The 54,105-nt window shown below is 50.5% G+C and overlaps 4 protein-coding genes across 5 annotated transcripts; 3 read left to right on the top strand and 1 right to left on the bottom strand.

The window, feature by feature from the left end:
• Positions 1-4,824: 4,824 nt before the first annotated feature.
• SYPL2 (synaptophysin like 2) lies at positions 4,825-16,826 on the top strand. Its single transcript, XM_068966505.1, has 6 exons — positions 4,825-4,878; positions 5,042-5,116; positions 12,337-12,461; positions 13,811-14,012; positions 14,944-15,135; positions 16,680-16,826. The coding sequence occupies exons 1-6, from the start codon at positions 4,825-4,827 to the stop codon at positions 16,824-16,826; spliced, it is 795 nt and encodes a 264-aa protein (XP_068822606.1).
• Positions 16,827-21,146: 4,320 nt separating this feature from the next.
• ATXN7L2 (ataxin 7 like 2) lies at positions 21,147-30,086 on the top strand. The gene is made up of 11 exons (XM_068965759.1): positions 21,147-21,273; positions 23,168-23,233; positions 23,889-23,993; positions 24,411-24,621; positions 24,916-25,202; positions 25,836-25,918; positions 26,202-26,455; positions 27,275-27,473; positions 27,609-27,730; positions 28,215-29,010; positions 30,019-30,086. Exons 1-11 carry the CDS (start codon positions 21,147-21,149, stop codon positions 30,031-30,033), a joined length of 2,265 nt encoding a protein of 754 aa, XP_068821860.1. The 3' UTR covers positions 30,034-30,086.
• Positions 30,087-31,581: 1,495 nt separating this feature from the next.
• On the top strand, positions 31,582-33,531 carry CYB561D1 (cytochrome b561 family member D1). Of its 2 annotated transcripts, XM_068966084.1 has the most exons (3): positions 31,582-31,729; positions 32,260-32,297; positions 32,868-33,531. In XM_068966084.1, exons 1-3 carry the CDS (start codon positions 31,582-31,584, stop codon positions 33,369-33,371), a joined length of 690 nt encoding a protein of 229 aa, XP_068822185.1. In that variant the 3' UTR covers positions 33,372-33,531. The 2 variants fall into 2 exon arrangements, with proteins under 2 accessions (XP_068822185.1, XP_068822186.1); XM_068966085.1 differs by lacking the exon at positions 32,260-32,297 and having other exon boundaries at positions 31,582-31,596.
• Positions 33,532-44,062: 10,531 nt separating this feature from the next.
• On the bottom strand, positions 44,063-45,544 carry AMIGO1 (adhesion molecule with Ig like domain 1). The gene has a single exon (XM_068966748.1). It carries the CDS (start codon positions 45,542-45,544, stop codon positions 44,063-44,065), a length of 1,482 nt encoding a protein of 493 aa, XP_068822849.1.
• Positions 45,545-54,105: the final 8,561 nt, after the last annotated feature.

Here is a 54,105-nt window from a genome sequence, read left to right as displayed (position 1 = left end):
CATGCTGCAACTACTGAACCCATGCTTTAGAGCCCATGAGCTGCAGCTACCAAGCCCGCATGCCCCTACTGAAGCCTGCACACCCTAGAGCCTGTGCTCTGCCGCAAGGGAAGCCACCACAATGAGAAGCCCGTGCACTGAGACTAGAGACGAGCTCTGGCTTGTCATAACTAGAGAAAGCCTGTGTGCAGCCACAAAGACCCAGTGTAGCCAAAAAAGAATTCTAAAAATTTATCAGTGTAATCTACCATACTTGTCATAATTGTCCAAAGAAGAAAAAATATATGATCATTATCAATTGATACAGAAAAAGCACATGACAAAATTCAACATCCATCCATAATTTAAAACTCTCAGCAAACTCGAAATAGAAAAGAAACTGACAGAAGCTGATAAGGGCATTAATAAAAAACATAGAGTTAACATCACATGAAATGGTGAAAAGCTGGATACTTTGTCTGATGGTCAGGAACAAGGCAACGATGTCCATTGTCACCAGTCCTATTTGACATCATACTGAAAGTCCTAGCCAGTGCAATAGGACAAGGAAAATAAATAAAAGGCATACAGTTTATAAAGGAAGAAATAAAACTTTCTCTATTTGCAGACGATATAATTGTTTACATAGAAAATCCCAAGGAACCTACAAAAAACTCGTGGAACTAAAACGTGACTTTAGGAAAGTCATAGGATACAATGTCAACAGAAACAACATCAATCATGTTTCTATATGCTAACAATTGTCAAAAGGAAACTTAAGTTTAAAATTATATTTAAAAAATAATATAATATAATTTATAATGGCTCCTCTCACAAATTAAATAGTTGAGAATAAATCTGCCAAAACATGTACATGATCTGTATGCTGAAAACTGCAAATGCTGATGAAAGCAACTGAAGCCCTAAATAAATGGAGAAGCATGTCATGTTTATAGATTGAAAAATGCAACATAAAATTCATGTCAATTTTGCCTAAATTGATCTAGGCAGGTAGATTTAATGTAATTTTAACAAAAATTCTAGCAGAATTTTTTGAAGATATGGACAAGCTGATCTTAACATTTATTTTGAAAGGCAAAGGAACTAGAATAGCTAAATAATTTTGAAGAAGACCACTAAAGTTGGAGGAATTGTATCACTCTATTTTAAGATTTACTTTAAAGCTACAGTATCCAACACAGTGTGGTACTGGCAAGGGCATAGAGACGCAGATTAGACAGACAGTCCAGAAATAGACTCACACAAATATGACCAACTGATTTTTTTTTACAAAAGCACAGGAGCAATTAAATGGAGAAAGTATAGTCTTTTCAAAAAATGATGTTAGAACGACTGAATATCTACATGCTTAGAAAGGGTGGACGGAGAGAAGGAGGAAGGAAAGAAGGAATAAAGAAAGAACCTTGATCTAAATTACATAACTTATAAAAAAAAAAAGAAAGCTCAAAAATATCCAAGTGGAAAGCATATAACTATAAACATTTAGGATAAAACATAGGAGAAAATATATGTGACCTGCTGCTGCTGCTGCTAAGTCGCTTCAGTCGTGTCAGACTCTGTGCAACCCCATGGACGGCAGCTCACCAGGCTCCCCCATCCCTGGGATTCTCCAGGCAAGAACACTGGAGTGGGTTGCCATTTCCTTCTCCAGTGCATGAAAATGAAAAGTAAAAGTGAAGTCGCTCAGTCAGGTCCGACTAGTAGCGACCCCATGGACTGCAGCCCACCAGGCTCCTCTGTCCATGGGATTTTCCAGGCAAGAGTACTGTAGTGGGGTGCCATTGCCTTCTCCATATGTGACCTAGGGTTAGGCAAATGCAAAGCAAATTTATAATGACAAAGCAGATCAGCAGTTGACTGGGGATTGACAGCAAAATGGCAGGAAGAACCACATGGGAATGATGGAAGCTTTTGTTATCTGGATCATGGTTGTAGTTACATGGGTATAAACATTTATCAAAACTCAGAGTTGCAGTGTTCACATCTCATGACCCAGCTAGCTCACTTTTAGGTATAGAGAAATGTTTCTCAAACTGCTGGTAGAGATCCATCATTATAAATGAATCATTAAATTAATTTAGTGTGTCTACTCAGAGGGACCCTAAAACTAATGAAGCTTAAGCTTCAGGACCTCTGACTTGCAAAGCTTCTTCCAATACCTGGCTAATATATTTTTATTCATAATTTTCTATTCTTTTTCTAAAGAGAGTGCCCAAATTGTATAAACTTTAGCCCCCACAAAACCTGGATTTGCTTCTGGATCATCAGACTTTTTAAAAAAATGAAATGGAATAGAAAATATGATAGCTTTTTGTGAAACTTTTGTTTCCATTTATATCATGGATCATGACATGAAAATGTATTTCTTACCAGCATTTGTATTAAAAAAGAAAAGTTTGGAAATGTCTTGCTGTGAAGTAACCTAGGCACAGATGCAGAAGGACATATGTACACAAATGCGATGCAGGACTGTTTGTGAGAATAGATGTTTGGAAATAACCTCAATGTCCATCAATATGAGAATAAGTGAATACATATGGTACATGTATGTAGTGGAATTCCTTATAGCTAAAAAGAATGAACTAAAGGTACGTGCATCAGGCTAGATGACTCTTACAAATGCAACATTATGTTTAAAAAAAAAAGCAGAGGAAGGATACCTAACGTATGATATTGTTTACATAACATTTAAAACAATCCGAAAAATAATACTATGGTGAATGTGTATTATTTCTTGATACAGTCATACAGTCATGTATATAGTTATATATATATAGAAAAAGCTCTAAAATGTACATGAGGCTAACTAAAAACAAATGCAGGATGGGATAGTTGTTACAGCAAGGAAAAAGGGAGAGAATGATATGAGGGTACACCCAGGGGTTCAATTTTACATGCAATTTTAATTTTGTTTTTAAAGAATAGATTTGAGACAAATGAAGAAGAGTGTTAAAATTTCACAAGGCTGATTGGTGGGTATGTGGATTTTTGCTGTGTTATTCTGATTCTTCTCTGATTGCATTGTATTCCACATGCATATTGTTGTTGACATTGCTAATGAGTGTATTATTTCATGTGTGTAGTGTGGGTATTTACATACCTTATACCACTTAAGCTGCTGATCACTTTATGAAATAAGGACAGAAATTATTATCCCTATTCCATAGAAAAGGAATCTCTGAGACTGCAGGACACTTTATTAACAACTGGATTGGGGCGGGGGGGCTCCCCAGGTGGCACTATGGTGAAGAATCTACCTGCTAGTGCAGGAGATGCAAGAGATACAGGTTCAGTCCCTGGGTCTGCAAGACCCCCTGGAGAAGGAAATGGCAACCCACTCCAGTATTCTTGCCTGAGATACCCCATGGACAGAAGAGCCTGGCGGGCTACAGTCCATAGGGCCACAGAGTCGGTCACAACTGAGCATGTAGGCACTCATGGATTGGGGACTCAGCAGTTCCTTGCTTAGTCTAGATTTGCATGGAAGTCTCTTCAAGCCCAGGTGACTTGACCCCCCTCATTGACCACCTCCAAGCTTGCAAGGCACTTACGTAGGGGACAAATCGCATTAACAATAGCTAAATGTTCCCTCAAAAGTCTTTCTGAAGTACCAGAAGGGACTTCCAGGAATGAAACTCAGGCAATGGATACACATTTACAGCCAATTTTTAGAAGGTAAAGGCAGTTTCTTTGACTATGCCCCACCCCATCCCCACTGGCTCGCTCAGGGACTTTGGACAAATCACTTAACCTCTCAGTACTTAACATTTACACTCCTGTAAACCGAACGTGTAATATGCATCATTACTCATTCCGGCTCGTGCAGAACCCAGTTGGAAAATTAGGGACCGATTTATGGTAGATCCTAAGTAACAACGTCAAATTTTCAACACAAAGTACATCTTCTGAGCCCCTTGCATTCCTCAAAGACTATTTTTCACTCTCATTTAAATGTCAGTGGCTATTTTAAACTTTTCAATGATCCATAACTTTTAAATCACTAAGGTAAGAATGGTTTTTGCTGTTAAAATGTTAAAGCAACCCCTACTGCTGCTGCTAAGTCGCTTCAGTCTTTTCCGACTCTGTGCGACCCCATAGACGGCAACGACTAACTAGACAGCACAAACTGGGTATCTTCTATTGCCCTTTTCGTCTGTTCTGGCTTTGAAGATCTTGGGAGAAAGCAGTTTGCTAATCAGAAGTTTTAGAACTTTATTTCAGTACTGATAAAATGCTTTGATGAGAATGCTTTAGGTTCTACATGTTGAGGAAGAGGAAAGGCACTGAGCAGCTCCAAATCCAGGAAAGTTGGGAAAGATAAACTTGGGAGCCGGTGACCGCCAGCGCGCCGGGCCAGTTCCCCACTTGGGTTGTGGGTCGGGGTGGCCGCGGTGTCTCGCTGACCCCTGGAGGCTCTGGCAAAGAACCGGAGCCCCCTCGCGGCCGAACTGCCCGCAGAGGCCACAGGTCCCTTTAAGGCGTCCCGCGGGCAGGGACCCGGGAGCTAAGGGGGCGGGAGGAGGGCTTGAGAGCGGGCGCCACGTGACTCGGCTGCCAAGTTGGTTCGTGAGTTTGACAGAAGTTTGAATTGGACTCGGGGGCTTTCTGCAGCCGGCCGGGCAGAGCGGCGGCCGCGGCCTCGGAGAGCGCGAGCAGCAGCGCCCCCCGCGACCCACCCAGCCAGCCTGGATCCCGGGCGGCCGACGGCCGCTCCAGCTCCGGTACCGCCCGCTTCCCGCGCCGCGGGTCAGCAGCCCTCAGCCCCACCACAGTCCCCGCAGCCCCCGCAGCCCCCGCGCCGCGCCCCGGCCCCGCTGCGCCAGCATGTCCTCGACGGAGAGCTCCAGCCACACCGCGGACAAGTCGCCTCGCCAGCAGGTACTCCCCTCACGCCCCTGAGGCTCCCTCTCGTCTCTCCTCCTCTACCGGGGTGTCGGGCCGACCCTTATTCCGCCCCTTCTCCCGCATGTGAGTGGGAGAAAGAGGGCAGCGCCCTCCCTGGTCCCACCGCCCTGACCCCGGGCGGGCTGTGTCTCTGCAGGTGGACCGCCTGCTCGTGGGGCTGCACTGGCGGCGGCTGGAGGAGCCGCTGGGCTTCATCAAAGTTCTCCAGTGGGTGAGTCGCAACCCCAGCCCAGGGCTATTTCGGGAGCCTGGGCTGTGACGCTGACCCTAAGCAATGTGGCCGGAGTTGGGGGGTGGGGTGGGGAGGTGCTGCGGCTGGCCGGGCGGAAGGGTGGGGGGCGGCGACAGGTGGGCGGGGGAGGGGTGGGCTGGGGTTGCTTCTCAGCACTTGGTGGCAGGAGGGTGAGGAACGAGGCATGCGGAGTCCCGGATTCAGTCCTTCTATGTGCAAGGAGCTTTTGCCCAGGGCGCTCACATTTCACCCGGGCGAGAGGACCCGGGTGTAACCTTTCCAGAACTCTGATCCTGCACATACCACTCCCGGGTGGCGGGAGGGGGGAGGAGGACAAGGGGGACGAGGAAAGCGGCGGAGGGCAGACGAGGGAAGGAGGCAGGCGTCGGGTACCATCCTGTCCCCAGACCTGCCAGGGCCTGACTGATCCTGGAGGTGGACTCAAGGGACAGGGTCCTGGCCGGCAGGCCTGCTCTGTTGAGATCACTAGAGTAATCTGCGTTGCTGTAACTGCGGGAGCAAGTGCGTGAATGAATGAATGGATTTCATGGCTCTGGGATGAAATAAAGAAAAGAAAAATAAGACAATAAAAGTCAGCCAAAACGTGCCTTGTAGACTAAGATATGGGGAAGGCAATGGCAACCCACTCCAGTACTCTTGCCTGGAGAATCCCAGGGACGGCAGAGCCTGGTGGGCTGCCGTCTATGGGGTCGCCCAGGGTCGGACACGACTGAAGTGACTTAGCAGCAGTAGCAGCAACAGACTAAGATAGAACATTGAGCTGGAAAGCTGGGGCCTTAGGGTGCAGACCTGGACCTGCCTTTTCTACCTACTTGACCTTGGCAGAAATCTCTTCTTTGGGCTTCAGTTTCCAATATTAATCAAGTGTTGATCAGACCGTCCCTAGGGTCCCTTTCTGCTCTAAATGGGTTGGCATGCTAGAACATTACCCTTGATTAGACTTATTCTGTGACCTTGAAGAAATCATTTGCCCAGGGCCTCAGTTTCCCTGTAGTGGTATAGGGGAAACACCATCTTCTCCTGCCTGACTGGTACTTTGAGACCTTAGCATGTTCTCTGTCCTTCCCAGTGTATAAATTAGGAACCTGGACAGGTGCAGTCACTCTTTCAAATTATAAAGACCTGTCAGGAGCATTTAGTGCACTATCACAGAAGAGATTTGTTAGACAATCCGCGCACCAAATGGTGTGTGAATAACTTAATTAATGTGCTTTCAGCACAAAATTCAGCTGGGGAATAAGTTACCATTAATACTGAGGAGGATTGAGTTCTAAAGGGCTTTTAACTCGCTGGAGACAGGAGTTAACACTGTGTCACTGATTCATAAGTCATCCTTTGGATGAGAATCATCAGATCTGGAATTCAGGAGCAATAGTGCATTTGGGGTTATCATCCGATATCCGAGACCCTGACTGGGGCTACCGGCCAGCCTGGGGAGCTCCCGAGTGCAAACTCTGGGACCTAGTGGGGACTTTCCACTCTCCCTACTGCCTCAAGAGCATTTGGAATGATTGCTGACTGAGCTCTTTCACCTCTCCTCACTTCCCTGCTCTGACGCACCCTTTGAGTATCTGAGGGGTCCATGGAAGAGTGATCTTAAGGCTCCATGTGTCTGCTTTCCGGAGCTGGAAAGCCATTATGAGCAATCCAGAGGAGCAGAACTGGAAATAAAACAGTATGGTTTTATCATTAAACTAGACAATTGGATCTAAGGGAAATTTGAGAAAGACTATCAAGGGATGAGGAAAACAATGAGGTTATTAGACCACGGAATCATCCTCCATGGGGGGGGGATTCTGAAAGGCTTCTTTCTTCAACCTTTCTGTCCTTTTCCCAACCCACCCCCAGCCAATACCCATAACATTTCTGTGAGGCTGCACAAAGCAATGCCTGGTCCCGTCCACAGTCAGCTCTGATCCCTAAGAGTTAAAACCTGTTTGACTTTTAAGATCCTCAGTTTCTTAGAGAGGAAGTTATGCTTTTCTCTCATAATACTCAATCCAGGAGTCCATGGCTAGGCTCTGAACTCAGCTTTCATTCACAGGGTAGCCTCATAAAGAGATATGCTTTGCTTTTATTGCCATCCTGGTAACCTGAATCCAAAGTGAGTTTCACTTGCCCTGAGTCTCTCCAGGTGAACACAGGCACTGGCCCCAGGAACCAGCACCAAAATGACAGTGAAAATATCATTTGGAACTTTTTGCATATTTCCTGCTTGGAGGGATCAAATACTCCTGTCTGGACAAGGGGAAAAAAACCACCACACACAAAGCTTGCAGTTATTGTAATGATAACTGAAAACTCTGTTGTCACTATTACCAAAAAAGCAAAGCTTTTACCAGAATCCTGGTGAGATAAAGTAATGTTATTCTTCTATTAGCGTATCCTTTTAAAATTTTAACATGAACTAATTTCACCTCTATTTCAGTTCTGGGGTCTCACTGAGTCTACACTAAGCTAGGCAAAGAACATGGGCATATACCAATTATTGGGGAACTAGTTTTTCTCAGCTTTCTAGCTATGGAAACTTGGATAAGTGATGAAATCTTCGTGGGTCTCAGTTTCTTATCTGTAAATGAGGGTAAGATACATCTCATGAGCTCTCTGGAAAGATTACAGAAAGTAATATCTGTAAAGCATTGGAGCATCTGAGAAGACCATGGTGAGCCTGGCAATCCAAGAGGTATTCAGTAAGTGTTGGTTCCCAAACCTCTCCTTCTCCCTAACTTTCCCCCTTATGCAGACTGTCAGCTAGACCTGTCCTTTGGTAAGATCATTTAGATGTTACTGCCAAATCCCTACTCTGTTCTTGTTCATTTGCTAAGTTGTGTCCAACTCTGCGATCCCATAGACTGTAGCAAGCCAGGCTTCCCTGTCCTTCACCATCTCCTGGAGTTTGCTCAAACTCATGTCCATTGAATCGGTGATGCCATCCAACCGTCTCATCCTCTGTTGCCCCCTTTTCCTCCTTACCCTTCTTCTTATCTTCCTCCTTATCCTCCCTCTCCCCTTTACCCCACTCTGAGGGTAAGGTATGAATCACTTGGATTATTCAGTCACTGTTCCAATGAAAGTGAAAGTGAAAGTCGCTCAGTTGTGTCCAACTCTTGGCAACCCCATGGGTATACTCCATGGAATTCTCTAGGTCAGAATACTGGAGTGGGTAACCTTTCCCTTCTCCAGGGGATCTTCCCAACCCAGGGATCGAACCAAGGTCTCCTGCATTGCAAGCTGATTCTGACAAGGGAAGCCCACTGTTCTGATAATGTCATATTATTTTTAACTGGGCATGCCCTTGATCAGTAACTCACTTTTGAGGTACTAAAGTCACTTATTTGGCTCTGGGGTCTTGGTAGTGAAAATAAGGTATTTCAATAAATATGGAAAATTCAAAAGCACACCATCAGAGTCTGTAACAACCAATGAGATGATTGTGTGAGAATAGGCTTTGGGGGAGAACTTGTCTTCCTTGTGCTCTGCGCTAGGTGGAAATGTTAGTGTTCTCAGGACTGACAAAGGTTATCACCAAAAAAGCAAGTCAGCGCCAAAGTGGAGCCTCATCCTTAAACTAGCAAGGTTATTCTTACATCTTTCCAACAGAGATGCAGAGGCAGGAGGAAGAGGAAAAGGAGGAGGAGGAGGAGGAGGAGGAGGAGGAGGAGGAGAGCATGGCCACTGCTGTTCCCAGCAGTGCAGGTCCACGTGGAGGAAGGCTAGTTGGCGTGAGAGCCCCGGAGGTGCCCCTTGTCTCAGGGTCTCCATCTTTCCTTGGCTTCTGTTCTTTATGACCAGCTTGGTGCCTAGTAACAGAGGTGATTACTGGCCTTCTGCACTCTTCCCTGTGGCTCAGTCCCCTGACACAGTTCAGGAAAAAGGCATATCTGGTGCAGAAAGGTGGAAGGAGCTGGGAAAGCATCTTTCTCTGATCCTGCATCCCAAGGTGCATAGCTACTTCCTCCCTCTTTGCAATCCTCCCTGCACAGAGTGGAGATCTCTTTTTTCCGCCTTAATAATTCTGTGATCCTGGGTTATGTTTTGGCTTTTATTTGAGCATGACTCCTTTCTGGATGCAGACTCTTGACAGCAGGTACTGGTCTCATTCATCTTGGATTCTGCAGCGTCTGGCACAAAGTAGATGCTTGATAACTGTTGATTAATGAATGGATGACATAGAAAGAGCAGTGAACCAGCAATCAGGAGTTGTGAATTCTAAGTCTGGCTCTCACATTGGCTAAATGTGACCTTGGGAAAGTCACTTAATCTTTTGGGACTTTAGTTTCCACCTCTATGAAATGAGACTGTTGCGCTTGATAATCTCTGAGATCCTTTTTGCTCTGCTGTTCTGTGAACCTGAGAGATTTCCCCGAGATTCTACTATCCGTTCACTTAATAGCAAACTGTCGTCTGTTATCTGACACCTTCTGACTGTGTTGTTCTGATTTAACCATATATTCTGGTTAATAAAATTATGTAAGTTGTTTAGAGACTCCTGACTTTCAAAGAATCAGAACAGAAGAGAATACAGTTAATACTAAAGTTACTATGGGTATATTTTGCCCATGGAGGAATCATAAAGCAGGGTTCAGGATTTTTAGAACCTCAGGCCTGTCTTCTGGACATAGCAGAACTTTCTGCAATGATGGAAAAGTTCTATAATCTGTGTGGTTCAGTATGGAAGCTGCTAGTCACATGTGGCTAGTGAGCACTTGAAATGTGGATAGTGTGACTGAGCCACCGAATCTTAAATGTTATTTCATTTTAATTAATTTAAATGTATATAACCACATTTGGCTAATTGCTACCATAGTGGATAGTGAAGCTCTAGGGTACAAGATTCATGAAGACAGAGATTTTGTTTTTCTCTTTTGTTCACTAATAAGTCATATCGCCTAGAACAATGCCTGGGACATAGTAGATGCTCAATAGATGACATCTTTCTGTAGCTGGTCAGGAGTGTCAGTCAAGAGAGTGCTGGTAAAACAGAAGCTCCATAACTAACTGTTCATTGCCCTAGGTGAGAAGTACCAACTTTTATGGGGCACCTGTACAGAGCCACTCACTAACTGCCAACAGTAAAAATATATCCAACTGTCTGCCCTTCTAGAATAGTACGTCCTAATGGTGTCCAGTTCTGGACGCCAGAAGCTAAGAGGCACAAAGACACTTCCATGAGGACTCAGAGAACCACAGAGCTGACAGAAGATTAGAGAATCCTTATGAGGATGAGCTAGAGGAGTGCCACAGTTATGCCAGGGAGGCAACCTGGCGTATGTAAGGGTGATGAGGGAGAGGTTCTGAGTGACTTCTCTCCAGTTCTGCCAAGAAGATGAGCAACAGTGTTCCACTGTGGCCTCTGTAGCTTAAGTCAGATCAGGAATATTCAGACACTGGAGAGAGATTACACTATCTCCTTTCCTGGAGGAGTGTTAAGATGGAGACAATTCTTGTTTGTTCGAATTAAACCTCCTAGAAACAGAGAGGTACCCATCATAACCTTTAGAGAGGGGTCAATGGCTCCAGCCTGGAGAAGATCTGCCAGGCCAGGCGATGCAAGGTGGGGCAGTGGCACCGGACACCACCCAGGACCAGAGCGCAGCTGCCGGCAAACCCAGCCAAGAGCACATGGAGAGAGCTACCCTCAGAGTGAGAGAACCACAGAGCTGGAAAAGGCCTTGGGATGGCCTGCTCCAAACCTCTCGTTTTACAGATGAGGACACTGAGATGCAGAGAACAGAATGGCTTGTTAGAAGTTGCTGGCTCATTAGTGACAGGACCAGGACTAGGACCCAGATTTCCAGACTCCTAACCCAGGTCTCTTTTCCTTCCACAACACTATCGAGCATTAGCAAGATACCGTGCACACAACTCTATTCTATCAACTCTGGATGCAGGGTTGGGATGTGAATTAGCTGTCTTCCAGGTAATTCATGTCTGAGATACTGAATCACAAAGAAACACACAAAACGTGAACAATTAACAGAATAAGCTCACTGCTTAACACAAAGGATTATATCATGCATTAGCCAATGGTAAGAACACAGGAAATGGGGCCTCAACAGATGATGTGGGAGAATAAGAAATTCCAATTTCTCACCTCCTTTTCTAACCAAAGTGTGTGTCCCCAGGAAGAAATTAGAAAATTGTAGGATGAGGAAATTCCATTTCACTCAAGATAGGAGGTTTAGTAACGTGATGAAAGGTGAAGAGGAAAACAATTCAAGTAATCTGAAATGCCTTTGGTTCTCAACACCGAGAAATGGCAGCATCAACAGATTATAGAGTGAAACACCACTGGGGAAATAGCAAAGGCTGATAAGGCAAGTGGAGGATACTTTTCTCTGGGTTTGAGCCAGGACTGACAGCATCAACCCAGCCAGCACTGTTGCTGAAGGAAAGGTGCCTTTAGGGGAAGAGAAGTTAGCTGGTGGTACCATGGGATAGCAGCCCGGCCCCTGCCCCCTTTGCCCCTCTGAAGGCTTGGCAGAAGTGGTCCCCTCCAGCTATATCTCCGCTGAGGCACGAAGTTACTGTAAGTTAGCAAGAAGGTAATGACAAGATTGAATGATGCCTTCAAAGGAGAAATGGAAAGAATTCCATGCATGCCTGATCTCGGTTGGCACAGGGGAATTTCTAGGATGCCTCTCCCTTGGGGAGGAAATTCAAGTGCACCATTGAGATAGAAGTTTCCAAAGCCTAAATTGCTTTGTGTTAGTCATCATCTTAAGGAGGCTATCTGTGGTCTCCAATGTCACATCCAGTGGGGAGACCTAGAAACTGCCCATTTCTCCCTCTTCATTTCCCTCCCAGGTACCAGTCAAAGTCAACCCTATGCATTTGGCTATTTGGTCCAGCATCCTGTGCAGTGAACAGAGCACCCTGAGGCTGGGAGACCAACAGAAGCCATGGGTCCCTGGCCAGAAGGGACTTAATTAAAGGGACTCCTGGGAATGGCTACCCACTCCAGTATTCTTGCCTGGAGATTCCACGGACAGAGGAGCCTAGTGGACTATAGTCTGTGGGGTCGCAAAGAGTCAGACATGACTGAGCGACTTTTATTTTCACTTTCACTTGGCCCCATCCCATATCTGCACCTGCTAGGAGTGAGAGGGTGGTTCAGAGGGATAGATCTTGGCCAGTTGAGACCTTCTGACTCTCAAACGGGCTTCACTCTCCCTCAGCTCTTTGCTATTTTCGCCTTCGGGTCCTGCGGCTCCTACAGCGGGGAGACAGGAGCAACGGTTCGCTGCAACAACGAAGCCAAGGATGTGAGCGCCATCATTGTTTCATTCGGCTATCCCTTCAGGTGAGCATGAGCTGATTCTGACCCAGCACATCCTCTCTCATTGGATCAGCAGGACCTGAGTGGTCTCCTCCTCCTCCAGAAACCTAAAGACCTTTTGTTGTGTGCCACTCCAGTTTCAAATAGAATTACAAGGCACAGAACCTTCCTGCCCTTTAGGAATTTCAGACAGGAGAAGGCAATGGCACCCCACTCCAGTACTCTTGCGTGGAAAATCCCATGGATGGAGGAACCTGGTAGGCTGCAGTCTGTGGGGCTGCTATGAGTTGGACACGACTGAGCGACTTCACTTTCACTTTTCACTTTCATGCATTGGAGAAGGAAATGGCAACCCACTCCAGTGTTCTTGCCTGGAGAATCCCAGGGACAGAGAAGCCTGGTGGGCTGCCGTCTATGGGGTCGCACAGAGTTGGACACGACTGAAGCGACTTAGCAGCAGCAGCAGCAGCCAGAGAAAAATATAAGGGAAACTCAGATAAACTCTTGTTTTAATAATGTTCCAGTCCATGAATAACCAATAGCAGGTAATGACAGCTCCTACAGAAAGAACCCCACTGTGTGGGGTGGAGACTTATAGGAGTCTGGGCTAGCTGGGCAAGTCTCTTCTACCCTCCACAGCCTCCTCCCTGCCTTGAAGGTAAGGAAGCTTGTCAGTACTCAGATCCTAAAGAGGTGAAGGGGAACACTCACCTGTACCACCAGAATACAAGGAGGCACACCTTGACCAGGAGGTAGAAGGGAATACTCTTTCCTGGGTATCTAGGAGCTTAGAGAAGGGGGAGCCCAAGTGTTCAGAGGGGAATAGGGACAGGGCTCACCTCTTCAGAAATTTCTAGGAGCAGCATCCAAGTTAGATCAGCTGTCTCTTGCACATAATAGTGTGTTTGTTCTCCTTTCTTGCTTTGGTCTAATGTGGTCTCACTAGGGGACTTAAAGTCTGAGAACAGGTAATTCCAATCTTAACTTGGGCACAGTGCTTTCCCAGGGGCAGAATGAAGCTGATTCCCCTGATGGTTTGGCTGACAGAAATAGATGAACTATATATATTGTGGTTATGACCTAACGGGTCCTGGAGATACTTGGGAATACAGGGTCACTGTGTCTGGATAGCGTGGACGAGTGTGGGGTGGTGGCTGAGCGGGAGGTAGACTTTGGCCAGAATTCCAGGGAAATTCCTGTCTTGACTCCAAGGTTCCCTCCATAAACTTTCCTCCCTACATGCCCCTCTCTTGGCTCTGCAAGAGTCCCTGGGCGAGAACTGGAGCTGGACTGCCCTTGGGGCAGAGAGGGCCTGCTGCTTGCCCGGGGAGAGGACCGCCCTGAGCTCAGGATTGGCTTCATGCCACCTGCAGGTTGAACCGGGTCCAGTATGAGATGCCCCTCTGTGATGATGAATCCACCTCCAAGACCATGCACCTCATGGGAGACTTCTCTGCCCCTGCTGAGTTCTTCGTGACCCTGGGCATCTTTTCCTTCTTCTACACCATAGCTGCGCTCGTCATCTACCTGCGTTTCCACAAACTCTATACGGAAAATAGGCGCTTCCCACTGGTGGTGAGTGGGAACAGCCAGGAGGGATGGGGTGGGGAGGAGATACTGAGGAGGTGTACGTCCTGGGCTGAGGACAAGCATGGCAGCTTTCCTGGGTCCCTGACCCTTGCAGGTGAACGTCCTCAATCTCCCTGCCAGCTCTTTGCTGTTGGTCCCTTTGGGTGCTGGGGCTGCCAGGTCCTTGGGCCTGTAGAAGGCCCACGTCTCAGGGCTCTGTGTCTGCCAACTTCCCATCACTTGCTCTGCTCACAGGAGGCACAACAGCTTCAAGAAGCAGGCTCTAGAGTCAGATTTGCTTGGGTTCAAACCCCAGCACTGTCCCTTACTAGCCATATGCTCTTGACAAGTTATTTAACCTCTTTAAATGTCAGTTTCCTCGACTAGAAAATGGAAAGATAACAATAACTATCTCACTGTTTTGGAAGGATAAAATATCTGGTATAAAAATATATAGTATATAGTTAGCCTCCATAAGTGCTAGCGATTATTAATGCTATTTCCCCTTTGCTTTCTCCTTATCCTAGGCATGCAAGGTGGAAAGGGTGCCTTAGGGGATCCCCACTTATCTCCTGCAGTCTGCCCTAACTCTGCCACCAGGTGTAACTGAGCAATGGTGATCAAAGCAAAGGCTGGGGCAGGGGAGCGTGGTGCGTTTAGGCTGCTTGGGTTTGGGGATGACACTGACCAATAGATGACTTGTTCCCTGACCTCAGTTCTGAGGGCATGGGCAAGGGTAGCCCTGGCTGGCAGGATTCTCTTGATGGCAGATTCCTCAGAATGATCTAGGCTCCCTGAGCCTCCAGGTGTCGGGTAGGATGGGAAGAGGCAGCTGTCCTGGGACCCCAGGATCACAGTGGATTAGGGCAAGAGGAAAAGAAGTACAGAATCATGGAGTCCTTTCTGACTGTATTTCCTGTCCCTCTGCTCCTCCCAGGACTTCTGTGTGACTGTCTCCTTCACCTTTTTTTGGCTGGTAGCTGCAGCTGCCTGGGGCAAGGGCCTGACTGATGTCAAGGGGGCCACACGGCCATCCAGCCTGACTGCCGCCATGTCTGTGTGCCATGGAGAGGAAGCGGTGTGCAGTGCCGGGGCCACACCCTCCATGGGACTGGCCAACATCTCCGTGGTGAGAGTTGTGGCCACTGATGGGGTCTGGGGGAGGCAGCACTGTCCCTGATGCCCAGGCCAGTCACAGCAGTAGGGGCTGAGAAGAACACGGAGGGTGTCCTCATAGCTGGTATCCTGAGCACCTGCAGCCAGCACGTCCCCTCTGCTTCACGCTGGCTGCTGGCCTCTGGCTGACCCCAGGGGACATTTGGGAAGGGCCACTCAACCTCCCGTTTCTTCCCCCTCCTGCCCTCTGCCTCCCATTTCCCTCTGTTCTCCCCACCTCCTGGCATGCTCGCTGTGACCACCTCCCACTCCTCCTGTCTCTTTATGTGTGTGTGCATGCATGCACACAAGTGCATGAAGAGGGCGCCTAGGGCCATGGTGGGGCGCAAAGCTGGGAGCTGACCCAGAGTGCATGAGAAGGAGCTCCAGGCTGGAAAAGAGTTTGGGGCAGTGGTGGGTCCAGCTGGTATGCATGTATTGGCCACCTTAGTTGTTAGAACATCAAAATATCTCTATATCAGTTGTTAAATAGCTGAGGCCTCGAGTTTTGCAAATGTACCCCTGTCATCCCAGCCACTTCAGCCCTGCCCTGGAAAGCTTGGCTTAAACATCCCCAGATAGAGACCTGGGTTCCATCCCTGGGTTGGAAAGATCCCCTGGAGAAGGGAAAGGCTACCTACTCCAGTATTCTGGCCTGAAAAATTCCATGGACTATATAGTCCATGGGGTTGCAGAGTTGGACACAACTGAGAGAATTTTACTTAGGGAAATCTCTCCCTGAAAATGGTCAAAACATCCCCAAGGCCCAGTAACTGAAAGGTTTAATGGCTGGTACACCAGGGAGCTTTCTAGACCTTGCTGGAATTTTGATGATAGGTTCCACCTCCCCACCACTCCCCCCCCTCCCAAGACTGTACTGTAAAAATGTTCACATACAGTGAATTTGAAAGAATTTTTACAATGAACACCCACACACTAATCAACTAGACTGTACCACTAACATTTTACTAGACTTGGTTTATCACATATCTATCTGCCTCTGTTCATCTATCAATCCATCTTATTGTTAATGCATTTCAAAGTTAATTGCAGACATCCGTACACCTCCCCTAAATACTTCCTGCTGATAGTTTTTTAAGTATTTTGAATAAATATTTGGATAGAGCCAGCTGGGTGGCTGCCCTAGGAAAGGAGCACCTTGGACAGCTCTGGCCCCGCCCATCCCAGGAGGCCCCAAGGATGCTGGGCGAGGCACCATGAGAGCCCTTGCTCTTTGCTCTGCTTTGCATGGTACTACACTCCAGGAATCACATTCTTCCAGCGACCAAGCCACAATTTGGGTGCATGCTGCAGACAGTTAGATACCTTCATCAGAGAGCTCCTTAATGGGTGATGGCCCTACACCATGCTTCTACAGCCAGTCCTCTGTCTTTCAGGCTTTCTAACCCTCTATGCCTCCCTCCCCCAACCTCACGCAGGAATCCCCCCTCCCTGTTCCCACAATGCCTTCCTTCCTATTCTCACGACCTCCCTCCTCCCCCCACCATGTCTTTGCAGCTCTTCGGCTTTATCAACTTCTTCCTGTGGGCCGGGAACTGTTGGTTTGTGTTCAAGGAGACCCCGTGGCATGGGCAGGGCCAGGACCAGGGTCAGGACGCCAGCCCGGAGAGCGCAGCTGAGCAGGGAGCGGTGGAGAAGCAGTAAGCAGCCCCCAGCTACTCCCGAACAGGACAGCACCTCTTCAACCACCTCCGGCTTCCAGGACCTCCCTCTTCCTTCTCCTCCAACTTCCCTCCCCCATCATTCTGGGCTTTGAGACGTCTTCACTGATGGGCAGGCACCAGCTGTCGGAAACCTGGGCAGCCCTCCCAGTGCCTTCCTATCCCTCCTCTTCCTGGAGTCCCAGATGGCAGGAGCTCAGTGCTTCTTGTCTACTGCCTGGACCCAGGCATCTTCCTTGGGGTCTTACACGTACCCTCACAGCCTCTGAAAACCAGCCTCTGCTGCAGGCAAGGGCTGGGGTCAGGAGACCTGAGACTGGTTCCTTGCTGCCACGTCTATCGATCTGTCCAGCTTCAATAAAAGTGGGGGGAGGGAATATTGGTTGGCAGCCTTCTCCCTGCTCTCTTGCATGGAGGGCCCACCAGTGGTTTAGTGTCCTCTCTTCAGTGGCTGTCATTAAGGCCCCATGTCTGCACTGACCTGACATTAGTCTGAGCTCAGTATGTTCCCCACTCTCTCCTCTGGCCCCTGTTTGCCCACAGAGTCCATCATGTTTGAACCCAGGAGGCTGACTTGCCTAGAAAGCACCCTTCCAGAGGGTCCCAATTGCAACTGAATTGCAACTTTAAGAAACAGTAGCCAGGAAACTTGCTGGGGAATCAGTTTTCTCTGTTCCCTTAGTTCTCCCACCCAACCCTGCTAGGGCACTTTCCACCAACACTCTGAACTCCTACTTGCCCTAGAAACTCTCTACCTTTCTCCCTGTCCTCCTTCTTGGGCTTGTCTTACACTTGGGACACAAGATGAGGGGGTGAGGGGGCTCTCTGTTTCAGCCCTCCCCACCTCCTGCCTCTCTGTCCAGCCCCCTTCCCCAGCCTCTTAGATCTGAAGAATTCAAGGTCCCTTTCTGAGTCTGTTCAGGCCTTCCTTTCATTCCTGTGGGGCCAGCTAGGGGTGTTGGAAGGAGGAAAAAGGACCATCATGAGTCTAAGCTGCCCCAGAGCCCCAGGACATGGATGGATGGGCCCACCTCCCCTTCACTCTCTTCTTTTTTTTTCTCCTCCCTGCTCCTTCTCTGGACGCTGGTTCACACTTCCCCTTCTCACCTTTATGAAAGAATATGCCCTCTCACTTTGTCCTCCATTCCTCCTCTGTCTCATTTTTTCCAGGCTCTATCCCCCCAGCCCTCACCCCCACCTCAGTCCAGGGCAGGCCGATGCTATTGGTGCTTCTTCACTTTGGGACCCAGTTCCATATTTGTCCTTGGTGTGTCTCCTCTTCCTGACACCTCCTTCAGTCCCTCTCTGGACCCCGGGGTCCAAGAGTCACTGCTGACTGGATAAGGGCCACCTGCCTCCCATGCCACTCAAAACATGTCAGTCTGCCCTGGTCATAGAGCTGTCCAGGGAAGAATGACAAAGGCAGAATCCAGCCATTTTCCAAACCAGTGCCAGTTAGCCCATTTGTCATCCCAAAGGTGGATGTGTCCTGTGCCAGTTCCTCCTCAGGACTGAGTCAACCCCTCCAACCTCCTCGCCTTCCTCAGCACCCTCCGCAGTAACATGTGCATTACTGGGGAATCCGGGTTGGCAGGACCTTTGACTTCGGGCCAATCTTTTGGGTCAGAGTTTCCCCGCTTGATAGGGGAGTGTGAGATTTATATCTTCAAATGCCCCAGAGTCCTTCAGTGAAAAACTAGGTATTTTGTATTTTTTAGCTTTCGGGGAAAGGATTGGAGGAGGGAAGCTGGGAGATGGGGATGAGGGTGTTTCTCAGTCTGAACCCCTCTCTGTCCTGAGCTGTCCCCGTGATTACTCAAGGACAAGGTGGGACAGCTGTGCCTGCAGCTCCAGAGCCACAGAGAACAAAGGGGTTCCTTCATGTTTTTTCAGGCTGGCCCCTGTGAGGGTCTGTGCGCAGCTTCTACTGGAACTATGTTTCACTCTGTGTACGTATTTATAATTCATCTGAAATGTGATGGATAAAGTGTTCTCATTTGGGGGGCCTAAGTTACTAATTGGCCCTTCAGCTAGGGAAAGGGGGTGGGTAGGTATACACTCCTGCCAAGGACTCCTAGCCCAGAACTCTCCCTTAGGCCAAGAAGGCTCTTTTATCCTCTTCAAGTGGCTGGCTTGTTCTCAGCCAGAAGAGCCTTGATCTAGGCTATGGCCTCTCTCTTCATGGCCATCCTAAAAGGAAAGGCTGCTTCACCTCATTACCTTCAGAGGGCTGGACTGTCCTCAGAGGACTCATGTTCCCTCCAACCAGGGCTGGCATCACCACTTTGCCTAGTGGAGCCTGAGGTAGGAGAAGGTGTCTGGTTTCTCCAGCTGCCGGGAGGAGGCCAGCTGGCAGGGCACTTGCCTTTGCCCTAGTAAATTCTGGCCCTGCCAGGATGCCCACCTTGGACCTTTTCTGAACACGAGTTCCCTCCACTATCACGGTCGTAGATGTCCTTCTTCTGGGATTGCAGATCAGGGGTGGGGGGAGAATGTTGCATGTTGTTTTCTGGTGCTTGTCATTATACATATGAATAAACAGTGCTTCAAGCATTTGGCATGAAGGAGCCAAGAATGTAGCCCTTATGGGGATTTTTTTCCTCCTCCCCTTGCTTTAAGTTCTTGGACAAATGTCAGCATTTTCAACCAAAACATCATTCTACTCCTCTCCACTCTGCACTCCCAGGGATAAGAGTCTGAAGGCTGAGTTGTTCCCGGCAGACCCCAGCCTGGTGACATCTCCTCAGTCCAAAGTAACTGAGACTCATTAATAAATTTAGAGCAAACTCAAAAGGCAGGAGATAGTGGCTTCCATAATGTTGTTTCCATATGCTCTCCTACCATTTGTGACCTAATCTAGCTTCCTGTCAGGAGTTGAGGGCCTTATGTGTTGCCCTCTCAACCTTACAAACTTGCACCTCTATGCCCCTTCTGACAGATAGTCACAGGCTTCATTGCTATTCCCTTGAAAAATACACTTGGGCACAATATTACACTCAATGTCACCAGGTTCACCAACCTCCTAGGAATCATCTAAGGTTTTCAGGTTAAGAAGCTCTGCCATCAGAGATCATCCTTGAAGTACTTTAACATTCCTTGGGTGAAAGTGAGAAGATGCTCAGAGGTCTTGAAGTCAGACCTTGACTTATTTGCCTCCCATCTGGTTTCCCCTGAGATGAAAGAATGAATACGGGGTGAGGTGTAAGGGAAAAGAGAATTAGTATCTCTTTCCGATGTGATGGGGTAGGGGATAGGCTTTTGTCTGTTGAGTGTATGAAGGTGAGAAAGAATGTTATCAGCTGAGGAGAAAGATGTGGGTGATTAAGGTATCAATATTTTCTAGGCCTTAGCAAGGAAAATAACAGATCTGATGAGAAATCACCCTATGACGAAGCTCTGGTAGCAGCCCTGCCAGCACAGAAAATATTCGTTAGAAAAAGAAGCCAAAGTGATGGATGAAGTCCGGGTCCAACCAGGGTTTGGGAAGAGGCGATACAGGGTATCGATCATCGATCGCAGCTATCTGAAGAGGAGAGACGGATCAGCAGAGACGCTGCAAACACCAGCGGCCTCGGGGCTACCCCTGTTCCGGGGCTGGCTCTGGCTCACAGATAGCCTTCTGTCATCCTGACAGGTGATCTTGGTCAGCTCAGCTAGGTCCTACCAAATCCAGAAAACGCTACTCCAACCCTCTGCTCTGCATCAAGGCAGCGTGGGTTTCCCACAAAGGCACACCACCAGAGTTGAGGATCCTCCCCCACTCCAACCCCTGTGTCCTTCAGCACATCCTACAGACCCCCTCCCTTTGCCCTTCTGATTCACAGCGCCCACCTCCCTGCACCTACCCTATTCGATCTACAGGGAAGCGAAGTCGCTCGTGGCCGCCAGCCCGGGAAGGGGAGCCAGTCAGCTGGCGGAGGCACGGCTTAAAGGGGCATCTTGGGCGGAGAGGTTTGGAACTGGGGTCTGTGTGCAGTGAGTTTAAGAGAGGGGCTGGTAGTAGAAAGAATGTGTTCACAAGGCTTAGTAGAGGAGGTCCTGAGGCTTTGGTCTCTTTCTACCCCCGCAATCATGCATTTTGGAGGGGCTCTCGCGGCAAGTTCAGTAGGCAACAGCACCACCTAGCTGACTACATTTCCCAGAAGGCTACGTGGGCGAGACACTGAGAGCCAGACGAACAGTGATGCACTTGCGCAAGAGAGCTGGAAAGGTGGGAGGGAGAGGGGAGGCGTGCCCGCGGCGGGGATGAGGGGAGGGGGCCGCGCGGCGGCGGCGCCGGGGCGGGCGCGCGTCCGCGGCGGTGATGGCGGTGCGTGAACGCGCGGCGGCAGCAATGGCCGCTCTGGAGCGGCGGGTGCCGAGTCTCGATGACTTCGCGGGACAGAGCTGGAGCTCGTGGGTGGAGCGGGCCGATCTGCCCGCAGCCGACGGTGAGTGAAGCTCCCCTAGAGTCTGAAGACCCCATCCCTGTCTCCCCTCCCCCCCTCCGGGCCCCCGCCAGCAGAGGGGAGCTGCCGACGGGAGCCGCCGTCCGGCTCCCCGGCCCCCCAAACAAAGGACCCGCCGGGTCCTAGTGCCCGCCTTCTCCACCACCTTCGCGCCTCCGGGTCCTAGCGCCGGCTCTCCGCCAGCAGCCCACCCTGCCCACCTCTGTCTCTGCCGTCGCCCAATACCTGCCCCTACATCTGCTTTCCTTTATGTTTCTTCTTGCCTGCTGTCCTCCAGCTTCCGCCCCTCCTGCACCTGCCTCGGGCTTTCCCCATCCGCAACAGTCCTCTCCACGTGTTTCCCACGCACCCCACTTCTGTGCCCCCCTCCCAACCCCCCTTGTTCCATCGCCTTCTGCCCCACACCTTCTGCTCCTTTTCGGCGTTTGCCTGTCGACTGCAGTGCCACTGGACCCCCGCCTCCTCCGCATTAGTTCATCGGTCCATCCATCTATCCATCCTCCCTTCCTCCCTCCTTCTGTCCATCCATCCATGCCTCTAACCCCCCGTCCTTTCCCGGGCCTCTTGCCTTACCTCCCGGGCTCTCTCCCCTGACACCCACCTTCTCTAGGCCCCTGAGTGCTTTTGGTGGAGCGGGCTGACAGCCCCTTTCCTGATCTTTGTCTCCTGGGCCCCAGGGGGCATCTGGCCTCGTGGCCTTTGGGGTGACAGCAGGCATCACGCCCCTGAAGAAGTTTGCAAGTGAGAAGAGGTGGAGGAGGAGACCACATGGAGCTGTCTCTGATGACACTTGTTCTCCTCTGAGACATCCAACTCCCAGCTCAGTTCTGTCCATCACTGCATTTTAACGGACTTCAGAGTGGGGGCTGCCCCTTGTTTCTTGCATACCTAACCCACCCCCCCCTCCACATCTGGAGATTATATAAGACTGTCAGTATTCTCATTCTAGAAAGGCGCAAGTCTGTTAGTAGGTGTCAGAAGCAGACCTAACTGGGAGCCTCAGGCCACCCTAGAACTGCCCCATGCTGGGTGGGCAAGGATGGGGCCATTGTCAGGGTCTGGGTGCATTGAGAACCGGAAATGGAATCAGACGGGTTTGGTGACTCAGAATGGATTTTTTTTTTTCCAAGGGACAGGGAGGGGGCGTAGAGGAGGGAGGGGAGAGCAGTAAGGTAGGGGGATGGGGAAAGAGCTGCTTTGCATAGCTAAGATGTTTTTGTCATCAACCCAGAAACTGAGGTACAAGGGCAACCCTTGCCCAAACCCCCTTAAGAGGAAGAGGGTTTGTGGAGCTGACCAAGGGGACTTTGAAGATGCTGAAGGACCCCAAGATAGCAGTTTCTCTGCTCTACGGCCATCCTGTCAGTGCAGGACCTGAGCAACTGGGTGTAACTTTCAGAATGCCATGGCAACCCAAGTGAAACAAAATTGAGGTTGGGGACCTTGGGAGAGTATCTGTTTGAGATCCCACAGAAAAGCAGAAAGAACACATCTGGGAAATCTCAAGAAGGGCCTCAGGTATCTGAAGGAAAATAAGTGAAGGACTGTTCCCCATTTACATGGGGAAGCAGGCCCAGAAAAGAGACAAGTACCCACAGTCACCCAGCTAGTCAGCGATGGGATCCTGAACTGCACCTTGGAGTAAAGGAGCCATACGGAAGGATCCTCCTGATGAAGCCAGCTTATTCCAGAGGTAGCAGGTGAAGAAAGAATGACCACTTGAGAAAGATCCACTGAGTGGTTCTCTGGGTGGTCCTGAGCACCGGGTGCTTGTCAAGAGGCAGAGGCTTCCTCCTGCTTGGCCACAGCACCTGGTCGGGTTGGAGATGGGCGTCTGGGATGGGAGTGGTCCTTCTGAGCTGTGTTTCTCCTTCAGGGACTGAGTTGGAGGAGAGTAACAAAAACCCGAAGAAGTTGGATGCCATGACCCTCATTAAAGAAGGTGGGAGTCGGCACACATTAGGGCTGGGGCCCAGGGCAGACAGGACCACCTTTCCTTCTTCTACCACCACCCAGGAGGTGGCTGCAGCCGGTGAAGCAGCCAGTCTGGCCATTCTCACTTTGATAGGTCTGAGTCAGCCTCTTCCTCTGGTTCCTGTGACTTACTGAGGGAGATCCTAATCATTGGTGTTTGGTGCTCTCACCTGAAAGCCTTGGAGAAGGCAATGGCACCCCATTCCATGGGGAAAATCCCATGGACGGAGGAGCCTAGTGGGCTGCAGTCCATGGGGTTCCTAAGAGTAGGACACGATTGAGTGACTTCACTTTCACTTTTCACTTCCATGCATTGGAGAAGGAAATGGCAACCCACTCCAATGTTCTTGCCTGGAGAATCCCAGGGACAGGGGAGCCTGGTGGGCTGCCGGCTACGGGGTCACAGAGTCGGACACAAGTGAAGTGACTTAGCAGCAGCAGCACCTGAAAGCCTGCATTCTTAGGGATTGGTTAGATTGAACTCTGGAAGCATCCATCATAAAGCCTGTTATATCAGCTGGGAGGGGAAGTGTCATCTGAGTGGGTGGGTGGGTCTGTTCTCTGATCTTACCAGGAAACCCTGGTATCCCCAGCCCCAGTGATAAGGGCTTCTGTCGTTGCAGACATGTCCATCTTCGGGCACTGCCCTGCCCATGACGACTTCTATTTGGTTGTATGTAACCATTGCAGCCAAGTGGTGAAGCCTCAAGCTTTCCAGAAGCACTGCGGTGAGGGGAGCCCTAGGGAGGAGATAGAGGGAACAGGGGAAGGTGGAACTTGGAACTCGGAGGACAGGGCTAGTTGGGAGGTCACGTGGGTAATGGAGGGAGGCTTTGTGAATAGGAAGGTGGGGTGGGGTGGAGCTTCAGACATTGTGGTTGGTTGGGATTATTGTTTAAGCAAACTTCTAGCATCTGGTGGAGTAAAGTTTCTAGCATCTGGGAAGAGCTAAGAGGTTCAGGAAGCAGAGTCCTAGAATTTTCAGTCTTGAAGGTGCAGATTCAAAGGGAAAGGAGGCAAATCTAAAACCTAACATTCGGAAACTGCAGATTCTCTATCATAAATCTGTGAGCAGGGTTAGGAGGATGGGGCAGGAGGCAGTTAACAGCACTCACCTCGATTGCTCTCTCCACCTCCTGAGACAGAAAGAAGACATGGGCCCCTCAGCAAGCTCTACACCCGGGCCCCACCTCCACCTCCAGCCCCTGCCAGCTCTCAGAAATGCCATGTAGTGAATGGGCAGGGCCCTGCTTGTAGGGCCCCAGGTTCTACCAAAACCTCCTCCAGGGAGAAGGGCCAGGGGTCTCGCAGCCGTGGCCACCAGCCTCCTGAGAAGACCCAGAAGGACAACCTCTGGTAAGGAAAGGCTGGAGACTCCCTGAAGCAAGCCCTGACCACACAGCCCAAGGAGGGGTTGACACAAGTGGAAGCAGCCATGGGGCGATGGGCACTGCTCGTGGTGGGAGGGAGCCAGCTCTCTCTGCAGCTCCCTTCCGCTTGCTCCAGGGAACATGGGATTCCCTTGTCTTGAGTTCTGCACCCCCGCAGGAGCCCACCCAAATTCTGGGAAAGGAGATGGTCCTGGGCTAGAATCCGGGGCCCAGACCCAGCCTCCCTACCTCCCAGCCCACACCATCTCTCCACGTATAGCCTTTTCGTGCCTGTGGTGAATCTGGAGAAGATGTCCAGTCTTCCGAAGCCCGATGGACATGGAATCAGGGTGGCCCCGCCCTCTGCTTTCCTCAGCCAGCCAGGTGGCCTCACCAAGGACTCCCCTGGAAAAAATCCCATGGCATCCCCTTCTAAAGAACTTCCTGGCAGAGAGAGCATCGAGATAGCCCCCAGCGAGGGCCCCAGTCACCGGACTGAAGGCAGCCCTTCTGAAAAGGAGCCTGGTGGGGCCAAGCTGCCCCCTAAAACCCACCGGAAGATGGCTCGTGAGTAGTCATGGTCTTGAGGGTCAGGAAAGTAGAGTGGGGACTCCTTTGGACAGCTTTGTCCTTGGGTCTGATGGAGAGGGGGTCAGTGGAGAGGGGGCTTGGCCATCACAGATTGCTGGGGTACAGGGACCCCTGGTCATCCCTTGACGTGGGCACTCACTTGACCTGCTTGCTCTCTTGGAAGATTCTCTTCAGTCCAGCTGTCCTGATTAAGGCTATGGGAGTCTGTGCCCAAGTAGGTGAAGGTACTGTTCCTCACACTGGGCTATGGACCTTTATCTTTTTTCTCACCTAGATCCAGGGCACCAGAAACCTCCCATAGCTGGTTTCCCTGGCATTCCAGATGCCTGTGGCTGCTCCTCTTTCTTGGTATATGTTGCTGTTTGGGGGCTTGGAGGCCCCCAAAGGATTCTTGGGCTGGTAATGGGGACGGGATGGTTCTTACACCCAGCAGAGAGCTGCTGATGCCCAGAGGAGTTTGTCTGGAAGGCTATAGCCGCAGACTTGAGAGCCAGAGGCTTTCCTGCCTTAGGCCCAGCTCTTCCCAGGCCTTTGGCATGGAGATGCCAGACCTTCCCCTGGGCCTCCTCTAAGTGGCTGTGGGGTTCATGGGACCTGCTTTCCCCACAGGGAAGGAGTGCGACCTCAACAGGCAGTGTGGGGTAATAAATCCAGAGACCAAAAAGATCTGTACCCGCCTTCTCACTTGCAAGGTAAGCTCTACTCCCTCTGCCTGGTGAGGGAGAACGCGGGCCCTGGGAAGGGAGAGGAAGTGCGATCTTATCCAAGGTCCAACTCAAGGGATAGGGATTAAGCCCAGACCAGGGATGGGCAGAAGGGGCTGCCCCAGTGGGCCCAAGGTAGGGACAGCAGGCAGGGGGGTGGCTCCCAGATCCCCCCCCCAGTCTCTCTGCTTGCCTAAGCCGGAGCACACTGCTGCCCCTTCCCTTGCTCAGCTCACACCCCCTCCCCGCCCTCCACCCTGCTGTGTCCTAGATCCACTCGGTACACCAGCGCCGGGAGGTCCAGGGCCGAGCCAAGGACTTTGACGTGCTGGTGGCGGAGCTGAAGGCCAACTCCCGCAAAGGGGAGTCTCCCAAGGAGAAGAGCCCAGGGCGCAAGGAGGCAGCTCTAGAGCGCCCCTCCCAGGAGCCCCCCGCCTCAGTCCAACTTGTGGCAGCAGCGGCTGCTCCCAGCGGCGCCTTCTCTGCTCGTGCCAAGCCGACCTACCCCTACTGTGCACTGCCCAGGTAGGTCCCGGAGCCAGCACCCATCTGACCTGGGGATGCTTGGCCCCAAACCATCAGGGACCCCTGGAGACAGGCCCGGGGGTGTCCTGGAAGATGCTGCTCACTCCACCCTGATGTGGGGGAGGAGCCCTGGCAGTGGTGGGGAAGCAGGTGATTCCCCCACTGCTCTCCTGGCAACTGCAATGCCCCTGCCTCTCCGTAGCGATCCAACACCCAGGATGAAAACACTCTCCCAGCTGCTCCCACCAGGCGAAAAGTCGTCACTGGGGAGCCAGAAGCGTCAGGGTCCTGGGTGAGGCAGTTCTTCTTTGTGTTTATTCACTGGCCCCTTCGTGGGCAGAGGCTGCGCTGGACCCGGGGGAGAGCCTGCCTTGCCGAAGGAGACACACACCCATCTCTGCCTGTAACACAAGGGGCAGACACCAAACACAGGCTCAGCTCACAGACAGGCTCACAGGAATATGTGATGCAAGAAAGGGGTTGAGAAAATTGACTGGGTTGACCCGAGCTGAGTGCAGTTACACTCAGAAGATTTTCTGGAGGAGGCGAATCTGGAGCAGATTTTCCCCCTCAGGAGGCAGGGCCTGGGAAGTGAAGGGGCAGGGCAGAGAATCCCTTGGGAGCTGTGGCCCCTGATCTTTCCGGCTCTTAACTGTGTGAGCTCTGTTGTCCCCTCCCTCCCTGGCCCCCTTCCTCTTTGTCTGATGGCCCACAGGGTGTCTGCCCTGGCTTTTTGAGCTTAGTGGGTTCGGGGACAACCCACCCTGCCCCCGCCCCACTTCCGTCACGTTGCCCTCACATCCCCTTTGGCCCTTCCAGGTCCCGGGCTTCCTCTGAGAGTGAGTTGGATGATGAAGGCACTTGTGGTGGTGATGGGGATCCAGGCCTGTTCCCCTTCCCCCTGCCCCGGGGTGGGGCCCAGGCCTCCAGCGAGGAGAGTGAGGAGGAGGGGACATCTGATGAACTCCACCTCCCCACTGACTGCCATTATGCAAACCGGCCCCCTCGGCCGCAGGCGGTAAGAACCCAGGGGAGTGGGGGTGAGGGGGCAGCCCTCCTGGCCCAGAGTGTGGGAAGGAGGTCCGATTCTGTGTGAAGGTACTCTCCCTGTATTTCAGGCACCGGTAACCATGTACCTTCCTTCTGCCTCCAGTTCTGCACCTTTGGGAGCCGGCTGGTGAGTCCAGGATGCTACGTGTTTAGCCGCCGGCTGGATCGGTTCTGCTCAGCCCTGAGCTCCATGCTGGAACGGCACCTCAGCTCCCACATGTGGAAGTGAGTCTCTCGGCCCCAGAACTTCCCTCCCTGGGTCCCAGGCACTCGTGGGCTTCAGAAGCCCTAATTTTTCACACATACCTAGAGACGTGGCTTGGCTATTGGCCAGGAAACCCCCAAGTAGGATGAAGGGGAAGTGGGGAAACTTGGCGGCCTAGAGCTAGGCTAAGGTCGGGCATTAATGGGTCGTATGGGGGTGGATCTTAACTCTTACCTGTCACTTCCAGTACCTTTTAGGTAAGTAGGGATAGGGGATGGCTAAGCTGAGATTTACAGTGAGATTCTTAAAGCATCTATATATTAGTACCATCTCTGTCTGTCCCTGGGCCTTCTTCGTGTTCCTCAGTTCCAGCATCTCCCAGCAGATGGCAGCACTGCCAGGGTTTCTGGGCCATTTCTCCCTGGGGCGGAAAGGCTGTTGTATATTGGTGGGGATGCCCTCTGGCTTGCTTGACATCACAGTGGGGCTCTCTTTTTGCCGCAGGAAGATCCCACCGGCGGCTGAGCCTCCATCCCACCTTGTCAGCTCCCTCCCATCTGCTCCCCTGAGTCCATCCCCTATGGGCAGCAGCCCTCGCCTTCCAGGCCCACCCCCCAGACCCGCCTGCCCCGCCTCTACGCCCCCCACCAAGGACAGCCTTGTCCCCAGCTACCCTGCAGGCTCCCCCAACGTGGCAGCTGCCTGTAGTCAGGCGGAATGCACGGGCGGGAGCCAGGCCATCACCTCACCACTGCCTGCCAACACGCCGTCCCCGTCCTTCAGCAAGCTCCCACCTTCCAAGGCCAGCAAGTCGTCCAAAGGCAAGGACAGGCTTGAGGTGGAGGCTCCTTCTCGAAAGCGAAAGTTATCACCTGGCCCCACCACTTTCAAACGGACTTGCATCCTGGAGCCCACTGGAAAAGGCAAGCCCTCTGGATGCCGGGGCCTCACAGCCAAGACTAAACCTGCTCTGGGCCTGGGGCTTAATGGGACAGTGGGGCCAAGAGTGAAGAGGGCAGGGCCTCTGGATTGTCGGGGTTCCCCTCATCAGCCCCCCACGCCAGTCAAGGCCTCTCAGCTGGACAGCCAGGGGGCGGCTGGACACGCGGGCAAGGCCCTGCCAACCAACTGCCTCTCTGAGGAGGAGGTAGCCAAGAAGCGGAAAAACCTGGCCACTTACTGCCGGCCAGTGAAGGCCAAGCACTGCCAGGCCGGTGCCCCTGCCGACGCGGCCTGCTCTGTGCGCCGCAAGAAGCCGGGTCCGGCCCTGGCCTTTGAGGAGAAGTGTTCTACACTGCAGGTACCAGCCTGGCTCCCTGAAGAGCGGGGGCAGGGAAGGGTCAGGATGGATGAGGTTGGCATGCCCAGCAGGAACCTGACAGAAAGAGGTGCCTAAGTAAAACATTTGTGCAGGGAGGGGAAGACTGGGGAAGTTGAGAGTTCCTGGCCATCTTCTCTAGGGAGAGGTGACCCCAGCTCTGGCTTGGTGGGCCTTCCCCTGTCCCCAGCCCTCTCTCTTGGGCTAAGGAGATGTTGCCTCTGCCTCTCCCTCTTCCCCCATTTTTGTTTTAATTAAAGGGCCACTTTCTGAATTGGCTGTGGCCCTCACTCCAGGAACTGGAGCCACCTCTGTTCCCTGAAGGAAAGGAAGTTGGACTCCATGAGCTCTGATAAGAAAGGTTTGGGCAGTGGGGTTAAGCTGGGGTCCCAGAGCTGTGGCCTAACACGCTGGGCACAGGGTGGGTGGGCTGGTCTTGTTCGTTGGTTTTGTGTCCGGGCATTAGGGCCTGAAAGGGCAGGGACACCACCCAAGGTCCCCATATGCATGACTGCCCACCTTGCACATGTATCCACTGCCAGGTTTTCAGGTGTCAGGCAAACTCTCCAGGGTTTCCAGTAAAGCCAGCAGCCAGATTTATTTGCCTCTTTTGATGGGAGCCCTGGAGTAGCATTCTCTGAGCTATACATACGATCTTAGCCAGGAGGGATGAGTTGGGTGGGAAGAGGGGACGCCCTCCTGGTTTAGGCACTGACCAGATGCATCCCAACACATTTGGCACCCATATGAGAGGAATAATAAGTTGACAGTTGCCCAGGGTTTGAGTGTGTTTGTGTCCCCCGCTTGCATGGGTGATCTCCAGACTGCCTCTGCTGGGCAGGCATTTATCCTCCCCCGTGCCTAGCTTTACTCAACAGACCAGTAGGAGGATATGGAACCTTAGCTTTTATGGCCCACATAGTTCGCTAGATAGAAGGACAGGTAGACCCCCTAGCCTGACCCTGTCTCTTGCCTCTTGTCTTCCTGCAGTCAAAAGCCCATTAACGAGAAAGTGCCTGCCCACTGCAATGGAGCCGCCAGCACCTCCTCCCCTCCAGATCCGGGCCCCAGGCTGCTGCCGCTTTTTATAACTTTATATTATTTTTTTTAAGAAAAAAAAAAAACCTCTTTAAAATACCTCAAGACTGTCTTCCTGTTCTGTTGCTGCTAAGAAAATATAAAAACAGAAACATAGGAAGGAAAGAAGTGTAATAAAATGAGTGTCCTTACTGTCCCCAGCTACACCCCAGGAGGCTGACCTGATAGGCAGCCAGCCTCCAGCTCCTATCACTTGCCTGCAAAAGAATCTCTTATGCTCATATGCTTTTGTACTTTTAGTCTCTGGAAATGGCTAGGGGTTGTGTCACTGGGGGAGTCTTAGGATGAGGAGGCATGTGGCTCCTAGTGAGCAAGGGGACTACTGTCCTATTGGGGAAGGAAACTTGATGGGGAGGGGAGCCACACCTCTGGGTCTACTCTTGGATCTTCGCCTTGAAGGTCTAGGAGAATCAGCCTGTGGCCCTATTCTGGTCTTCCAGCAACCTGGCGCCTGCATCCTGTCTGAATTACTGCCTCAGTTTCTTCAGCTCCTCCTGCCTCCTACTAGTAGCCTCATTTTCTCAACCACTGGAGCTGAAGTGGAGTTGGTAATTGCTCTCAGGATGTTCCTGATTCCTGTGGGACTGCCTGTTTTGGTCTCTCGCCCCATGGCCTGTGGGTTTACCCTTAAGGAAGGGGTGCAGCATCTCCCAGGTAGGCCTCCTTAAGTGGAAGCACACCTTTTCTGGAGGCAGAAAGGGAAAAGGTAAGACCACTTCCAGAATTCCCCTTGGTGTGGGAGGCAGCCAGCGTGTGGGAGGTTCTAGTCCCTCAGGATCACCTGGCTCCCCAGGGCTGAGCAGATGGTGTGCAGGCGGCAAGGGCTGGGAGTGCCCTAGATTTTCCATTTGTCTCACTGGGGACAACAGCTACTGTGCAGATAGGGGGCACGACTGTTGGGTGTCCCTCTTTTGGTCCTCAAACCCTAATTCACCAGGCACGGGGCACTAGTTTTTAGCTTTATCCGTTTGTTTTCAGTCTCCTTGCTTGTAGGCAGAAGGGACTCTAACTCCCTTAACAAGACGGAAGGAGGGGTGGTGGGAGAGAGTAGGCAGTCAGGGAAATCCAGTATTTTTGGAAAACTGCTCAAAACTGGTTTCACACTCTTGGTTCTGTGTACCAGATTTGTGACTTGGGTGAAATCAGTTGTCATGAAAGTAATTTTCACAGGCTATTTGAGACATAAGCCCCATAAGCCCGTGTAGACATAAAGATACCAATGAGGTTGGTTGAAGAAACAAGCTCGGCCCGGAGCTGTCCACTCGCTTCCTGCCCTCGGGGCTCTGCAGGACCGAGGCTCTTTCCCCGACTCTGCAGAGGGCGCTGTGGGCGAGCCGCCGCATTGCCGGCGGCGTCCCGGGGAGGAGCCTCTCCCGCAGCCGCGGCCGCCTCCGCGATCGCAAACCCGGAAGACTTGCCCTGGCAGCTGGGAGTGTGCGGCTGCCGGGCGCCGCCATGCAGTCTCTGGAGGTAGGTCTGGTTCTCGCTCCGCCGAGGGAGCCGAGACTGACCCGCTGGCTGCGGAGAGGCAGTGGGATCTTGGCGCATCTGGTCGCCGTGGGCTTCACCATCTTCCTGACTGTGCTGTCCCGGCCAGGAACCAGTGAGTGTGCAGGGAGGGGCGGAGCCAGGAAAGGGGGCGGAGCCGAGATGTTTGAGGGGCTGCGCTTGGATCGCTAAGAGGCGTGGAGTGGGGACTCACAGTGGATGGGCGACTGTCGAGGGGTAGTAAGGGCGTGGTGGGGCGTGGTCCTGGGGGTGGGTCTTGGAAGGGTGGGGCTCTGGGTGCTGGGAGGAGAGGAGAAGCCTGAAGCGAACTAACTAGTTCGTCACCAGCAGAGCCCCTCATGGATGCAACAAGTAAAGGAGGGAGGCCCAGGTCTATTTTAGGACTGGGCTGGTAGCTGCGAAGTGCTGAATGGGGAATCCAGGCCAAACTGGTATGTTTGCCCTCTTGGTTGCTCAGCCTAAGGCCGTTTGGCTGCACCACTTTGTCTGGAGGTCCTGATTACTGATTAGGGTTGAAGACACTACACTGACCTTTCCCCTCCAGCCAGATTCTTTGGGCTCCAGCCAGCCACAGGGGCAGAACCAATAGTGCCCCGCCGTCAGTCTGTTCTCTTTGATTCTTAGGTCTTTTCTCCTGGCACCCTGTATTCATGGCCTTGGCGGTGAGTTTGGGTGATTGGTTTGGATATGCCCCTAAGGAAGCATCTAGCCTTTAGAAGGCTTAACCTTTCTTTGGCTCAGAGAGGTGGGGGGAAATACCCAGGGCCCTGTCTTTCCTTGCAACCACTGAGATCAGGAAACATGGAGGGCTGGGCTATAGGTAATCAGGTGGTATAATGGGGTGGGAGGACATGGAAGATACCATTATTTTCTCCACTCTGGGCCTGAAAAGAGGAAGTGGAAGGGGCGTTATCCAGTTGCTCCCCACCCCCAGAGTTCAGGAGAAGGTTTAAATTTTGCTGTTCCCATTGGTCAAGAAATGAGAGTCCTTGCTGTTGAGGATGTGGGGCGGGTGGTAGGGCATGAATGTCAGCCTGAATGATGACACTTCCACTCAAGCGAGGATTCCCAATTCTGCCCACAAATGCCTACCTGTGAGGCAGGTGGTTCTGGTGGGAGGTTTTTTTAGCCCCAACCCTCTGTCTTCCTTGTTTGGAAGTGTGAGGGCACCTCCCCTTTTGCAGGCCTCTGAGCCGGGCCTGAGGCTCACTGGCCCTCTCCTGTGTTCACAGTTCTGCCTCTGCATGGCTGAGGCCATCCTGCTCTTCTCGCCCGAGCACTCCCTGTTCTTCTTCTGCTCCCGAAAGGCCCGGATCCGACTCCACTGGGCAGGGCAGACCCTAGCCATCCTCTGTGCAGCCCTGGGCTTGGGCTTCATCATCTCCAGCAGGACCCGCAGTGAGCTGCCCCACCTGGCGTCCTGGCACAGCTGGGTAGGGGCTCTGACGTTGCTGGCCACTATCGGCCAGGCACTGTGTGGACTTTGCCTCCTGTGTCCCCGGGCAGCCAGGGTCTCGAGGGTGGCTCGTCTCAAGCTCTACCATCTGACATGTGGACTGGTGGTCTACCTGATGGCTACAGTAACAGTGCTTCTGGGCATGCACTCTGTGTGGTTCCAGGCTCAGATCAAAGGTGCAGCCTGGTACCTGTGCCTGGTGCTGCCCCTCTATCCAGCCCTGGTAATAATGCATCAGATCTCCAGCTCCTACTTGCCAAGGAAGAAAATGGAAATGTGAGTTCCTCCAAACTCTGAATCGAAATGGGACACTTGACTTGGACTTCACTGGCTCCTTTAGTGACCTTCAGGGATCCACTTCAGAAGGGGTAGGGTTTTTGTATGTCTTAGCTGGGGTGGAGGCTGCAGAAACCCAAGCTGCCATTGCTGACAGATGACTCAGTGGGCCAGAACGGGGAAGTGGATGGGGCACAAGTGACAGGTGATGGAGAGCTTGATCCTGAAGCCTCCACTCTTGATGGGAGGGCAGTGTTGGGTGGTGCTGGCAGTCATTTCTTGCTTGCATGCCTAATGAAAAATTGGATTCTTGTAACTTATGAGTGGCAGCAGCTCTTTGGGTCACTTTGAGAAATCAGTGTAGTGGAGAGAGCCAATGTACTTTTTTTATGGGTATGGTCCTTATAGGCTCTGTGGTGCAACCTTATGTGAGTCCAGTGTCTCAGGGACTCAGTTTCCTCATCTGTGTAATGGGTGATTGTTTCTAAACAATCTCTCCTAGCATTCAGTGTCTGTCAAGTTGATGTCACAGAGCATCTTCCCAGCTCTGAACCATGGCTGGACCACTCATCAGACTCAGGGTGTAATTCTTACATTCATTGTCTCCTTACCCCTCTAGAGGGACCAATGTAGTCTCCTGGCTTTCCAAGAACCTGTGCTGATTTGGCCCCTGCACCAGGGGACAAAGCATCAGGGGCTGTGGAGAGAAGGGGCCCAGGTGAAAGTCTCCAGAATACCAAGACAGTAAGGGCACTAAAGCCACCTTAAACTTTTGGAGGAGCAGAAAGGCATCGGCTTAACCAGGCCTTGGCTCCTGGCTGGGTGTCTAAGCCCAGCTAAGAACTTCCTTCAGCTAATCTTGGGATCTGGGCTTGGGACCACAAGACGTCCATTCTCAGTGGCAGAGCAGTCCTGAGCATCTCGTGTTTTGCCCTTCTTAGGGCTTGGGTCCTTGCCTTAGCACATAGCTTCCTGGAGCTATTCCAAAGCTTTTAGAACAAAGTAAGAGCCAAGGAAATGGGGCAGGGCGCTTCTGATCTAGAGAAAACAGTCTCCCTGGTTCTCCTCTCCTCATCAGCTAAGTTTCCCTTCAGTGTCATCTCTTGCCAGCTCTTTGGCCCAAGAGGTGGCTGAATTTGGTGCCAGCTGGCAAATGAGGGCTGGGCTTTCTTCCCTGCAGAGACCCCTCCTCGTTCCAGACTGAAAGTAGTTCCGCAGACTGCCCTCATCCCTCGTTGGTGACAGCTGGATGTTACATTGGTTAACTGTGGTCTGGCTCATTCAGAGAGTTGGGACCTCCATTGTGGTGGTTGGTGGTGGTTTAGTCGCTAAGTTGTGTCTGACTCTTGCGACCCCATGGACTGTATGCTGCCAGGCTCCTCTGTTCATTGGATTGGGACCTCCATAGATCATGGCAAAAACTGAGAATGGCCGAGCCTGGAAAGCAGCATTGAGGCAGGTAGAGAGAGCTCAGTGGTGACTCTGGGAGACCTGCGGAGTAGGACCTAGAATTTGAGGTCCCAGGAGCAGGGGGAGGTGTTCCCAGATAGCAATAGTTTGTCTATCCCAGGCCTTTAGAAGATTCCAGACCTCCTCCGTGGGTGACTCAGCAGCAGGGAGGTCGGTATGATTCGACAGGACAGGCATGAGAATGGCAGGGGCAGAAGGGTCCTCAGAGCAGACTGTGCTGGGTCAGATGGCATCTCCTAGAAGCGCCCCAGACCCTGAGCATCTCAAGGGGCCCCCTGCTGGTTACTCCTGTCTCTTTCATTGCCCTTTTCCCACTTTCCAGCTCTCCACTATGGTTGACCTTCGGAGAGATGGCTACTGGGGGTGCATGGAGGAGATTGTCACCTCGGGTCATTCTGGCCAGGGAGTCCCTCTCTGCTGGCCTGTACAGTCAGTGCTGGGGGTCTCGTTCTGTCTCCAGCAGGGTAGGAAGGCTGGGTGAGCTTGCTCGGGGAGCCAAGCAGGCAACACCAGAGAGCCCGAGCCTGCCTGAGGTGTTGCCTCCTCCCAGGTGGTGCGGGGGATGGTGGGCGGGCAGGCGGGCTGACAGCCGGCAGTTTGCGTGGGCAGTGCCAGCTGATGTCTATTCCCAGCCCTGAAAGGAAGGGGGAAGTCATTTATATTCTGCAGGAGGAAGGGGTCCCAGCTGTCACTTCTCTGACCGGTAGGCCCCGGCTGGGGGTGGGCAGGGGCACAGGGCAGAGAGGGGGGCACAGGTGGTCTCCGCTTGCTTAGCCAGTCTGATTGCAGTATTGGGAGGAGGTCACCAGGAGGAGTCCTTCTTCCCAGCTGGCCAGATTGTGGAGGGACTTCCCTCCCCTCCGCTCCTTGCTCCTTCCATCACCACCTGCCCTCCCATCCCAGGGCAGCAGCTGGACAGCCATTAGACCTCAGTGCCAGGGCACTCTTCCTCCAGCTGGGATCTCAGTAGCTGGTGGCTGCATATGCCTCCTGCTTGTGTTTCCTCCCCCTGCACCCTCTGTCCCCCCCGCCACCATCCAGTGTCTCCCCATCTGTGGTATTATCTGGGCTCCTCAGAAATGAAGCAGAAGTCTTGAAGGAGAAACAAACGGCTGCCCTTTTGCCCTTGTCTGACTAAGCAAAGCTGCTAGTAGCCAGCCTCTTTTGCCTTTAAAAATAAAAGCCAGGGTGCTCGAGACTTTTTTAAATTTCCATGTCATTTGCACAAATTTGCATATCAGGCTCACTGAGTCCTGATTCCAAATATGATTACATTCAAACTCAACCTTGAGGACATTAGAAATATAGATGGTTTTTGTATCCAAATCCAGATGGTAATAAGATTACCATTCTGGATTCAGATGCCACACCCAAGCCCCCATCTTTCCCTTGGCCACCCTTCCCCTCCATACTCCACTCCCCCACCCCCCACTGGGGGTGGTGTTGAATGGCAGGAGCTCTGTGTGGGGAAGTCTCCCAGCCTCACCTTCTGGGCTTTTCAGCTGCATTAACGGTATCTTGCCAGCCTGTGCCACCTCCTGGCCCCACCCTCTCACAGGGCAGACTACCCCTCCCCACTCTCTGACACTAGCCTGTCCTCCCCCCCGACCCCCACCACACCAGGCATGGCTGCCATGGGTCTTGTTTTTAAAACCTCACTGTCGGAGATCCAGGCATTCTCCCAGAGCCAGCTGGCTGCTATGCCAAGGCCTGCTCAGAGTTAATAATAATCATTAGCTGAACAGGGCTGGGGCCTTTCAGATCTGGAGCTCCAGATCTCCAAGCACTTGCAGACTGAGTCAGCCAGCCCTCACCTTCCCCCTCTTCCTGGGCTGCAGAAGGAGGAGGGGTCAGAAGCCTTACCTCCCAGCCATGCTTTGAGCCTGCCTTCCTCCTGGAAGCATCCCTGGGCGTTGTCTGAGTAAACCAGTCAGGTCTTTTCACCTGACAAAAGGACACAGTGCATGCTTTGCTGACTCTGGGAGTGGCATTGATGGTCGTTAGCCTTGAATCTCTAGTACTCCTGCCTAGCCTTCTGTTGACCTGTCTCAGCCTCCAGGGGACACCTCTGACTCCCTCAGCATTTCTGAGGACTCTCTGCAGGCTTAGGGAGCAGGGAGGCTCCTGGTTTAGTGCTCCCGTTGCCCCTGCCTTTGGTTGGCATAAAAAGCCTATGTATCATGAAATGAAAAGCACATCGATCCGGGAGCTAGGAAACTTGCAGTCTGGGTTTACCCAGACCCTGACACTGGTGTGCCCACAGGCAAATCACTTACTACATGACCTGTCTCACAGGGATGTTGTGAATGTTAGATGACAGAATGCATGGTAACAGGCATTGGGATGTTCAAAGTAGTAAACACATGTAAACAGGCGGCTTATGATGTTCCTGTCCTTATCTCTTACTCAGCCTGGCTCTGGGTTTTATACTTCTTTTAGGGAGGTAATAAATAGTTATGGATAATGATGCTTAGGGGATCCAAGTCTCAGAGAGGTTGTGTTGCTGGCCACCATCAGAGAACACAGACATTTCCTCCTGGATGCAAGGTCAGGAGTGCTATGGAAGCTATGACTCTAGTGAAGCTTGTCCTAAGTTGCTGCCAGCTGATGTGTTCAAGTCATGGGGCTGATTGCAGATCTGGAGTCATTCTGATTATGCCCCAGGTCCAGCCTGGAGCTCCTGGTTGCAAGTCTACCTAAGTTTCTCCTGGCTGATCCTGCTCTTCCCAGGGAAAGGTGGAGCAGACAGGCCAGGAAGGGAGGAGCAGCAGCAGACCCACACTGCCACACCAGCTCTCTGGTTGCCCCCGGAGCCACAGGCCCTCACCCAGGGTGGAGCTGGGAAGCTGCGAGGCACAGCCCCTGGCTTGTTCACAGCTTTGTTTCTCCTTCCTTGTTTCAGGCTCTTGGAGTAGGATCACTGTCCTTTCCTGCTCAAAGGACATTATTGGAATTAACACACACACAAGCACATGCACCATGAAAGCAGTTATGTTTAACTTGAGGATATTTTCCATTCCATTGGTTTGAGAACAGTCAGCAGTCTTCCTAGAGTGGACCCAGAGAGGCAGGCACCATAGTAGCATGGAAAGTGAAAGTGAAGTTGCTCAGTTGTGTCCGACTCTTTGCGACCCTATGGACTGTAGCCTACCAGGCTCCTCTGTCCATGGGATTTTCCAGGCAATAGTACTGGAGTGGATTGCCAGTAGCATGGAGGCTTCAGTATTGTTTAATCTTGGGTGTTTTTCCTCCCCTATCCTGGGATCCAGGAATGAAACACTGATCAGGCATTGTGGTCATGGCCTCAACAACTGTCACCAGTGTAGACACAGGGAAGACACAACTGAAAGGCAGGAGGACAGTGCCCCAGAACTGCTCCGGAGGGTGATTTAATGTAGATGGTCTCCAGCTCAGCTTAAAGCAGGCAGATTCCTTCCAGTAAGATGACCTTCTCCCTACCCACCCACTCACCCAGAAGCCTTGACTAACTCACCAGTGTGCAGGGAATAAGTCCCAGTTTTAAATCTACCTGCTTCTATCAGAATTTCCTAGATTTTGTGAAACCTCTTTTGAAAGCATTTTAAGTAGCTACTTCAGGTGATTCTATCCTCTGGTATCAGAGGATTCAACTCTGTCTCACTGAGTATTCATGAGGCCCCCCGGCACCCTTGGCTTTCAGGCAGATTCCCCCTTTATCTCTCAGTGCTTTCTAAGGATTCCCAGGACTGGGCTAGACCTTTCTGCTGAGGTCCACACCTAAAGCAAACTATGGCCAAGGGAAGGAGCAGTGGGAGGTGAAGGAAAAGCAGGATGAAGTTCTATCCAGCTGCGGCGCTCCGTGTGTGTGTTTGCAGACACATATGCATACAAGCCTCCAACTCTGGGGTCAGCGACTCTTACTTTAAGTATGCTAGTGCTGTAGGGCACCTAGAAGTCCTTGCAGGGTCCTATCTGTGTCCTAAAGGTTGGTTCTCTCCACACCCGCTGTGATTCTGGGACTGTAACCAGGCTGATGTCAACTGGAAGGCCTCAGAGCAGGTCTAAGTATCTTCACCACTTGATGTTTTCCACACAACAGGCTATATGCCTGATGATGGGGCCTGATGTGGCAGCTGCTTTAGCTTTCCTCTCTCAGCCCTGGGGAGAGGAAGCATCCAGCGTAGGCTCCCTGTAGCCAGACCAAACAAGCTGACCATACCACTGAATGGTCCTGAGTCTTTTCTGCAGTGTGGGTGGGGCAAGTGAAGCTCCTTCAGTGGTTGCTTCAGGGACAAGATAAGGGGCCCAAGAGTTACAACTGCAGAAAGGGAAGGAGTTGAGAGATCAGATGGGAGAGACACCAGGCTGGCCAATCCACCGAACTCTCATTTTCTGTTCTAAAAGATAACCATCGAATTTACCGTTTCTATTCTCCCGCAGTGCCACCTAAGAGGAGCTAGGGGAAGAGCCGCAAGACATGGCAGACCGTCTTGGCCAGAATTTATGGAACTTCTTGGGGACGGGCAGGGGGATGGGGAGGGTTGAAGAGATGTAGCCTTGGGATGATGGAGAAAGGAGTATCAAAACTTCCTAGGCGCAGAGACAGGGCTTGACACAGGCCAAAACAGAGGGGAGGATTTTCAGTGGTCTTCTTCCCCAGACCTGTTCTCTTTACCAGCTCGTCCTCTTGGCTAAACTCAGCCATAGCAAAAACTGCTTTGAAAAAATTTTAAAAATACCAAATATGTGTAGACTCGGGGGGGTGGGGGGGGGCAGCCTGGCGTCAACATCAGTCATTTCATCTGCTGCCAGGGTTGATATGTCCGGCGTGACTGGCTGTGAGGCGTCTCCATCCCTCACTCTTTAGTTGTTCCCTCATGAAAAGAAAAAGTCAACTTTCCAGACAGAAGACGACCACCTTTCAGTCAAGATTTTAGCAGTTGTAATAAATGAGGTAATTATTCAAGTTCTGATTCTTTATTTTTTTCAGCTGCACTGCGCGGCTTGTGGGATCTTAGTTTCCCACCCAGGGACTGAACCCAGGCAGGCCCTGGGCAGTGAAAATGCCAAGTCCTAACCACTGGACAGCCACGGAATTCCCCCAATTTTGATTCTTTTCATTTCTTTTTTTGTTATGCCATTTCCCCTCCGTTTTGGGAATCTACCATGACAGTCCCCTTCCAGAAGTACCAAGAAACTGCCTATTCAGAGTTCAGTAGAATCTGGGCCAATTTCTGATAGGCTGTCTTCTGTACCAAGAAAGCGGGGACTGCATTTCTCTGTTCAATGCAATGCTAGGACACATTACATTGTCAATGAATACCACCTGCCCATTAGACTAATATACTTTAAGCCAAACTAAGATGGTTACCACTCACAACACGAACATATATTGGTAATAATCAAAATACTGCGGACCCAAGCTGCTCACCATCATTTCTTTTAACCCAATTCAAATATTTTCCACGGACAGTTTGTAGGCTTGATCCAGACTTTCAAGAGGGTTCTTCAGGGAGACAACCCTCCTCCCCAGGGATCCAGAAAGCCTTCATTATCTACAGGCTCTAGCCCCAAGTCATGGAATTTCTAGACTCCTGCTAAAGTGTCAATGACATTTCTTTTGAGAACATTGGGTTGGCAAATTTGTCCACAGGCCAAAACCAACTTGCTGCCTGGTTTTTTGTGGTTTGTGAGCCAGTAAGAGTTTTTGCATTTATATATGGTTGGAAAAAACCCTCCAATACATGTTACAATGATACGAAAATCACATTTCAATGTCCATAAATAAAGTTGACTGGAACAGAGCCACCGTCTGTCTGTGCACTTTCTATACCTTTTTGCCACAACGGCATCACTGAGGAGCTGTAACAGAGGCTATATGGGCTGCAAAGTCTAACATGTTTCCTGTCTGGCCCCTCACAGAAAAGGCTGGCTGACCCCTGGTCTATCTTCACGCCTCGATGTGGACTCTACCCATGCTCTCACAACAGCATTTAACTATTCTACCCCTAGACAGGTTGCACCCTTCTGAGGTGCTGTGAACCCTCCCCACAGGCTGAAAAGATAAACCAGTCACAGACTACGCCAGAACAGAGACTCAAGCCAGGTTTTAATGATCATTGTCTAGTTTTCAGAGCCCAGAGGCTCCAAGGTTTGCCAGCCTGGGAGTACACAAGTGGGAGGACTAGGATCTTGGACATGGGGAGGCCTGCTCACTTCGCCAGCAGGGCTACAAGGAAGTACAGAGGTAAGGACACACGGAGAACTGGAATCAGTCGCCTTCACTCTCCCCAGCTGGGGTCTCCCCACTCCTGGCTCCCTCTTAGGAGCCTCATAAATATAGGGAAAGAAAGAAGATCACAATCACACAGATTGTACAGCCCTGACATACTCTTGTCTCCAGGGACTCCTGCTTCCTGGGAGACATGTCTGGTTGACTGATGGGGTTGGGGGTGATCGCTTGACCTTTTCTTATAACCAGACCTGGCAGTTTCCTACATAGGGTTCCAGTGAGCTTACATCTGCTGAGTACCCAATCCCTCAAGTAGAAAGCTACCTTTGGGTTCTAGTCACTGAAACCATGGGAAGAGGCCAATCAGTTCAGTCTCTTGGTGGGGAAGCCAGGAACACCTACCAGGCTCTCAAACTGGTAGGTCCTGGCTAACCTAGTGGATACAGTGGGGAGACTAAGAGCCTCATGCCCTAAACTGGGTAGGACTTAGGAGGAAAATGGCCTTCCTAGTCCTTGGGAACTCAGGATGTCCAGAGGACCTACTTCATCTGACATCCACTTGAAAGATTTTTCAGAGCCCTAGATGATGGGAGGGGAAGATGCTGCCTGGAGGTGAGATTTTCTCTGATAAGTCTGAGGAGGGGATCCTGGTTCCTATTGCTTCAGTGTCAGAATCTTTAGAAGTCTCTGGAATATGACCACACAATTTTTCCCTCCTGCCTCTAGCTTACTAGGGCAGTTAACATAGGAAGAGCAACTTACAGCTGCTTGGTCCCCTGCCAGTGTTCTTCTGGATCTGTCACTGACCTAGTTTTACATTGATTTCTGACATACCATTACTCTAAGGAAGGTTTCTGAGGAGTCTGAAGAGCCAGCTTGCTCCTCATCAACCCTTCTCTTCAACCTGCAGCTCTCCTAACTCTGGGCTTTACAGAGTGCCACAGAGATGTGGGGTGAAGATTTAGGCAATTCAGAAATCGAAAGTACAAAAGTTTGTATCTGCAGAGCCTGGCATGGTCACAGTCTCCTACAGGGCAAGAAAATCATGTGCATGAAGTGCACGTAAGTAGAAACCACTCCGGAAGTGGACATTAGTGGGGACTGAAGAATCATCCTGATGGAAGTCAAGGTTCTGGGGTGCGTGCAGACCTATAAGCATGCATCCCTATGAGCATGCAAGTACTTGAGGGAAACGCTGCACCTCTCTCGACAAAGCTAGGTTACTAATAAAGGATGGACAGCGGTCTGGACATCCCAGCAACAGACAAGGGGAAGATGTTGAGTTCCAGTCCCCACCTCGGATCTTAACAGGCAGTGGGAGTTAGGACCTCCTAGCAAGCAGCCTTCACCCACAGGTAAATGACACTTCTTGGAACCTAAATAGCAGATTGGAAAATTGGAAGAGCTGGAGAACTTCTAAGGACAGGGGACTTGGTGGGAGAGAGGGGACAGACTGAAAAAACCAACGTCGGAGAACATTTTTACCTTTGCCCTTCATGTCCCCTTGCCAAAGCTCAGAGCCACCAACCCCCAGGGCCTGCAGTAGAGTCAAAGGAAGTGGCCACCTCTATGCTCAAAGTATTCTGCCACTTTGATGGAATGGAATGTTGGGCCTGTTCTTAAGTTCCTCTGGTCTGACAACTGTGCACACCTCTGGCTGAGAGGGTCTCCTGAAAGTTTAGTGCCACTGACTGTCTCTGTTACAAGACTGTCTGTAACCTTGCGGAGAGGGCAGAACTCTAAGCCACCCTCCGAACCGCCATTCCTCTGTGGCAGGGACCACTTGATTCCAGCCCCGCAGATGAATCCCATGCTCCAGCTCTGCAGCAGGGGTGAGATCTCTAAGAGAGGAGCAAGGCGGCTTTGTCAGCACAAAGGAGATGTCTGCCTGGTCCCCTCCATCCCTGAGTCCAAGCTAAGCCAGCTGGGGCCAGACTTCTTGGACTCCTTCTTTTGCAGAGCAGCATATTAGGGAACACTCAGAATTCTACCTGAGCCTCTCAGGAGAACAAATGAAGAGATGCCATACACAGAAAATCAGGTAGATTCCACCAGATGCTACGTAACAGTGGCTGGTTTAATGTCCACCTCCTCGTGCAAAGAGGCCCTCACCCCACGTCTGTGGCAGGCATCCACAGACACTCTGCTTCCAGCACCCCACACCTTGACCCGGCACATGGGTGCTGGGAATCAGATGCTAACCAAGAGTTTCACCAACTGGTTCCAATCTGGAGTTTATCCCCCATCTACAGGTTTTGTGCTGGCATCTATACTGTCACAGGGACCCCTTGGTTCATGCTGTACCCCTCTGTGCCACTGGTCACAGGACAAGACACAGATACCGCATCTCACATTGTTGCCATATCTGACAGGCAACAGGCCAAGCTCCTGCGAAGACCCATGCACCCAGTGCTCCTCTGGAAAGAGGAAGGTGTTCCTAGGAAGTCTTACAACAGCTTTGGGGAATGTTATTGAGGTCCCAGCCTTTTCCTGACTTCTTTTCCCAAAGGTTTCCCATTTCCCCAGCTGTGACGCGTGGCTTCCTGGCCAAGGAAGACAATCTAGCTCTTCCCTAATGTGGCTCCTGTGGAAGCTCCCCCCAGTACACACAACAGCACAGGTGTGGGTGGGCAGAGAAAGGAAAAAAGTGACTTTTTCCCAAATGATTTTCTCTGAAGCAGCTAGGGATGACTTCAAGAAAGTTTAGGGGATCTGCTCTTTCACCCCTTTCCTCGTTCCCACCAGCAGACACCCTCTTCTTCCACCACCTTGAGAACTGTCAGGGCTCTGGGAAGGGGTGTCGTATTTGCCTGAGGATTAGTATATCCACGTTTGAAAATCATGGCAGCCACACCCTGCTTGGGGTCTTGCCTGCTGTTGTACCTGTGGCCAATTCCCTTGAGTTCGAGGGGAACCCACTCCCTTGGGCAGCTAGCCCTCTCTTCCACCCCCTCACATCCTTCAAGGGCGCATTACCTCTCCTGGGGCAGAATCTCCCCACCAACCCATTCTGCTCACACCACAATGGGCGTATCAGAGAAGACCGAGCTGACCGATTCCGGATCCGACATCCTCCGCTGGCCCTTGCCTGTCGCCTCAGGCACTGGCAGGGTGTTGCCCGGCTTGAGCTTGCCGTTTTGACCCTGCGCAGGTCCAGCAGGTTCCAGGAAGGCCACCCGCCGGTCAAAACCATCATCCTTGTCCCCGCCAGCCATAGGGTCGTGGTTGGGTGTGGTACTAAGCATGGAAGAACTGAGGCTGTCTGCCTGATGGCTGGAAGGTTTCTCAACACCCCGGCACCAGCAGCGGCACGGAGTGAGGTACAGGTATATGAGGACCAGGACTACACTGAGGATACAGCCCACAAGAGTGGTATAGGCTGTGTTGAGGGTGTCGTGGTGTCCGTGCAAGGTGAAATTGTACACTTTCAACTCCACAGACAGGGTCTCATTGAAAGCCTCCCCCATGGCATAGCAGGTATACACACCCCCATGCTCAATCTGCACCCGGTGGAAATGAAGACTGCCATCCTTGGACACGGTCACCGTGCTGTTGGCCACCTCATCCAGCACTCGTTCATTGCTGGGTGTCACCCACACCTTGGTCATCCCCTGCTGCTTGGTGTCACACTTGATGGTCAAGGAGTCACCCAGGTGGGCCTCCCAGGCATGCTCCTTGTACTCGCTGCAATTGAGGAAACTCAGGTTGAAGACATTGTGCAGTTTCTTGGAGCTCATGCAGTACAGGTCCTCCTGAAAGTCCATCACAGAGCTCAGCTGCCGATACTGCCAGTGGGAAAAGAGCTGGTAGAGCTCGCAGTCGCAGTGCAGGGGGTTGTTGTGTAGGTACAGCCCATTCTTGATCCAGGCGGGCAGCTTCTGCAGGTCAGGCAATGGTAAGTTCTTCAGCTTGTTGGAGGAAAGGTCCAGGAGCGTTAGTTTGGGGAGCTTGGCTCCTTCCTTGACCAGTTCCAGAGGGAAGCGGGAGATCTGGTTCTGACTCAAGTAGAGTTTCTGCAGCTGGGTCATGTCGTCGAAGGCGCAGCGGTCCACTGCCATAATGTGGTTATTGTAGAGCAGCAGCACCTCCAGGACCTGCAGTTCGCTGAACAGGAACTCATCCAGCGTCCGCAGCTGGTTGGAGGAGAGGTCCAGGTAGCGCAGGTTGGGAACCGGGGAAAAGGCCTCAGAGGAGATGAAATTCAGGTGGTTGTGGCTCAGCAGCAGGGAGTGCAGGTGGGTCAGGCGCGTGGGGGTCCACTCGGCCCGCAGACGGCTCAGATTGTTGTGGCTGAGGTCCAGGAGGGCAGTGTAGCTGGGCAGGGAGTGGGGCACGTTGGGCAGCTGCTGCTTGGAGCAGCTGAGGATGTTGCTGGCGCACAGGCAGGCGGCAGGACAGCTCACCACTGGCCGGCCAGCTCTGGCCACCTCAAAGACGAGCAGGAACAGGGACAGCAGCAGGAGCCAGAGGCCTCGCAGGTCTCCTTGGGGTTGCATAGTGTCACTGCGGAGGGCGAAGAAGGCCGCAAGGAAGACCTGGTACGAAATCACCCGGGCATGTTCTGGTGGGGTAAGGAAGGGTCACTTTCATTACAGGCTTAAGAGAGAGTATAGGTTTGTGGTCACCAGGATCTCTGGAGGGAAGGACCCAGTCTCCCTCCTTCTGCTCTCCTCCCCCCTACCCACCCCACACCACCCCTCGTAGGGCTAGAAGAGAAAGGAAGCGACGCTGAGTTGTTCCCAGGTACCTTGGGGGCGGGGGGCTCAAAATACTGGGACCGAGGAGGAGGTGAGCACAAGGGCCTACCAGGCTTGGGTAACAGGAGTGGAAGGCCGGGATCTCCCGGGATGTCAGGGGCTGCTGGGGTCACAGAGGTTGCAGGGCCCAGGTCTGGAGGCGGGGTCAGCAGAGCCTTTGGGGAGGAGCTGAGGGAAGGTCGACCCCGCACAGGCTGGGCAGGGGGAGTCCTAACCTGGCTGAAGGGGCCTGTTGAGGGGGCCTCCCCGCCGCTACCCCGGGACCTCTGATCACTGCACCTGCTCGGCGAGGACGTGTCTCAGCCCATGGCGGGTCCGGGAGCTCCGTCGCGGCCTCCCCTAGCAGCGCCTCACCGGCTGGCCTGCCGCGGCGCCCGCCTTACGCAGGGGCCCGCTCCCGGTCACATCGCCTCCCAGGGACGCGCCGGGCTCCGCTCCGCTCCCCCAGCGCGGCGCCGTCGGAGCCCCCAGATCACGGCCGCCGTCTCCGGATCCGCGGGGCAGGCGCGCAGCGGTGCGGGGAGCTGGAGACGCAGCGATCAGAACGCAGGGAGCGGCGTGGGGGCAGCGAGCACCGCGCGCGCGCCCGTCGCCACCGCCGAGCTTCGGGGCGCGTGCGCGCGGCGGGGGCGGGGCGCACGTGCGTGTGTTTGTGTCGGAGCTGGATGGGCGGCCGCGCGCTGCTCATTCTCCCGACCTGGAGAAGGAAACTGTCTGGCCCCTTAGTTTTCCGGTTACTTCTTCCACCTTTTTCCATCCTCTTCATCCCCCCAACCCCCACCCTTCTACTTACCAAACCGCTCTCAGGAAAAGTAGGTCTAACTGAAGTGAATTCGCTGCAGTTGACTCCAGGCCGAGACGCGTCACATGTCTTCTAATATTACAAATTAGAAAAATCTGGCTCAGCTCCCAGCTGTCAATGTTGGCGGGAAATTCATTAGTCACGTTCCTGAGGTACTCCCTCCCCTCTCGCTAGGGTTGTGAAGTTCCAATGTTGTAGCCACGCGTTCCAGGAAACAAACTCACTCAGAAGGACAATGCAGGTAGTGCAGTGCAGTTTATTACACCCGCGGGCCCAAGGCAGAGTCTCCTCTTAGCTAAGGACCCCGACCAGCATTTGTGAAAACCTTTTATACCCTATGTGTACGTGTCGGAACCCACCACCCCAAATTCCTTGAGACTTACATAAACCAAGGAAAATACAATCCCAATAAACCCATCATTCACGTGCTATGTGCTCATGTGCTCAAACAATTAGCCAATAATCAATAAACCTGAGGTTACACTCTGATAGATACAGAAAAATTTAGGCCTGTCTGGAGGAAGAGGTGATTAGTGTATGTTTTCTCTTGGGCGATGTCTAACCTAGATACGATCTTCAAGGTTCTCCTGTCTGGAGGGGGTCTTATCCTTCTGTAGTTTTCACAGGCACTAAAGTTCAGAGTTCAGGCACTGAAGTTCAGGCACAGAGGTTCAGAGTCCATTGGAAAGGTGGCCGAGCACGATCAGCATGAACAGGCCTAAGATGGAGTCTAGGCCCTATAAATTCCTCTTCACCAACATTTTGGGAAAAGGTTTGGAGAAGGGCCTTTTTCTTAAGACTTGATACCACGACCCATGGGTACCCCTTAAAGGGTACAGCTCTACAACCTACAAGCTGGTTGGGCAGGAGTAGGGGTACACCCTGTGAAGCAATCTCTCACTCTGTGTCACACACACGCACACACACACACGCACGCACGCACGCACACGCACGTACACATACACAACCCGATTTTGTACAAGCCAGGGACAAGTTTCCATTTCTGGAAGCTCAAACATCTTTCCCAGCCTGGGGGAACTCATTCCTCCTTTAGGCCTGGCCACTTGCCGTCTTCCTAAACCAGTATAATTTCTTTCCACTTCCTTCATGGGGCAATTCCAGCATAGTTTCTCTGTTACCTAATCCTCAAAATGAAGGGGGTGAGAGGCTTGTCATCTTTAGGGTAATCCCTGAAACACCAAGAAGCTGTTAAGCAGTGTGGGTTTTAGGGTTGGGCATGGGAAGAAGGACATATAAGCAGAGTCTAGATCTTATAATTAAAACTTTAGCTGTTCTTCAGATGCTAGAACCTGAGGGAGAATTTACCTTTCTATTCTTTCTAGTTTCTTACAACAACAAGAGCAAGACTGAAATTAATGTCTCAATACATTAGCCTGCTAAGAGTTTTAAAAGGAAAGAATTTATATCTGTCCCATATTTTACCATAAATTTAAGGGAATGTATTATCTCTTCAAGGGGTTATGTTGTTGTTAAGTTGCTAAGTTGTGTCCAACTCTTTGTGATCCCATGGACTGCAGCACACGGGGCTCCTCTGTCCTCCACTGTCTCCCAGAGTTTACTCAGATTCATGTCTGTTGAGTTGGTGATGCTATCTAACCATCTAATCCTCTGCCACTCCCTTCTCCTTTCGCTTTCAATCTTTCCCAGTATCAGGCTTTTTTCCAGTGATTGGGCTCTTTGCGTCAAAGTATTGGAGCTTCAGTTTCAGCATCAGTCCTTCCAATGGATATTCAGAGCTGATTTCCTTCAGTGTTGACTGGTTTGATTTCCTTACAATCCGAGGGAGTCTGAAGAGTCTTCTCCAGTGCCACGATTTGAAAGCATCAATTTCTCGGCTCCCAGCCTTCAAGGGGTATTAGCATGTTAACACTATGCACAGTGTGAAAAGGTCTTTCCTATTTATTTCAGGCATCAGTGATAAGATAGGGAAGGTATTGAGGGGGTGGGAAATTTTGAAGTCATATTGTATTAGTTCTTTATTACAGCATAAAAATTACCCCAAAACTCACTGTTTTAATATAAGAATATACATTTATTGCCTTTCACAATTTCTGTTGGTCAGAGATTCAGGAGTGGCTTGAAAGGCAGTTCTGACTTGGTAGTTGCAGTCAAATGGAGCTACAGTCAATGGAAGTCTTGACTGGGGCTGGAGAATCAACTTCTGCAGAGGCTCAGTTCCATGGCTCACTTGTGTGATGGGCTGGCTCCTGGCCAGAGGCCTTGACTCCTGTCCATAAAGTCTTCTCCACGAGACTGAGTTTCCTCACAGCACGGTAGCTAATTTCCCTCAGAGCAAGAGATCCAAGAGAGAACAAGGCAGAAGTCACCAGGACTTAGCTTCCTGAGGCCACACCTGTCACCTCCACTTTGGTCACGAGAATCAGTCCCGATTCATTTTTGCAGGAGACTACACAAAGTATGAACACAGGAGAAGATGATCTTTGGAGGCTGGATATCACATTCATCATCTCTAAAAATCACGTCTATTTTTCAATTTTGAAAAATTTCAAACATACACCAAAGAAAATAGTCCTATGAATGCCCATATACCCATCATCCATGTTTAATAATCATCTAGGAAATTTCATCATTTTATTTTGTGGAGGTATCCCTGAAAAACTCTTGCTCTTTCCATCCCATTCCCATATCCTGTATGAACTTTCCTAAGACTCAGTATACCAGGCTTTCTCCTTTTCCTGTTCACTATGTTTATGGATGGATGAGAGACAGATACAAAGAAGGTCTTTTATGCTGGACACTGGCCTCAGATGTGGGTGTCTACAAGTTGAAGAGGTCACCACAGATATGGTGGTCAATCCCTTAAAAAAATTTTTTAGGTCATTCAGAAGTAACCTTGCCATTTTCAAATTTTAATGTGCATACAGATCACCTGGGGATATTGTTAAAATGCAGATTCTGAATCCTAGGTTGCAGGTGGGGCCTGAGATCCTGCATTTCTAAAAAGCTAATAACTTTCTGTGATGCAGACACTGCTGATCCACAGGGCACATTTTGAGTACCAAGGGTCTGGAGCTATGACGTCCAAGATAGTAGCCACTAGCTACACATGGCTATTTAAATTAATTAAAATTAAATAACATTATAAATAATTTCCTTAGTTGCTCCTTATTAAGCACTTAATGGCCACATTTGGCCAGCTACCCTTTTGAGCATAGTCATGGAAAGTTCCACTGGATGACACTGGTATAAAAATTGACTCATGATAGGTCTGCCACAGGTGCTTTCTAGACCAGAACAAGCGTCTATTAATTCACAACAAAAAGAGGACTTTGGCAGGATAAATAGCAACAGGTTATTTATAGTGGGTGTTTATTTCCTCTTGCCGGAATGCGTCAACCCAATGTTCCTAACTAAAATTTGAAAGGTTGTTTGGTCAGCTCAGCGTTTGAGCAAAAAAGGTTGGATATGTCTACCAGGTTATGAAACTGGATGAATTGCTTTTCTGCATACTAGAAGTGGTGTTTTTTTTTCTTTTTCAATAACTAGTACTGGGCACTTCAGTCAGAGCTGGTGAAAGACACCTTGTTAAGAAGCTACCTTTTGACTTCTTTCTAGACTCCAGGCAGCTGGCCACTCTTGTTTTAGGACAACACAGTCTAATTTGCTGGGCACACTTAGATGTTTTCTTATATATATATGTCCTTATGGGATTCCCAGGTGTAGTGGACAAAGAACCCACATGCCAATGCCGGAGATGTAAGAGACATGGGTTTGATCCCTGGGTCGGGAAGATCTCCTGGAGGAGGGGGCATGGCAACCCACTCCAGGATTCTTGCCTGGAGAATCCCATGGGCAGAGGAGTCTGGCAGGCTGCAGTCCATAGAGTCACAGACTTGAACATGACTGAAGCTACTTAGCGAGCACACATACATATATTCTTATAAAACTTTTAATTTACAATTCTATTTACATATTTGCTTTCCCATTAGACTGTAAGCTCCTTGGGAGCAGGGATTTACCCTTGGTCTGGCTCCTAATAGGCATTAAAACATGTTTGTTGAATTAATTCATTAATTAATAATTGCATTAAATTAGCACATTCATTATATGTTAGTCTCAATGCCTAGTGTAGGGCTGTTGGGCTGCAAGCCTTGTAATTGCCCAGCCTTGAGACTGAAGAAAGAACCCAGAGACACAGACATCAATGGTTTATTAGATAGGGGAGTCTTACACACCTGAAACAAAATATCTTGGAGCTACACCCGCACTGTGTTCGCAGGCGGCAGGCAGGACATGGCATCTATCTTCACTACTCAGGGTAGGCTGCTCAGGAGGCTACCATTTATAGGGGGAATTGACATCAGGGTGGCTTATCAGTTACCAAGGAAACTACCGGCTGGGTCAGGGGCAAACACATAGGCAGTTACCGTTTAAGTGCTATCATTAAGAGTGGCTAGTCATGTGAGTAAAGCAGGGACTGGTTTATATAAAGAGAGCAAGAGAACAGCCACTTTGGGAAACTTCCCCATGGTCCAGTGGCTAAAAATTCACCTTCTCAATACAGGGAACTTGGGTTCAATCCTTGGTCAGGGAACTAAGATCCCACAATTCACGGGGCAATGAAGACCCAGCACAGCCATAAATAAAGGAAAGAAGAACCCCACACTCATGTTGAATGGCCTGACCGTACAGTAGGTAATGGTGAAGCATAACGTTTGGTCTTGGAGAAGTCAGCTGTATACTGGCTCTGTGACCTTCAGTATTTCAGTTTATTTTTACTGAATCTCACTCCATTATCTATAACATGGGAACAATAATAGCACCTGAACTTATTTCATAGGATTATTTGGGAGATCAAATGAGCTAATAGTTGTGAATGTGTTTTATTATTATAAGTATTATCTTTTTAAAAACCTAATTTTCTCCATGAGAGTTAGGAGATCTCCTGGTCTTGATGTCAACATATGTACAGATCAAAACATCAAAGATCAATAAATAAACAAAAGTAAAAAACCCGACCCCTCCCCACAAAATGTGCAGATCACCTTGCTCGCCTGTCTGCCTTGTCCCCACTTTCTAGGGTTTTGCCTGTTCAGAGCTTTCGCTCATATTTTTAAGCTCTCACTCTCTGGGCTATCTTTTCAATTTAAAAATATTTACAAATTTAAATTAAAAAAATTTTTTTAAAATATTCATTTTGTGGAGAACCTCAGTGGTATTGCTGCTGTCAACATGAGTTTTGTCATTCTTAGAGTATCTCCAAAGAGAGGGGGCACCGGGATGAAGCCATTTCTGGGAGGGTTAGCAATAGAGATGAGTGCTTGGCTGAGTATTGCTTAAAGGGTTGAAATCTGAGCCCTTCCCACTTGAGTTGAGCCATTTCATATCTAGCAATTGACCAATGTTTCCGTTTCTAGTTTGTCCCCGAAGGTGCTCAATCTGGAGGATTTCTGTTCCTCCCATCTTCAGTCCTAAACTGGCATTCATTTCTCTGATTCTTTTAACTTGCCTTTTAGTATGCTCACCCATTGTTTACTGTCTTTTTGCTTAATGTCTTTTTGGACATCTGATATCCAGCTCCCTTTTTGCTACTCCTTACTCTTTTCCGCCTGCACCCTGTACACCTTCTGGAAGCTCTGCTTGGTCTGCAGGGAGTGCAAGGATGTGAATACTGACCAGGGGCAGAAGAGGAATCACTGGTGTGGGTAGAAGGGTGCCATAGACATCTTTCAGTGTCTTGATATCTTCAATTTTGTCAAATAATTCTTTTTTATTAAACTTTTTGTTTTGTATTGGAGTGTAGCCAACTAGTAATGTGATAGTTTCAGGTGGAGACAAAGGGACTCAGCCATCCATATACATGTATCCATTCTCCCCCAAACTCCCCTCCCATCCTGGCTGCCACATAACATTGAACAGAGTTCCCTGTGCTACACAGTAGGACCTTGTTGGTTATCCATTTAAAATACATCCGTGGATAAAATACATCCGTGGATACATGTCCATCCCAAACTCCCTAACTATCCCTTCCCCTGCATTCTCCCTCCAATTCCCTGCAACCATAAGTTCATTCTTTAAGTCTGTGAGTCTGTTTCTGTTAAGTAAATAAGTTCATCTGTATCATGTCTTTTTAGATTCCATATATAAGGGATGTCATATGCTGTTTCAGCATCTCTGTCTGGCTTACTTCACTCAGTACGATGATCTCTAGGTCCATCCATGTTGCTGCAAATGGCATTATTTCATTCTTTGTGATGACTGAGTAATATTCCACTGTACGTATATATTGTCTAATAATTCTAAAGTCATCTTGTTCAATCTGCAGCACTTGCTCTTGGTCAGGGTTATTCTGCTTCCATAGAGGTGATCATTCCTGATGGCTAAATCATAAACACTTTCTTGACTTTTGACATCCACATATGGACATCTCAAAATAGTTCTGCAACAGGTCATCAGATAGATGTGTCTTTGAAATATTGCTGACAAATAAATTCATGGTTCAGAATGTTATTTTAGCCTTTAGCAGTGAGGTTCTCCTACCTCAGTCAGCCTGCAGCTGACCATATATCTCAGAAATGAAAGACTTTTGTTCCAAGGCATTATGACAAATAAGACTACTCTGGAGCTCCTCGCTGGAAGTCTGGATAACCAGCTGCTGCTGCTAAGTCACTTCAGTCGTGTCCGACTCTGTGCGACCCCATAGATGGCAGCCCACCAGGCTGCCCCATCCCTGGGATTCTTTAGGCAAGAATACTGGAGTGGATTGCCATTTCCTTCTCCAATGCATGAAAGTGAAAAGTGAAAGTCAAGTCGCTTAGTCATGTCCGACTCTTAGCGACCCTGTGGACTGCAGCCCACCAGGCTCCTCCGTCCATGGGATTTTCCAGGCAAGAGTACTGGAGTGGGGTGCCACCAAAGATCCTCCAAAAGGTATTTGATGTTTTTTTTCATTAAGAAGTTTTGTCAAAGTCTGAAAATATTTTCTTTTCATGCACATGCAACACTCTCTTTTGATTTAGAAAGGCTTTACATTTAAAATTAAAATTTAACTAACATGAGACTTCTAAGCTAGTTCACATTGTATGAATTAGTTTTTATTATATGAGGAGTTAATATTCCAGTGTAGGAAGTTGGTATTTTTATGATTTTGTAAAGAATTATAGTTAAACTAAATGATAAACTTGCAGTTAAGGATTTTTTTTCTCTTATCTAAGGCCATTGGGCTCTTTGAATTAATAAAGTGTTTCCCTATAATCATACTTTTTGAGTCTTTACCTATTCATTTGTGTCTGAATTTTCTACTCTGACCACTTACATTCTACTGTTCTTAGCCTGTTCTCAGGCTAATCACACTGCACCTGGGCTGGTACTAATTTATGAGATGAGAGAAGTTTAGACTACCAGTGCTGGAAGATGCCTTAGCAGTCAAGTTCACAAACTGGGTCAAGGCAGAACTGAGTTAACCTTGAAAGGGAGTATAACTTTGTGGTTAAGACCATAGTGTTTGGAGCGAGGC

The sequence above is a fragment of the Capricornis sumatraensis genome, chromosome 2 (assembly GCF_032405125.1).
Source record: "Capricornis sumatraensis isolate serow.1 chromosome 2, serow.2, whole genome shotgun sequence".
Classification (NCBI taxonomy): Eukaryota; Metazoa; Chordata; class Mammalia; order Artiodactyla; family Bovidae; genus Capricornis; species Capricornis sumatraensis.
This window is presented reverse-complemented; position numbering and strand designations above follow the sequence as displayed.

Excerpts from the sequence above, each read along its gene's own strand:
- CYB561D1 (XM_068966084.1), top strand. The coding sequence starts at position 31,582 with ATGCAGTCTCTGGAGGTAGGTCTGGTTCTCGCTCCGCCGAGGGAGCCG. Across the intron at positions 31,730-32,259 it reads GCTGTCCCGGCCAGGAACCA|GTCTTTTCTCCTGGCACCCT; the intron begins GTGAGTGTGCAG and ends TTTGATTCTTAG. Across the intron at positions 32,298-32,867 it reads CTGTATTCATGGCCTTGGCG|TTCTGCCTCTGCATGGCTGA; the intron begins GTGAGTTTGGGT and ends CTGTGTTCACAG.
- SYPL2 (XM_068966505.1), top strand. The coding sequence starts at position 4,825 with ATGTCCTCGACGGAGAGCTCCAGCCACACCGCGGACAAGTCGCCTCGC. Across the intron at positions 5,117-12,336 it reads TCATCAAAGTTCTCCAGTGG|CTCTTTGCTATTTTCGCCTT; the intron begins GTGAGTCGCAAC and ends ACTCTCCCTCAG. Across the intron at positions 14,013-14,943 it reads ATAGGCGCTTCCCACTGGTG|GACTTCTGTGTGACTGTCTC; the intron begins GTGAGTGGGAAC and ends TGCTCCTCCCAG.
- ATXN7L2 (XM_068965759.1), top strand. The coding sequence starts at position 21,147 with ATGGCGGTGCGTGAACGCGCGGCGGCAGCAATGGCCGCTCTGGAGCGG. Across the intron at positions 26,456-27,274 it reads CCCTACTGTGCACTGCCCAG|GTCCCGGGCTTCCTCTGAGA; the intron begins GTAGGTCCCGGA and ends TGGCCCTTCCAG. Across the intron at positions 27,731-28,214 it reads CTCAGCTCCCACATGTGGAA|GAAGATCCCACCGGCGGCTG; the intron begins GTGAGTCTCTCG and ends TTTTTGCCGCAG.
- AMIGO1 (XM_068966748.1), bottom strand. The coding sequence starts at position 45,544 with ATGCAACCCCAAGGAGACCTGCGAGGCCTCTGGCTCCTGCTGCTGTCC.